This window comes from Macrotis lagotis, chromosome 2 (genome assembly GCF_037893015.1).
Source record: "Macrotis lagotis isolate mMagLag1 chromosome 2, bilby.v1.9.chrom.fasta, whole genome shotgun sequence".
NCBI lineage: Eukaryota > Metazoa > Chordata > Mammalia > Peramelemorphia > Peramelidae > Macrotis > Macrotis lagotis.
In genome coordinates, this window is record NC_133659.1 from 68,871,567 (window position 1) to 68,943,655 (window position 72,089).

The following is a 72,089-nucleotide window of genomic DNA, read 5'->3' on the forward strand; positions in this document are numbered from 1 at the left end:
TCCACAACTCCAGGAAAACTAGAGTCCAAGGCCCTGAGCTCTCAAGACCCATAACAACCATTAGGATCTTCCCACCTTCTCTCATTGGTGTAGCCATTAAAGACTTGGGATTCACTTTTTTTTGCTTCCAGGGTCCAATACATAACCTTCCATTTGTCTGCCTAGCTTACACGCACATCATCTAGAATGCTACTAAAACATTTTTACTATAGGTGTGAGTTAGAAGGGCACAAATTACATACAAGCTGGCAATTACAGCTTCATAAAGTAGTTAGAATCTGGTTCTATCCAGCTTAGGGGATGAATCTTATTTAGAAGGCCCTTGGTTCTAGATCTCTCTTTCCAGTGATTAAAGTCCAGTCTGTTGTTTGTAATTTCTTCAGACTCAATTCCATTGAATTTATCTCAAGAAGAAGCACTTATTAAGCATCCTCTGTGTACAGAATATTAGTGATAGGTACTAGTGGATACAGAAAAGTCAGAGAAGAAACATTTCGTGCTTTATCCTTAAAGGAGAATGAAAAAATCTATCACTACTATGTGGAATGATACTTGATAAGTGGGATACGTGGAAGACATGTAAACAAGCAAATCAATTTTACTATTATGTTTTTTATTCTACCCTTTTTCTCACTTTAGACTTTTCCTAATCCCTTTCTATACGAATGAGAAAACCTATCTTGAGCTTTCTTAGTCACAGTCCTCATGCTGAGAGGTAGCATATTGCATTGGATAGACAGCCAGTCACAGAATCAAGTAGATAGATGGGATTTGAGTTCCACATCCAACACATCCTGATTATGTGACCCTGGGTAAGTCCTTTAATTTCTAAGTTTCCTGGACACTATTTCTTTTTCGTAAATTGATATTTTATTTGTTTTCCAATTATATAGAATAGCAGTTTCTACCCATCATTTTCTGTAAGGTTTTGAATATTACAATCTTTCCTCCCCCCTCCCTTCCCTCCCCCATCCCCCCACAGAAGGTAATCTGGTAATCTTTACATTGTTTCCATGCTATCCATTGATCAAAATTCAATATGTTGGGAGAGAAATTATATCTTTGGGGAGAAAATAAAATATTAGAAATAGCAAAATTATGTAGTACATAAGACACTTTTATTTTAAAAAATTACTTTGGTCTTTGTTTAAATTCCACAGTTCTTTCTATGGGTACAGATGGTATTCTCCATTGCAGGTGCTCTAAAATTGGCCCTGATTATTGCATTGATGGAATGAGCAAGTCTAATAAGATTGATCATCACCCCCAAGTTGCTGTTAGAGTGTACAATATTCTTTTGGTTCTGATCATCTTGCTCATCATCAGTTTATGTAAGTCTTTCCAGGCTTCTCTGAATTCCCATCCTTCTTGGTTTCTAATAGAACAATAGTGATCAATAACACACATATACCACAATTTGTTCATCCATTCCTCAGTTGATGGACATTCCCTTGATTTCCAATTCTTTGCTACTACTAATGTATATGCTATGAATATTTTTGTACAAGTGATGTTTTTATCCTTTTGTATGATCTCTTCAGGGTATAGACCCAGTGGTAGTATTGATGGATCAAAGGATATGCACATTTTTATTGCCTTTTGGGGATAATTCCAGATTGCTCTCCAGAAAAGTTGGATGAGTTCACAGCTCCACCAACAATGTATTAGTGTCCCAGATTTCCCACATCCCTTCCAACATTACATTGTCCTTTCTGGTCATATTGGTCAATCTGATAAGTGTGAGATGGTACGTCAGAGCTGCTTTAATTTGCATTGCTCTAATCATTGATGATTTAGAGCAGTTTTTCATATGACTATATGGATAGTTTTGATTTCCTCATTTGTAAATTGCCTTTGTATCTCCTTTGACCATTTGTCAATTGGGAAATGGCTTTTTTAAAATAAATTCAACTCAGTTCTCTATAAATTTTAGAAATGAGTCCTTTATCAGAAATACTAGTCGAAAATAGTTTCCCAATTTATTACATTTCTTTTGACCTTGATTACAGTTGTTTTGTTTGTGCAAAAGCTGTTTAATTTAATGTAATCAAAGTTATAGAATTTGTTTTTAATGATGTTCTCCAACTCTTCCTTGGTCATAAATTGCTTCCCTTTCCATAGTTCTGACAGGGAAACTATTCCTTGATCTCCTAGTTTGTCTATAATATTGCTGGACAATATTTCTAAATAAATCATACAGCATGTGCTGTTGCTACTGCTATTATTTGCCCTTCATCCTGGAAGAGGACTGTGACATGAGGGAAGGAATGCTATGACATGCAAGTGAATTGGATTTAAGTGAGAGAGGGCTGTGCAAAGTCACCAGCCTCATTTTCTCCTCTAGAGAGAAAGACCAGGGTCCATGGTTAGATATGGATTAGGAAGGATTAAAATCACAGATTTTGGCCCTATGCATATTCCTAGTTCTTGTAAACTGGAAACCCAATAATTTCAACTTGACAAGTATTTATTGAACATTTGCTGCTTGGCAAGTCATTTGGCTCTCAGTGACATGGGAAACTAAGATTTTAAGTGAAAGATATTTTATTTATCCATCTGTGTTGGTGGAGGGACTTTCCACACAAGAAGTTTCCTCTGACAAAAATATTCTATCTCTCCTGGTACAAGTACCCATTGTGGTTGTTCTTTGTTCAATAATTTCAAACATATCTGACTCTTCATGACCCTATTTGAAATTTTCTTGGCAAAGATGCTATAAGTGGTTTGTCATTTCCTTTTCGGACTCATTTTACAACTATCCAGTCCATTTTTCCTCAGGGAAAATGAGGGAAACAAGCAAACTTGCTAGAGTCAGTCACACAGCTAGGAAATGTCTAAGATTAGATTTGAACTTAGGTTTCCAGGTTCAATGCTCTATCCATTGTCTCACCTAACTGCCCCAGCTAATACTCTTAGAAAACACTAATTCCTTTCTTTTTTCCTTTCCTCATTTTCATTCTCTTCCCTCCATGTCTGGGTTCTTCTCTTTCTTCAGGGGAATTAGCGAACATGAACCTGTACCCATTTTGAGTAAATTCTGTCTATTATCATACAACTAATAATTAGGCACTTGATACAGACTTTTATCATGGGTTGTAGTAATGATGATGGTTGTGATAAATTAATAATAATAATAATAATAATAATAATCACCTATTATCAATACACCACTTTAAGATTTACAAAGTACTTAACATATATTATCTCCTTTGATCCTCACAGCATAATGTGACACATTAAACAAACACATAATGTTTGTTTTTTGTCCTTCATTTTCAAAGAAGACTATGACATCAGGAAGGGGATGCCATGACAAACATGTGAATTCGATTTGAATGAGGAGGGATTGTATTAAGTCACCAATCTCACTTTCTCCTCTAGAGCCATCTGGGTCCAGTAACTAGATATGAATCAAAAATGATTGGTGATGGTCCTGGATGCAAAACAATCGGAATTAGGTGATTTCCCCAAGGTTGCACAGTAAGAGTCATGTGTCTGAGGCCGCATTTGAACTCCTGTCCTGAATCCAAAACCAGTGCTCTATCCACGGTGACACCTAGCTGCCCTAGTTTTACAACAACCTTTGCAAGCTCTATTGTTCTCCTCCTTTTTTGGAGAGTAAACTAAGGCACAGAGCAATGAAGTGAATTTCCTGGGGCTCCACAATTAGTGAGTGTTTATGGCAGCATTTGGACCCAGATAATTCTTACTCCAAACCTCAAATGCTACCCACTAAGCCACTTAGTTGCCTAGAATTAAAAATAGTTGAATTCTGAACTCAAATGCAGTTACAAGTATAAAATAAAAGAAATTTCTTTCATAACCTCTACCTCCATTTGTCCCAAAGTCTGAGGATGGTCTGTGGCTCTTGGGCATAAAGAGCAGTGTTAGGGCTATATCTGTGACATCCTGGCAAAATGGAAATTGTCTGGAACATGAGTCTAAAGATGGATTTGTTTCTTTTATTCTATCAATGGAGACTAGGGTATATGTGAGAATATGTAAAATTTAGACACAATAAATACAAATTATTTGGATTGGATAAATAAATTAGCTGCTGAAGGATCAAAAAATTCTTCATGTGGAGCAGGGTGGGGAAACTACAGCCTGAGGACCATATAAGACCCTCAAAATCATGTAGTCTGATACTGCCAAGGCAATCATAGGTAGAACTCAAAATTCAGTATATCTAAGAGGTTTTTAAGGGGTGAATTAATTATATGTTTTACCAAATATAGCAGGCTAATTTTTAAGTTTTGGTCCTTGGCAGTAAAAAGGTTCCCTATCCCTAATGTAGACTGGTAAATAAACTGAGTTTTGAAGTGAAAATAGTGATACAAGGGTAGCTAAGGTGATACAATAGCTAGAGTGCCAATCCTAGGATCAGAAAGCCCTGACACTAACTGTGTGACTCTGGGCAAGTCACTTAACTCTGTTTGTCTCAGTTTCCTCATCCGGAGAAGGAAATACCAAACCACTTCAGTATCTTTTCAAGAAAACCCCAAATGTGTGGGTGTTCACAAAGAATCAGACACAATTGAAACAACACAACAACAGCAACAAAGACAAGAGCAGCAACAATGAAACCAACACATGACTAGAATTTAAAAATTATCTTAAGGTCTGCAAAGTGATTTACAAAAATTCTAACATTAATATCAGCTAGTAAGTGCACCATCACCCTCCCAGTCTTGTGAGGCTTAAACTTAGGAGTGATCCTTGACTCCTTCATCTGTCTCATCTCTTATATCTAATATGTTGCCAAGTCCTGTCAGTCTCTCTTTACTAACATCTCTCAGATAAGCTTCCTTCTCTCCTCTGATACTAGAACCTCCCTGATCTGATATAGGCTTTCATCCAATGATGCCCAGATCATTATAGTAACTTTCTAGTTGATCTGCCTGCCTAGTCTCTCTGCCCCCCCCCCATCAATCCATCTTTCACTCTGCCATAAAAATGATCTTCCTATAGCCTAAGGTCAGATCATGTCACTCCTCCCAAACTCCAGTGATTGCTTTTTACCAAAGGATTTCATATTCAATCTTCTGGTTGGCATGCAAAGCCCTTCATAACCTGCCTCACCTCACCTTCCCCAATCCTCACTCTCCCCGTACACTGTAATTCAGTGGTACGAGCTTCTTTGCCCTTCCTTGAACAAGATGCTCCATCTTGTGATTCTAAACATTTTCACTGACTGTCCATGGAATCTTCTCCCTTATCAACTCCTTCATGGCTTCTTTCAAGATCTCTTAAATCTTTTCTACCAGAGGGAGCTTTTCCTAGGCTCCCATAATTCCAGTACTGTCCCTCTGTTGATTATCTCTATTTGTTCCCTTCTCTAACATGTTTGTACATAGTTATTTGTATCTTGTCTCCCACACTAGATTGTGAGATCCTAAAAAAGCAGGTACCATCTTTTGTCTTCCCTTTGTTCTTAGTACTTAATACAGTGTCTGGGAGAAGCAGTCCATTAATAAATGCTTCTTGATGGGCTCATTATACTTGGTACTTCAGGACACCCAGGTGGCAACAATTTGTGGACATAGCATTGGACCTGAAATTAAGAAGATCTGAATTCAAATCTGACCTTGCTACCTTTGTGATCCTGAGTAAATCATTTAACAATGTTTACCTCAGTTTCCTCATCTGTAAAATAAGCTGGAGAAGGAAATGGCAAACCATTCCAGTATCTTTGCTCAGAAAACTCTAAAATGGCATCACAAAGAATTGGACATGACCACAATGACTAAATAACATCAACAAATTATTTCTTAATTGTTTCTTGCATGTTAATCTAGACTTCATGTGCAATATGCTTCTTGAGAGCAAAGACCATTCTCAATGCCTCTCATGCATCTTTATTGTACCTAATGAATAGTGGGTGCATAGAAAGTAGCTAAGAAATACTTATTAATGTAAATTGAATTGAGTTTCTTACACATTGTCTTTTTGTGCCTGAAAGCACAAAACAAAAAAAAGAGGGAAGGAAAAAAGGCATTGAGGAAAAATATACTGTTTTGTAGCAATCCGGTCTGTACTAAAATTAAAACAGAAATGGCTTGCAAGATGGTATATGTAATTACAATTAATTAAATATTCTGTTATCCAAATTATTTAATTACCCAGGCTTCCCACAGTTGCTGAGTTGATTTAATCACAAACGCCATAAAAATTAGAAATCTGGAGGATGGCCTCTTAGCAACATTCCATATTGTAAATGAAAGCATTGGTATGGAAAGGGAGAGAGGAAAGGCAGAGAGAGCAGAACAGAAAGAGGGTGGGCCAGTGACTGTCTAGTCCTCCAGTTTCCTGGGCTATTTGCCTTAGCAAGGGTTTTGGGAGGAGATGAGAAGCTATTTATCTTATTTATCAACCCAGTCTACTCTTCTCTTGCCTGTGGATTCCTCTGACTTGCAAATTGAGTTGTGTCCTCTTCTGATAGGGTCCCATATCTTTTCCACTCTCTCTAGTCCACCTGTTCATCTCACTTTCCTAAATTATATCTGTTAATCTTTAATACATTGCTTATTTTACTCTCCTGATTTTATAAATAGAAAACTTTCTCTGAAGGAAGTGTTAGTGTCCATTGTGGACTGGGAAACTGTGACCATCAGGTAGAATTTTCTACATAGTTGGAAATAAATTCAATCCTGAAAGCATTTAGGCACAACTCTGAAATCCTCTTATGGTATTTGTTTTCACAAGGGTTTGGCTGATTATGCATGACTGACAAATCTGGAGAAAAAGTTGACATTAGGTTACAAAGTTGGCCACTTTTAAAAAATTAAATTGTATCTTTCAATTAAAACATTTATTAGATTTCAAATCAAAAGAGAAGAATTTAAATTTTGTCTCTGCCATTTGTTGGCTATGTGACCAAGGAAAAATCTCTTGATCTCACTGTTTTAGGTCCTTCACCAGCAAAGCATGCACCATTAATACCTACACTATTTGCTTCAGTATTATTATGAAAATTGAATAAGATTTCTCTAATTGTCAGTGAGAGAATTTTTTTCAGAAAACTATTGATAGCTTGGATATCATTCTTTGAAAACTGCCTGTTTATATCCTTTTATGATTGACAATTTTTAAAAAAAAATCTTTCAATTTTCCAACATTTTTCCATCCAATTTTCCTTTATCCCAGAAAGACAAACAGAAACAAAACCCTTATTACAAACATGCTTAGGCAAGCAATACAAATTTCCATATTGATCATGAACAAAATATACATATCATTCTACAAATTATACTATAAACTCTAAGTCTATAACATGTTTTATTATCTATCCCCCAGAACATTCATTAGTAATTGCAATACTCTAAGTTCTTAAGTCTTTAAAAGATGCTATATTTTTTATAATATTGTTATAGTATAAACTTTTGTGGTTCACTTCATTATTTATAAGATATTTATATTAGTCTTCAGGGTCTTCTTTCAACACATGTTTTTTACATTTCTTATAGCAAAATAGTTTTCCATTATATTTATGAATTATAATTTCCTTAGTCATTGTCTAATTTATGGCCACCCCCTTAGTTTCCAGGTCTTTGCAAATACCAAATGAAAAAAAGACTAGCTACAAATACAATTTGTTCATATAGGATATTGTCATCTTTCTTTGATGTTTTGGGGATAGAAGAATACTAATATTATTTCTGAGTCATGGTATATGTGCAATTTAGTTCTTTGGAGATGTATTATAAATTTCTTTCCAGAATGCCTGGAAAAATTCCCATCTCCATTTAGAGTGCTTGACTTAGCCTGTTTTACTGTGGCTCCACCAACAATTGTCATTTTTCTTTCTTTTTTACTTTCCAAATTTGTCAGTCTTATGGGCTTGATAGAATGAAATATCTGGGTTGCTTTAATTTGAATTTCTCTAATGATTAATGGTTTGAGGCACTTTTTCATATTCTTTATAGATATTTTAATTTTCTTTCCTTGAAAATTACCATACATATGATTTAACCTTTTGAACAATTTGGAAATGACTTTTTCTTTTGATCATTTATTGATTGAGAAATAATTCTCATTTTTATATATTTGAACTAATTATTTATATATATTATATAGATAGATAGATAGATGATAGATAAATATGCTTACAAATTAATCATTTTTGGTATAAGGAATTGGGATTAAGGGAAAGATATACATAAAAGATATTTTTTAAAAAGTGTTCATCAGATTCTGAAAGGTTGGGTTTTTGTTTTTGTTTTTCTTCCTCTGGATGGAGATAACAGTGTCCATAGTTGGTCTAATACGGTCGTCCTAGCTCTCTGAACTGCTGAGAGGAGCTGCTTCAAACAAGATGATCATATCACAATGTTGTTGTTAATGTGTACTTTGTTCTCTTGGTTCTGCACCCTTCACTCAACATCAGATCCTGTAACACATCCCATGCTTCTCTAGAGTCCAAGCATGTATGGTTTCTTATATAACAATAATATTCCAAAGTATTCATTATCATAACTTGCTTAGTCATTCCCCAATTTATGGGCATAGTTTTATTTTTTAACAAGTACTAAATTGTTTAGGTGGTTATTGCTTTGTATTAAAGTTAGTTATGTGGTATTGTCAGAGCATCTTCCTTCCTGGTGTTAAAAATTTTTCCCTTAAGATGCTTGTCATTTTACTCCTCCAGATGAGTTTTATTATTATTTTCAAACTCTATAAATTTATCCTATAAATCTATAGAGTAGCTTTATTGATATAGAATTGAACCAACAAATTAATATGAGAAATATTAGCATTTTGATTTTACTAGACAAGCTTATGCATGAGTAATAATTAAATAAATACAAAGTAAAGCAATTCTGAGAGTCTACCTCAAACCCATCAGATTGGAAAAATACACAAAAAATAAAATAATAAGTAATAATAGGTACATTGGTGCAATGTTGCTGGAGCTACGGATTGGTATACTTTTCCTGGAGAGCAATTTGAAACCATCCTTCAAAGTGACTAAATATACATAACTATTGTCCTAGTGGCATCTATATTATGTCTACTGAACCTGAAAAAGATTAAAGAAAGAGCAAAATATATAACATGTTCAAAAATAAATAGTAGGTCTTTTTTATAGTGGTAAAGAATGGAAACTAAGGGAGTATCCATCAGTCACAGAATGGTTGAACAAACTATCCTATATTAAAAGGCAAGTCAGCCTATCCAAAGCAACAAGGTCACCTGGGGAAAAAGTAATTCAGCAAATATCAGGAAAGGCAAACTATGATCACTATCCTGACCATCAGCTCCTCTCACATCCTGATGGAAACAGTTTTAGGACCCTGATCCCAAGAGTCTTGTAGTAGTACTGTCCATCAAACCACCAGATATAGTTCCAGTTTGGTCCCAACATCCATTATTGAGGGAAGTGATCATTATGCAATAGGGATCCACCTTTCTTATCATCATCAGCCATGAGTCAGTAACCAGTTCCCTCCCAAACTATGCCAATCCTGCTTTTCAGACCAGCCTTCAAACTCATCATCTTTGACATCACTTCTTATGGAGAGGGGGCCAATCATCCATACCAATACCCAGGCAATAAATAAGCTTCATTCATTATTAGAAAATTTTAGAATTGTAACAAATAACAAAAAGACTGAGTTCAGAAAAATCTGGAAAGACCTGTATGAACTGATGAAGAACAAACAACTTTGAAAGACAATGTTTCATCACTGCAGTGATCAGTCATAAATCTGGGCCACTGATGATGAATTGTGTTACTCACTTAGATAGACTAAAGATTCAGAATGAGATACTTTTTTGGGCAAGGATAATATAGAAACTTTTTTTCTTGATGTTTGCTTACTCACAAAAAGATGTTTTCCCTTTTCATTTTAAGTTGAGAGGGGGCAGGGAGGAGGATGAATAGGTTGGAGAGAAAACTAAATAGGTTTAGTCATAAAACTTGATTTTCCAAGTGAGTCTCAGTTTCTTCATTTGTAAAATGAGGGGGTTTAATGCAATGCTTTATGTAGTCTGTTGCAGGTTTTAGTCTATGGTCCTGGGACTGCTCAAAATTATTCTAAATGTCTTTGGTATCAAACCAAAAGTTGAAAAAGTTTTACTTTAAAATTTGCCCTAGTTTCAACTTTATGCCTATGACACTGGTATTGTAATTCCAATATCCAGCCAGAGTGAATTCTGTTATCATGTTCCTCTATCTACATTTGTAGAACACATTTTATCAAGTACTTGGCAGAAGATAAAGAGCAGCAGGGTGGTGATTCTCTTGCATTGGATAGATTTGAGAATTTTTAATAAAAAATAATCCCAGGAACCCAATTGCACTATTGCAAATGAATCATTTGTGGTGTGTGTGTGTGTGTGTGTGTGTGTGAGAGAGAGAGAGAGAGAGAGAGAGAGAGAGAGAGAGAGAGAGAGACAGACAGACAGACAGACAGACAGACAGACAGACACACGGAAACAGAGAGACAGAGAGACAGAGAGAGAGAGGCAGAGAGAGAGATAGAGACAGAAACAGAGAGAGAATAGGCAAACAGTAAGACAGACATACAGAGACAGTGAGACAGAAAAAGAAATTGGGGCTAGGGATGCGTGTGTATGTGTGTGTGAGTGTCTGAATATTTGTGCATGCAGGGTTATATGCCAAGGTTTCCATGGACTGAATTACTTTTAGGCACAATGTATAATCAGCTCACTATCTAGATTCAAGTACCACGCTTCCTAACTGAGGATTACATTCCACTCTTGCAAAGTAATAGCCCTAATCAACTAATAGGTCATATTCATCTTGAACTATTATAGTTCAGAGAGGCATATAGATTATGGAAAACAGTGTTAGTGTTACCCACATTTGGATTCCCAAGTGCTTATTTTAGAAATGCAAAAATCAATTCCAATCTAAGAGAATTTATGTTTCCACATAGGCACAAAAGAACATTTCATTTTCTATGAAGTTTATATATATATATATATGTGCATACATGTATATATACATATATGTTTGATATTCTGAAACTCCAGTGTAAGTGGTCTTTTTCCCCCTTTGGGGGGAGGGTTGTTTCATGCCTCAGTACTACCTATTTAAAGTTACCTTATAACAAAATTCTGTTTTACTAGAGTATTTAAACTTCCATGTTCTAAGATAAGACTCTGTCTTAAAACTTATTCCACATTAATAAAATGGAACCAATAATGTTAGGTTCAACTTGCAGATCACATGACCATCAAGATCCTGAAGTCATAGCAAAAAAGAAGAGGAAATCCTAATGGTAAATTCTAATGAATTAACACTAGAGAAGTGAATCTTTGAAGTGCACACTCAGGCCATATCCCCTTCCAACCCTTCACACTGTATGAGATACACGCTGAATTATAGACTTTAGCATTTGAGATAGTTAAACAGTACAATGTATGTTATGCTGGGCCTAGAAGCAAGAAGATGAGTTCAGATCCAACTTCAGATACTTAGTGACTATGAAACAATTCTTTCCATCAAGGGGTCACATACTGCTGCAGATATGCTGCTGACATCTCTATTACTCTTTGCCCCCCTACTTCTATTAGCAATGAACTATGGTAAAATTCTGACAACTGGGGCAGGAGGAAGAGGGAAGGGAAAAATGTGTTTTCTTCTAAACTGATCAGGGAATGCCAAGACTTCAAAGAATCTGCCCTCAAACACCCTTGCTATCTCCCATAACTGAAAATAAATGGTAGATGCTGATTCACCTTAATTATAAGAAGGAAAAGAAAGACAAGCAAGGAATCAGGACAGGAGTTCAGAGTGAATGACTGCCACACCTGATAGGAAGGGGAATGAAACCTTGCTGAAGTTGATCATATCCCTAGAGTTTAGGATCAGGGAACCTCCAGTTTGGGAGGGAGGTGGGCTGTATTGGTCTGTACTGCCAAGGCAATCACAGGCAAGACTCAAAATTTAATAAATCTAGGAACATTTTAGGGAAGAATTAATTAAACGTTTGACCAAATATAGCCCATAAATGATGTAATAAATATCCAAATGACTCTTGGAAGGAAAAAAGTTCCCCACTCCAGGTCTATAGCATACTCAGGGTTAGGGCCTATTCTAGGAAAAAAAAAGTATCTTCTCAAATACATGAAATTTAAGGCAATAATTTAATATAATCTCAAGGGAAAGGGGTACCATACACTTACAAAAAGTCATATAATGAATGACAGGGAAATTTTTTAAATATTAAAATGGGGGCGGCTAGGTAGTACAGTGGATAGAGCACTTGCCCTGGAGTCAGGAGTACCTGAATTCAAATCTGGCCTCAGACACTTAATAATTACCTAGATATGTGGCCTTGGGCAAGTCACTTAGCCCCATTGCCTTGCAAAAAATAAACCCTAAATAAATAAATAAACAAACAAACAAATAAATAAATATTAAAATGACCAAGATTTTAAAAGAAAAAAAGGTTCAATTAAAGCACACATCAAAAGCAGACAAAATCAACATTAATTATTTAAAAAAACCAAAAGATGAATGAGTAGCAAAACTCAGAGTTAATACAAAATTCTCTTAACAAATTTTTAAAGGGGTATCAATGCCTGACATGTTCTGTGAATTCCTGTTTGAGCCTGTAAAATCATAAAGAAAGGGTTGGCTAGGTGGCGTAGTGGATAAAGCACCAGCCCTGGAGCCAGGAATACCTGGGCTCAAGTCCGGTCTCAGACACTTAATAATTACCTAGCTGTGTGGCATTGGGCAAGCCACTTAACCCCGTTTGCCTTACAAAAAGAAAAATCATAAAGAAATACCACAATCATTCAAAAGAAAAATAACATCCAAAGTTGAAGAAATTAAAAAATATGGATTGGTACTTAAAGTGCTCAATGAGAATTTTAAAATTAAATGAAACTATTTTGAAAAATGATTCTAAAATGAAAGTTTTTCTAAAGAAGCATAACAGATGAATAGAGTTGGGTCACAAAAACACTGAGGAAGAAGAAAAGTTAAAGAAAAATCAAAAGACTTCATTAACTATATATACATATATATATATATATAGTTGAAAATGAAAGCAGAATATATAGATGAAATGTAAAGATTAGATGTCTCCTACAAGAATGTAACAATGCAAAACACATGAACACCATAATCTAGGAAACAATAAAAACAAAACTGAGCATAACTACCCTAGTATACAAGAAATAAAGCACCAAAAGAAAATCCACATCCAGATAAAATCCCTATATTTCAAACTCCAAAACAGAGAATGGATAAATATAACAATTTCAATGGCTATAAATCCTTTAATCATCTAGGAGAAAAAACTTGAAATATAAAAGATAGGCAATTAAAATAATTGAACCCATAATATTTTGAACCCACAAAACATCATGAGAAATGAGATGATGTATTCCAAAAAGCAAGGGTATTTAAACTCTAAATATTATATATGGCAAACCTTAACCTAATAATTAATGAAAAAAGTTAGAATGTCATCAAAAAGCATATGATACATCCTTAGGTAAAATAAAAAGCAACACATTATCAAAACATCAAATTGCAAACACTTCAAACTACAGAAATGCAAGAAAATAATATAAATATAATTACCAAGGACAGAATGAATAATAAAGTGACCTAATTCCATTTGTATGTCATTTGAAAAAAGAGTTTAACAGGGTTGGAGTAAGGAAAAGGGGAGGGGGAAAAGGGAGGGAACTTGGGAGAGAGAGACAGAGGAGGGGAAGATGAGAGGAAAGAAGAAGGGAAGGGAAAGGGAAAAGAGAGGGGGAAAGATGAAGAAACAAAGGAAATAGGGAGGAAAGGAGAGAGAGAGGAGAGGAAGAGAGAGAACTGTTACCTCTAAGAATGAGAAAGCAGGGGAAAAAAGATAATTCAAAAGATCTAGAAATCAATAATAGCTCAAATTTTGTCCTTCAGATAATTTAACCCCATGAAGAATCCAGAAATATTAAATAAAAAATAAGTAAAGGTGTAGCTCATAAATCAATGATTAACATTTTTGAATAGATTGGAATGGAATAAAATAAAGTAAGAGAACAAAGCAATGGAAAATGTTTTAGTCTAGCTGTAATAAAAAGGAAATTAATAAAAATAAGAAGTTCAAAAGAAAGAAAGGAGGGTAGAGTTTGAACTAATCATTTAATTGAAAGGAGAAAGAGAACAAGAAAGGGGAAGAAATAAATGAATAAACAAAAGGAATCAATAATTTAAATAACATCCCCAAACTAGAAATATGAATATTGTGTGGTTGGAATGGAGAGGAGAGAGCTTCTTAGACTATCAAAGCAGTTTAAAAAAGAAAGATAATATTGACTTAACAGGAGAAGGCTATTAAAAAATACTAAAGAAATAAAAAAAATGGGAAGTATACAAGCCAGAGTAGCATAGCTTTACATGTGAATGGACCAAACAATCAAATAAAATGAAAAAGAAGAGCAGAAAGGATAATAAAACAGAACCTATATAACTTCTTGTTCATAAGAAGCATCTAAAAAGAAAAGAGAAACAAAGAATGTAAATGAACTTGAACAAAATTCACTAAGTATCAGATGAATTAAAAAAAATTAGTAGTAACAAGTAACTATCAAACAAAACAAATATAAAAAATCTATAAAATCTTTAGCAATAATCAAGAAAATTGAATTGTGAAGAAATCAAAATTTGAAAACATTGATATTAAATATATACCTATATGCACATATAGATGCACTAAATGATATAAATTTATAAGTAAAAAATATTTTATTGCAAAAAGGTAAAGATAGTAGTCCAGGAATAGAAGGAAATGTTAAAAATTCCTCTCTTGAAGGCAATAAAAATATGACAGAAAAATTAGCAATGGAAGAAATATAGATCTAACCAAACTGTTTAGGCCCCTAGACTTATGGGATCTTCTGAATTAGATCATTAAAAATATTCATATTTGTCAGAGCCACATATAATTTGTTAAAAAAAAGTGAGGGGCATAAAGAAATTACAAATAAATGTTTTAAAAATAGCAATTCTAAGCATATCATTTTAGAACATAAGACAATAAATGTAGTAATCAATACAAGGAGTATAAACATATCTGAACAGAGACTGAATAACAAAATCTTGAACAATATGAACTTCAAAGAATGGAAATAGAAATAACTAATAACTTTGAAAGATAATGATACAGGGTAGCTAGGTGGTGTAGTGGATAGAGCACTGGCCCTGGAGTCAGGAGGACTTGAGCTCAAATGTGACCTCAGACATTTAATAATTACCTTACTGTGTGACCTTAGGCAAGTCACTTAACCCCACTGCCTTGTTAAAAAAGATAAAGAAAGATAATGATAACAATGAAATAACAAATCAAAATTTCTGAGATTTTTAGCAAAGGTAGTTAAACGGAAGAAAATTACAATTCTAAAAAGGTACATTGACAAAACTGAAAATGATAGGATTAATGAACTAAATATGAAACAACCACAAATAAATGCAAAAAAGAAAATCTAGACTATTCACAAAAACAACCCAGAAAATTTGGAAGCAACATTGACTGTAGAATTAATTTAAAAAATCAACTAAAATTTTTTTAAATCAACTAAAAGTTGGTTATTTAAAAGGACTAGCAAAACTGATTAAAATTTAGCAAAACATCATTAAAAAGAAATAAGAATAAATTCAAATTAATGGAATAAAAGTAATAGGATAAGATCATAACAGATACAGGTGAAATAAAAAAAAAGATCAGAATCTATAGGTATATACAAACCAAATAAAGAATTTTTAAAAATTGGAGAATTATCTAAAAGTTTTAAAAAGCCCTTCAAGTTAATAGAATACCAAATAGAGATCTTAAATAATTTCATCTCAGAAAAGGAAGCTGAACTAACAGTAAAGGAAGCATAAAAGAAAAAAAATCTGCTCTAGTGAAATTTTCAGGGAAATTTTATCCAATTTTTGAGGAACAATTAATACCCATACTATGTAAACAATTTTCAAAAATTGAAGAAGAAACTATTTCACCAACTTATTTCATCTGAAATATATAGCTTTAATAGCTAAACAGACAAAGGATGAAATGTACAAGGAATATGACAGGTCAACACCATTAATAAACTTCAATTTGAATTTTTCATATTAAAATTGGGTAAAAGGGGCATAGCTCCTTTTTAAAATAAATCTTTCATTAAACTTAAGTTGGATTTATGCCTATGATACAAGGACTATTCAATTTCAAGGAAACAAATAACGTATTTCAAATCCCAGACCACATAATTATATCAATAGTTTTGGGGAAAAGTCTTCAACAAAGTACAACAAAGTATATTTAAGATTAACAAAAAAGAGTGAAACCTAGGCATAGGTATAAAGTGATCTTTTAAAATATAACAAAAAGGATATAAACTCTAAATCTAGCATTATATGACACACTAGAAACTTTCCCAATTATTACAGGAGTAAAACAAATATTCCTTCTCTACCATTATTTGTCATGGTTCTGGAAATCCTTACAACAGCATCAAAAAAGAAAAATAAATTAAAGGCATAAATATCAGCAAAATGGATACTTGCATGCTGATGAAATGATGTTGACTTTAAAAACATTAGGGAATTGGAAAAGAAATGAACTTACATAGTATCTTCAGTAAAGTATCAAGTTATAAATCAAACCTCACAAAATTTAATAATATATTTATATCGCAGTAACAAAACCTAAGAAGGAATAGAGATATAAAAAAGGAAAACAATAAAAAAAAATAAATGCTATAAAGTTCTAGGGATCAATCCTTGTGTGCCAAAGAAGAAAATTAAGACAGCAAATGTCCCTCCTGAATTCTTTGTAGAGATAAGCATGGAACATTACAGGATCAGAAATTTTTGATATGTGGGTAATTTGACCCAAGTGTTTCCTCCTTCCTTTTTTATTATTTTTTTATGATTCTCTGTTAGAGAAGGAAGAGATACATTGGGAAATGCAGGTGATATAAGAACAAAAAAGATTAATAAAAATTATTTTTAAATTTATGAGGAATATTATGAGATCAAATAAAAATATTGATAACCACATATAACACTGCAACGATTCAAAGATCTCACATATTATCTCATTTGATTTTTACAGTAATCCTTCAAGGTTGATGCTATCCATTTAAAAGATGAGAAAACTGATTCAGACAAACTTTAAGTGAGTAGGAATGATTCACACAGTTGTTTGAGGTCAGATTTGAACTTCGATGTTCCTGCTATCAAATCCAGTGCTCTATTCACTGTATTATCCAACAAGGTTTTGGGAAATGCTTTAAGTGCAATATGAGAAGTTGAGAGATTCCAGTAAGAAAGCAAACATCAAATTTTGAAATATTTTATGTTTGCAGAATTATTTCATCTGAATTGAATATTTGAAAAAGGAAGTAATGATAATAGATGGTTGAAATGTATAGAATAAACCCATCATGACCTGTTTTACTCACAAGTATCTTGAGTTCCAATAGTCACTGAAGAATAACATCCTTTGATATTATTACAGAGAGGACCCTATCATTACATGGCGTGGCTGTCATCTGTGCTGCAGTTACTGCCAACTTTGGGCTGATGGATGGTAATGAAGGCTGTGAACACATGGATAATTGAAACCTAAAGAGAATCCAATATTATTATTTCAACCATTTAGTTTTTCCCTGTTCTCCAGTGTTTAAAGAGAAACTAGACAACTGATCTGTCTATATCAGCCCAGCCCAAGGGCAGGACTTGTGGCCTCAGGCAACTGGAAATTCTTCAGGGTTCTGGTTGAAGCATCTAAATGGCAGCAGCTTCTAGCCCAGAGTGAGGATCACAGCATGAAGAAGAATGGGAATTGTATATATCAAAAAGTTCTGCACTGAGTTGGACAAAGTAATCTAAAAGTGTTAGAGGTGAAAAAACTAGACAATGCAATAATCAAATTGATAAAAATTTATTAAATACCTTCTCTGTGTACCAGGCATTATGATGGACACTAAGGATAGAAAGACAAGTATTAAACTAAATCAACCCTCAAGGAACTTATTTTTCCCTAGCACTAAGATGTGTTCATATATGTAAAAATTAAACTAAATACAAGGTAATTGGGAGGAATGGGGTCGGCATTAGCAGTTGGTAAGATCAGGAATGGCTTCTAGAAGGTGGTACCTTAGTTGAACTTTGAATGAAATCAGGAATTCTAAGAGACAAGATAAAGAAAGTATATTTTAGGCAAAGACTATAAAGGAAGACATAGAGGAGATGAATTGAAATGAGTGAGAAACAGCAAGAATGTAAGTTTGGTTTTAGCAAAGAGTAAAGAATGGAGATGTAAAATAAGGCTAGAAAAGAAGGTCAGAACCAAGTTATAAAAGGCTCTAAAAACCAAACAGAACTGATGAACCCAAAGACTCCATCTTCTGGAGTCTGTATGTCTCTCTATGTCACTATGGAGTCTCTATGTCAATATTTGAGAAAAGTTGTTGGGAAAACTGGAAGATAGTGTGACAGAAATGCAGAAAAGACCTGCATCTCATACCTAATACCATGATAAGTGTGAAATAGACACAGGATTTAGACATATTTAGACATATAGGTGATACCATAAGATGTTAGGGGGACAAGGAATAGTTTATCTGTCTGATCTATGGAATGAGGAGAAGTTTATGAACAAAGAAGAGATAGAGAACATGATATATTGCAAAATGATTAATTTTAATGATATTAAATTGAAAAGATTTTATGCAAATAAAACCAATGCAAACAAGATTAGAAGGCATGCAGAAAGATGGGTAATAATTTGCACAGCTAGAGTTTTTGATAAAGGACTTATTTCTAAAATATATAGAGAACTGAGTCAAATTTATAAGAATATAAGCCATTCTTCAATTGATAAATAATCAAAAGAGTATGAACAGTAAGTTTTCAGTTGAAGAAATCAAAACAATCTACAGTCATGTGAAACAATGCTCCAAATCATTATTGATTAGAGAAATGCAAATTAAAACATCTCTGAGGTACCATCACACACCTATTAGACTGACTAAAATAACAAAAAAAGAAAAATGATTTTAATGTTGGAGAGGATGTGGAAAAACTGGGACACTAATGTACTGCTGATGGAGTTGTGAAAAGATCCAACCCTTCTGGAGAACAACTTGGAACTATTCCTGTTCATACCTTTTGATCAGGCAATACTACTACTAGTTTTATATCCCAAAGAGATCATATGACAGGGGGAGATCAACGTGTTTAAAAATATTTATAGCAGTTCTTTTTGTAGTGGGAAATAATTAGAAATTGAGAGGATTCCCATCAATTGGGGAATGACTGAACAAGCTATGGTATATGACTATTATGGGGTAATATTGTTCTGTATTAAATAATAAGCAGCCTGACTTCAGAAAAGCATGGAAAGACTTGCATGAACTGATACTGAGTGAAGTGAGCAGAACCAGGAGAACATTCAATATATTAACAGTAATATTGAGAGATGATCAACTATGAAACACACAACTCTCAGTTCAGTGGCCAAGGTCAATCCTGAGAGATTTGTTAAGAAAAATGCCTTCCACATTCAGAGGAAAAACTATGGATTCTGAATGCAGAGCAAATGTTCACTTTTTAAAACTTCTTTTCTGTTTTTTTTTCTTTATTGCTCTTATTTTTCCCTTAGTTCTAATTCTTCATTAGAAGAATTTCCTTAATATGGAAATATGTTAAACCTGGTTGTATACATACAACCTATATCAGTTTGTTTGCTGCCATGGAGAAAGGGGTTGGAAGGAAGGGTAGTAGAAAAATGTGAAACTCAAAAGCTAACAAAAGGATAAATGTAGACATCTATCATTGTAATTGGGAAAATTGTTTGGAATCATTTAAAAAAAACCAAAAAAGAAATAGGAATGTCTATTTTGTCCTAGTGGAATAGGGAATGACAGAAGTTTACTGAAGAGGAAGATGATTTGACCATACTTGTGCTTTAGAAAATTCAATTTACAACTCTGTGAAGAGGGATGAGATTTGAGGGTGTTGAAATAGCCCAGATGAGGAGTGTGAAGGATCTGAACTAATTAATGACAGTGAGAGTTGAGAGCGCTGTTCTAGACAGATCTGGCAATTGAATGGGTATGCAGGCTAAGGGAGAGTCATGGATAACGCTGAGGTTGGGAACTCAGGTAGCTGGAAGAATACCGACATTCCTTATAGATCAGGAAATAGAGATGTTAGCACATCACATAATTTATCTGTATCGGAGTTGGGACTTGAACCTGGATGTTCCAAACCCAAAGTCATTAAGTACTCTTTCCACTCTACCATGCTAAATACAATTAGTGGAACATGAAAATTAATATCCTCGGAAAAGATGTTTTCTATTCCATCCATTTCTTGCCCCCCACTCCCATGCACACACACTTGTATGTTGGATATATACAGTTTTCCCTCTATACTCCCTCTCAGTCAAAACCAGGGACAAGATGAGACAGCCATTTCTCCACCATACAGCAGGATATGACATCAGCCCGGAAACCTGTTCTGGGCAGCATTATCTATAGTCAGTAGAGTCATAGATCGCTAAAAAGCTGACTATTGTCAGGAACTAGGTAGGAAGCAAAGGCCTAAGGTGGATCCAAGGGGTAGAAATATTGGTTGACAATGTGGGAATACCAAGTTCCAATGACAAAACTAGGCAAGCATGATATAAGGATGGTCAAGGATACTAGAAGTTGATCACCTGAAAGAATTTGGCCACAGATCATGCATTTTCAAATTTGACCTTTTCATCATAGAAGCAAGACTCCCTCCTTGAACCCTAGGACTTGAGGTTCGCCCTACTCTCAGGATCTTTTATTGAAATTCAGCTCTGATCAGCTCCCTGCACATACTAAGTTTCCCACATTAGAGATGACTGAGTTCCCATAGCAGTGGACAGAAGGGAGTTGTGAGTTTCCAGGTTTGCTCTCTTACTTGCCAAGCCCTCCAGGAGCATCTATTTGCTGTTCCCCACAGAAGTATAACTCACACAGTTGTGCTTCTCTGAATCATGCAAGTGTGTCTCAGGGAGGGCAGCCCTCCAAATAGCAATGACATTAAAAGACTAAAGCTAAGCGCTTCCTGTCATCTGGTAGAGAACAGAAAATGAGCTTCCTTATACTCACAGTGGCCTGCTGGCAAAGATGCTTCATGGAGGGCTATGAATCTTTTATTGTCCTACTGATGGGAAAAATGAATTACGTAAGATATCACACTTCAACAATGGTCAGTTGTGACACCAGACAGGGTGAGGGCTACCATTACTCAACAACTTCAAGAGGACCAGCCCACCTCAGTGGGAGAAAGGAATGAAACAGGTGGACTGTTTCTTTCCAATGATTTCAGCTGATGTGACTGGGCTAAAGACTGTTGCAACCAGTTGTAATGATGGTTCTCAAGTCCAAAAGCACTTTTTCCACCAAATCAATCTCTAAATTAGGCAGATTCTGGTAAAAATAACCTTAGGCTAAAACTCAGCAGAAAATATCTGTCTACAGTAATCACCCTTAATAATTTGAAAGGGGAAAAGACTGAACTTAAGGTCCATTAGGCTACATTTTCCAACAGTTTACTACCCATATTTTAGGTTGGGAGTAGGGAGTGTGTGCATACAAAGAAAGGAAAAAGGAATAGAGTTAGATTTACAGAATAATAAGAGTAGAAACCTTGGAAGCTGATCTAATCTGTAACTCACATTTGGACTCAACTATCTCTGAGAAACAATAAGAATACAATGAAATCTCAGCATTCAAGTCAGTTTTCCAGGGAATTATTAATGCTAACATGTAAATTTGTGGCAGTTAGGGACAGAGGGAGGAAAAGCTTATTTGAAGAATTCTTCTGTGCTAGCTAGGTGAAGCTCTAAACTCACTTTTGCTAAAGAGCTAAAAGCATCTTGAGGCAACCTGGGGCAGTTTTTTTGGGGGGGGCAGTATTCCATTGAAGAAGCCCCTGTAGCTGAATATAGAGCTCCCAGAAGATGCTAACAATTTAAAGAAGAAAATGTCTAGCAGCAGGTGGTAGTAGTCCTTCTGCATAGAAACAGTGAGTGACAGCTTTGGAAGAAAAAAAAAGAATGGCAGCTGTGGAGGTGGAGTGGAGCAGCAATGCAGTATATCTTGGTTGATGAGAAATATCCAGAATTCAGGTCTATGATCATGCATTATTCAGAGAATGGTCCTATCACCAGTGGTATGGGATTCTAGAAGATGGCGTACCCCTTTGTGTATGGGGAGGTAGAGGGAGATTCTTCATTGTACTTTTAAAAATTTGATCCTGATTAAAGTCTTTGCTATTTGATTGATGGATACTGGTCTGATGGTAGGAGAAGAAATCATTTGAGCTACATTGATATAGCTGTGAATACTCCAAATACTCTGAAATAGACTTAAGGCTGATTTAAGAAGTTCCATAATTAACTTAGCCCTATAGAGATCTGACTAGGTATTAGATCCAGAATAATTTCTCTCAAACAAACACATAATTTTCCCTTTAATATTATTTCTCTTTACTGCTCTTTTTCATAGGAATAGAAATATTTGTTTAATAAATGGATAAAACTTCTGTACAAATCACTTTACCTTTCAGTCTCAGTTTCCTTATTTGCAAATGAGGAACTACTTGAATTGCCTTCTTCACAGGATAATTTTGAGGAAGCCACTTAGTAGACCAAGAAATTATGTAAATGTGATTTATTATTTCTATATATTAGTAAAAATGATATCTTATAGTACTTCGTTTACAAGGCATTTTAGATAGTCTTTCACTTAATCTTGCCAATAGATTTGTGATGTTCATAGTAGGAATTAATACATTTTATAGATGAGGGAAAAAAGAATCAAAGAGATTAAGTGACCTTTCCAAAATTTCTTAGCTAGCAAGTGGTAGAATTAAAATTCAAACCCAGGGCATATTACTCCAAAGAAAATATTTTCATCACCATGAGAAATTCCCTTATTGTAGAAGTTAATATCTCCAATTGACCTCTGCCAAGGAAAACCATTTCCTGTCAGGGATAATTTGAGGTCTTAGTCTTCTATCTTTCTTCTTTGACTTTGGCATAACATAGATTCAATTATAGAAACTAGTAGCTATAGGAAGCAAGTTCCAATGGTCAAGAATAATAGCATATAGAGAAAAGGACAATTGATTTGGAAACAGATGACATGTTTGAATCACTGCTTTGTTGCTTACCATGGATTGGATTTTGGACAAGTCAAATGACTTTCCAAGAGCATAGAACCAAAAATCTATAGATGGAAGGGTCCTTGGAGATCCTTGAAAATAGAGATGTCAAACTTGAATAGAAAGTGGGATCACTAAACAATTCAAAAAGATCCTTGTGGAGCACATACTGACTGAGAAAACCACATATTAACAGTAACTATGTATTTGTGTTTGTTTTGTCAAATATATTCCAATTACTTTTTATCTGGTTAGAACAGACTCAATTGTTGCCAGCAGCAATTTACATAGTTTTCACTTCTGAATTTGTCTTTAAATTATTTATTTTTTAACATTTTGAGTTCCAAATTCTCTCCCTACCTCCTGTACCCATTGAGAAGACAAGTGATATGATATCAATTATACATGCTTCATCTCTAATCAAAAACAATTACCTAAGTTTCAGATAAAGCTGAGACCCAGACAGGCTAATGATATATAGACAGTAAATAAGCATCAGGGCCTCCAAATGAAAACTTTATCTATAAAATGAAAAAGAGAGAGAGAGAGAGAGAGAGAGAGAGAGAGTTGGACTAGAAGAACCCTAAAGTTCCTTCCAGGAAGAAATACTAAGATTATCAACATTCTCTTTTCCATTCCTAAATCTTTGGCCTGGGAGCATATATATTAGCAGTAACTCCCAGTCAAATTCTGTTTGGGAGGATCAAAGTCATAGTGCATAGGTACTGCTCTGGATAGCCAGAATATAGTGGAGAAGCTCATCACTCTTAACTCTCCAAGGGAATCATTTTACAATGACTGGACCTAGGCTTGGTATGGAATCCAGATGAGGTTAGAATCTTAGTACATGAGCTTCTTGAGGACTGACTAATCATTACAATGATAAAGGGTCTGGACTAGCCGATAATGTTCTCATGAAAATATTTTTCCTCCATTGAGATTTTACAAGAGGAATGGACTTAAAAGGGAAGTGGATCAACTCAACATTGGAACAGTGTTCTATTTTCCATACACGTTTGTTATCTGAGAGGCCCACAAGACAGCTCAAACCAGTCCTCAAGAACAGATTGCTCAATTTTCAATGGGAGCATTTATCCTCAGAAATCAGCAAATGCTAAAAGCAGGGCTTGATTTATTGTTTTGTTGATTATCTAGCTTGAAGAAAGTCTTGGAGGAAATGTTCATAATAATTACAAGTATGCCACATGTACATTTTTCTCCAGAGAGCCAGTTGTTAAGTATTTACCAACACCTCCCTGCCATAGCATAATGAGAGTGCCAGAAATGAAGCCTCCTATCATCTATTCTGAATGGGGCTGCCTTGCTACCTCAGTCAATCAATACATATTTACTGAATGCCCACTATGTTCCAGACCTTGTGCTAAGTGCTGTGGATACAGAGAAAGCCAAAAACAGTTTCTGCTCTCAAGAAGTTAACAGTCAAATGGAAAAGACAATATGCAAACAGCTATTTTAAAATAGGACACATACAGGATAAATTGGAGATAATCAACAAAGGGAAGGCACTAGTATTAAGAGGAAATCTGAAAAAGCTTCTTATATATGGTCAAATTTTTTTAGTTGAGACTTAAAGGAAGCCAAAGAGGCTAGAGGTAGAGATGTAAAGGGAGGATATTCTAGGAAGGGGTACTAATTCTAGTTACCACTAGATTTCTGGTTCCTCCTTGAACATGGGCAATATTCCATAAACATCTCTAGACTTGCCAGTCTCCATTATATAATTATGTATTTTTGTACCCTGTCTTTTTTTATGAGTCAACATTTAAATTTTTCATTTTATTTTTCAATCGATACTTTGTTTTAGTTTTCCAATTATGTTATGAAAGTCTTTCTACATTCAGCCACATGCATATGCATATTTTAATTTACATAATTTCCTTCCACTCTCCCTTCTCACCCTCTCCCCTCAGTGGCAAAAAACACTGGTGAATATTGTTCATACAAATTTGTGTTTAACATGTTTACAGATTAGTCATTTTGGTATGAAGAATCAGGATTATGGGAAAAGAAAGAAAACCATGAGATAGGAAAGAAAAAGATAAGAGAAACGTTTAAAAAAGTGAATGTAGTGTTCATTCAGCTTTTATATCTATTTTGTTCCATTTTGTTTTGTTTTTCTTCTTCTGTATGTGGAAAGCATTGTTCATAGTAAGTCTCCTAGGATTGTCCTAACTCTCTGAACTGCTGAGAGGAGCTGTATTCATTAATGTTGATCAACTCATAATGTTGTTAATGTGGTACCCTGTCATTTAAACCCAAGACTTAATCAGCTGGACCTTCAAGTTATAGTTCTGTCACACCTTCTCTGCATGATTCCATTGGAACTGATGACTCATTGCACAATACTATGTAAACATGGACCAAGGAGGAGGGCTGAACACTTGAACAAGAACAGTGATCATTTACCTGGAGGAAAAGGTGCTAAAGATGCCATGGAAGTAGAACTTGAACTTAACAACTAATTAGAACAGGGAGATAATGAAGAGTAAGAGTAAAGATTACCTCCCAGGTAGCAGACCAAGGTGATAGTGGTGCCCTCAACAGAAATGGGAAAGTTGGAAAGAAGAGTAAGATTAGGGAGAAAAATAAGTTCTGTTTTAGACATTGTGGCTTTAAAATGCTTATTGGACATTCAGGAGGAGACCTGTAATAGACAGTTGGACATAGGGGACCTAATGGTCAAGAGAAAGAGAGTTGAAGGTTGGATGTGCTGATTTGGGAGTCATGTGCATATGATTAAGTGGAGGCAATGAAATGAGAGAAAGGGTAAAGAGAGGCAGAGAGAGACAGAGAGAGACAGATAGAGAGAGGGAGAGAGAGAGGACTAAAACAGAGTTCATACTTTAATGGAAAGGGCAAAGATGATTTTGCAAAGAAGATAAAGAAGTAACCATAAAACATACAGAGGAAGACCTTGGAAAGAATAATGTCACAAAAACTATAGGAAAGAAGAGAGTATATGAGTGAGATTACGAGTGAGATAGGCAGATAGGCAGGAGGTCAATGGGTCAAAGGTTGCAGATAAGAAATCAAAGATATGTAAAGTTAGAAGGGCCATTGAATTCAGCAATTAAGGGATAATTGAAGATTAAATTGATTTTGCATCATTTTAATCGATCCTATTTAGTTCATTGATTTTTTCTGTAACTGCTTAAATCATCATTCTTTGCCTCTGAGATCAGTGCAGAGACTCAACTGGCTTGTAATAAGTTCATTTTAGAAATCTATCTCTTTTAATAATCACTATTCTATTCTTGACTCAGAGAAAACTATTGTCCTTAGGAAATATAAGTGGACACCAAGGATTCTGGTCTTGTATCTTTATACCATCCTTACACCATGTCTTGCTATACAAATAAACCTGTCCCAATATTTTTTGCCCTTGAACATAGACTCAAACAATGAACACTTCTTAGTGATAGAAAGGAAGGAAGGGGTTGTGAATGGCCCTCATTACCAATTTACAACTGATCAGCTATGTAACCATTCATGTTATCCTCAACCCCTGTTCTCTTCTTTATTTTAGCCTATTAAAAATAAGTCTTCATTTTTGGGGTTATGCATAAGGCAGACAAAGACTCATTCTTTTGGTAGGCTTACATCCTACTAATAAAATACAATATTGCTCAGATAACTTGCCACAATCTACCTTTGGTGAATTTTCATTTAGGACAGTTATTATGAAAAACAGTTTTAGCTGAGTAAATCCATAATGTGAAAGATTAAAAAACAGTCCAATCTTATGAAAAATGCAAATAAGTCAAAATATCTGAAATAAAACACATTTAATGTGCCCCAAAGTATTATCATGAAAATACTGAATGAAACTATAGAAAGTCATGAAACCAAGCTAAAAAATTGTATGAAATTTTCTCAATTAGGTTCTCACTTCAACAAGGTAATATATTTTTGTACTTTATTAATTAATTCACTATTATGACTTTCCCACACCTTTCCAGGCCTCCTCAGATCTCCCATAGTACTTTTCTCTCCATCTACTCAGCTCACTGATAACTTAGTTGAAAAGAATTAGGCTAATCCCTCTCTTCATTTCACATCATTCAGATGCCAAAGGCAAATCCTTTTACAAGAATGTGATGTCATTCTGTTCCATCTTCTCCCACAAATTTCCCCTTCTATCATTTCTACTCTCTCACTAATATTCAGCCACACTATCTGCTGAATACTTCCCTATTGCCTACAAAGAACTCCATGTCTATCCACACTCAAAGAATTCTCACTAAGTCTATCCATCCTGGCTAACTACCACTTTATATATATTGGCGCCTTTTTGTGGCTAAAATCATTGAAAAGACTAAGTACAATTGCTGATGTCCTTTCCTCTCACTCTCTTTTTAACTCTTTAAAATCTGGCTTCTGACACCATCATTTAACTGAAATCTCATTTTCCAAAGTTACTTATGCCAAATCTACTGGCCTTTTCTCAATTCTCAACCTTCATGACCTTTCTGAAATCACTGACACTATCAATCACACTCTATTCCTTGATACTCTCTTTTCTTTATGTTTTTAGGATACTATTCTCACTTGGCTCTCCTTCTTCCTATTTGCTCTTTCTCTGGTTCCCATGCTGGATCTTTACCTAGAGCATACCTCCTACCAGTTGGATTTCCCCTAGGCTTTATTTGTAGACCTCTTCACCTCTCCCTCTAGAATAAGGGCTTGCTCCTTTTTCAAAGCTGCTACTCATCCACCTTTAGTGTCTGTCTATCCTCAATTTCTCACTTGTGCCTTCAAAATTTTGTAGTATAGACCAATTTCCCTAATGAATATGGATGCAAAAATCTTAAATAAAATCTTAGCAAAGCAATTACAGCAAGTTATCACTAGGATAATATATCATGACCAAGCAGAATTTATCCCAGGAATGCACAGTTGGTTCAATATTAGGAAAGCTGTTAGTATAATTGACTATATCAACAACAAACCTAATAGAAATCATATGATTACCTCATGATGCAGAAAACTCCTTTGACAAAATACAGCACCCATTCCTACTAAAAACACTAGAGAGCATAGGAATAAATGAATTGTTCTGTAGAATGATAAGCAGTATCTATCTGAAACCATCAAGAAGCATAATATGCAATGTGAGGATAAGCTAGAGTCATTCCCAATAAGATCAGGGGTGAAACATGGATACCTATTATCATCACTACTATTCAGTATTTATTAGAAATGTTGGCTTCAGCAATAAGAGAAGAAAAAGAAATGGAAGGAATTGGAATTGGGAAGGAAGAAACAATATTCTCTTTGCAAATAACATGATGATATACCTAGAGAATCCCCCCAAATCATCTAAACACTACTAGAAACAATGAACAAAGTTGCAGGAATAAAATAAACCCACACAAATCCTCAGCATTTCTATATAGTACTAGCAAGATACAGCAGCAAGACCTAGAAAGAGAAATTCGATTTAAAGTAACTTCAGACAATAAAAAATACTTGAGAGTCTACCTGCCAAGGCATATTCAGAAACTCTATGAAAACAATAAAACATTTTTCACATTAAAAAGTCATATTTTAAAAACTGGGCAAATATCAACTGCTCATGGATAGGCTGAGCTAATACAATGAAAATGACAATTCTACCAAAAGTAAACTACTTATTTAGTACCTTACCAATCAAACTCCTAAAAATTATTTAATGAGCTAGAAAAAATTGTAACTAAATTCATATGGAGAAAGAAAAAGTCAAGAATATCCAGAGATTTAATGAAAAAAGTGCAAAACAAGGTGGCTTAGTCTACTAGATCTAAAATTATATGATAAAGCATCAGTCAGCAGAACTATCTGGTATGGTCTAAGAAATGGAATCTATGCAGTGGAACAGACTAGGTACAGAAGAGACAGCAGGAACCAGTTACAGTAATCTGCTGTTTGATAAACCCAGAGTCCAATTTCTGGGATAAGAATGCTTTCTTCGATAAAAACTGTTGGGAAAATTGAAAATTAGTATGACAGAAACTTGGATTAGACCAACATCTCACACAACAAAGATAGGATCAAAATGGGTATATGATTTAGACATAAAAGACAATATTATAAGCAAACTAGGAGATCAAGGAATAGTATACCTATCAATTCTATGGAAAGAGAAGTAGTTTATAACCAAGGAAGAACTGGAGAACACCATTAAAAACAAATTAGATAATTTTGATTACATCAAATTAAAAAGATTTTGCATAAACAAAACCACTGTAACCAAAATCAAAAGAAATGTAGGAAATTGGGAAACAATTTTTACAACTAGTATTTCTGACAAAGGACTCATTTCTTTTTTTTTTTTTTGCAAGGCAAATGGTGTTAAGTGGCTTGCCCAAGGCCACACACATCTAGGTAATTAAGTGTCTGTAGCCCTATTTGAACTCAGGTACTTCTGACTCCAAGGCTTGTGCTTTATCTACTGCACCACCTAGCTGCCCCTCATTTCTAAAATATAGAGAGAAGTGAGTCAAATTTAGAAAAAAAAACAAGAAGTCATTTCCCCAATTGACAAATGGTCAAAGGATATGCAAAGGTCATTTACAGATGAGAAAATCAAAGTTATCCACAGTCATATGAAAAATTGCTCTAAATCATTACTCATTAGAGAAATTCAAATGAAAGTAGCTCTGAGGTACCATCTCACACCTATCAGACTGGCCAATATGAGACCAGAAAGGACAATGTTCAATGTTGGAAGTGATGTGAAAAATCTGGGACACTAATACATTGTTGGTGGAGCTATGAACTCATCCAAACTTTCTGGAGAGCAATCTGGAATTATGCTCAAAGGGCATTGAAAATGTGCATCCCATTTGTTCCAGCAATACCACTACTGGGTCTGTACCCTGAAGAGATCATGCAAAACAGTAAAAACATCACCTGTACAAAAATATTCATAGCATCCCTGTTTGTGGCAGCAAAGAATTGGAAATCAAGTGAATGTCCATCAATTGGGGAATTGTGGTATATGTATGTTATGGAACACTATTGTTCTATTAGAAACCAGGAGGGATGGGATTTCAGAGAAGCCTGGAAGGATTTGCATGAACTGATGCTGAGCAAGATAAGCAGAACCAGAAGAACATTGTACATCCTAAAAGCAGCATGGGGATGATGATCAACCTTAATGGACTTGATCATTCCCTCAATACAATCATCAGGGACAATTTTTGAGTATTGGTGACAATTGTAGAGTTTAAACAAAGACCAAAGTCTAATACCTTCAATTTTTTTTAAAGTGTCTTATATACTACATAATTTTCCTGTCTCTAATATTTTTTTTCTCCTTAAGGATATGATCTCTCTCCCAACACATGTAATTTTGATTAATTTATAGAATGGAAACAATGTAAAGATTATCAGACTACCTTCTGTGGGGGATGGATGGAGGGAAGGGAGGGTGGGGGGAATATTGTAAGATTCAAAATCTTACAAAAACACTTTACAAAACTACTCTTGTATAGACTTGAAAAACAAATAAAATATTAATTAAAAATAACCATCTAGTTCAATGACAGCATTTTACAGATGAGAAACCTGAGACCAGAAAGGTTAAGAAACCATATCAATGTCACACTGATGCTAAGAATTGAAGGCAAGAATTGAATCCAGGTCAAATTCAGGATTTCTTTGTCTGCTACTCAAGCCCTCAGAACGTCTGTAGGGAGAATAATGGTTGATAAACCTGAGAGTTTGGAGAACTGTCAGCTTTTACTCTTATTAGGGCTCTATATGAGCAAGATCATTCTTAGGAATTGTTCACTGAAGGATCTCCAGTCTCAAAAACACAGTATTTTAATTACATTTTTTCATTTCAACTAATAAAGATCTGCTTTCTATGAAAAAAAGTTTGTAGCATATACAGTGGACTCTCTCCAGTAAACCATCTGAGCAGATGGGTCAGAGCAATTTGAGGGTAACCAATGGGCCTCAAACACATTGGTGAGTTAGAATGGGTGGATGGGAACAATTTGTTCTAACAGTCATAAAGGCAGCTGAAGTAGTTATTGCAGAGCATTTAAGGTTTGGTCAGATATTAAAATACCAAGCTCATCCACTGCATCCTGGGAATTTTTGTATTGCCACTACTCTTCATGATTGTAGAAGACAGAATGAAGCTGATGATTTTTTCTACCTGTTTTGCTTAAATCCAATTCATCCATGAGTCAATACATCACCCATTTTATCATTGGTCCTTATCAAACACAAAAACAAACAATAAAAAATTTTACTTGGTGATTTCAGCCACTTCCATGGTTTCAATTATCATCGCTATGCAGATGTCTTTCTGTCTCCTTGTCTAGCCTGAATTTGTCTCCTAAATTTCATTATCAATGGCCTTTCAAAGACATCTCAAGCTGGATGTCCTGTACAAGTCTTAAACTTCAACTCAAAAGTGAAATCATTATCTTTCTTTCAAAACTTTCCACTCTTTCAGACTGCCCTGTTTATTACCTAGATTACTACTACCCTCTTAGTTCCCCAGGCTCAATCTTAACTCCTTACTCTCTCTCACTCCCCATAGCCAATCAGTGCTCATTTTTACCTTCATCATATCTCCAGTATTCAACTCTTTATCTACTCTGACACTGCCACCAGGCCTGCATTACTTCATACTTATGCAACAGTCTGCTGGCCGGTCTCTCCATGAGTTTCTTCCTCAGTCCAATCCATCCTTTATCCAACTGTCAAATTAATCTTTCTAAAATTTAGTTCTAACTGTATTGCCAGTGGCAAGTCAATAAATTCCATTGACTCCCCATTACCTCCAAAACCAAACATAAAATACTTTATTTTTCTTTCATAACTAGCCCTTCTTTCCAAACTTCTACTTGTTTTAAATTTTTTTGGACAGGTCAGTGGGATTAAGTGATTTACCCAAGATTACATAGCTATTACATATGAAGAGACTTGAGGTCAGATTTTTAACTCAAGTCCTCCTGATGTCAGGACCAGTGTTCTATCCACTGTGACATCAAGCTACCCCTCTTTCCAGTCTTCTTATATTTTACTCCCCTTCACATATTTTGTGATCCAGTGACTCTAGCCTGTTCCTCCACAGGACTTTCTGTCTTTCCAATTCCAAGCAGTTGCACCCTTTGCCTATAACACTCTCTCTTCTAATCTTTTCTACTTTCCAGCTTCCCTGGTTCCCTTCAGGACTCCTTCCTTCAAGCCAGACAAAGTCTCAACTTCTGTGAGAAGCCTTTCCTAGCCCTCCTTAATCTTAGTTCCTTTTTTTTTCTGAGATTACCCCAATTTATCCCATAAATTTCTTGTTTGTTTTTAATTATTTCCTTGTTGTCTCCCCCATTGAGAGAATGGACTAATTTAAAAAGCTTTCTTTAGATATCCAGTGCTTTACATAGTGCCTGTCACAAAACAGGCACTTAATAAATACAGGTTCATTGAATGACTAACTTCTCCTCAAATTCACTTTCAAACTGATTTTCCTGAAGCAGTTCTATGGCTCAATGACTTAGAGTGCTGGGGAATCAGGAAATCGGGAAGACCTAAATTCAAATACATATTTGGATTCATTCTCATTTTGACTTTGGGCAAGTCACTTAACCTCTTTGTGTCTCAGTTTTCTCATCTATAAAATAGAAATAATAGCAACTACCTTTAAGAATTGTGAGGATAAAATTAGATAATATTTGTTTAAGTACTTTGTAAACCCTAAAGTGCTATGTCAAAGTTAACCAATATTACTGCTAACATCTTAGAGAAATAATCTACTTTACTTCTAGCATGCCATAAAAAGTTGTGTTCTACTACCCAAGGATGAAATTAGAAGGCAATGGAGTAGATTAGAAAGTTCCTAGGGTTGGAATTCAGGAACCCTAAGCTCCACACATGGTTTTGTCCCAATGAAGTTCACAATTATAAGCAAATCATTTAAATATTTTGGACTCCAGTTTTCTAGTGTAAAAATAGAGATGATCATACATTCTCTAACTCCTATACCTCACAGTTATAAAAATCAAAGAAGCTAATAGATACTAAAATGCCTTGAAATTTATTTTTAATGTATTGACAAAATAAGACAATTTGTTTGTAACTCTTTTTTTGAGGAATGCAGGAAATCTAGACATGGGATTTCATCAGTGTAGAAAATTTCCAGCATGGAAACTCCCTTCACCAGGGCATACTTACACCTATTTTGCAACTTGCAGTCTTAGAGGGTTGCATGAGAAAGTGAACTGACTTCCCCAGGAATTCACAGCTAGGATGGATCAGAAGCAAACTTTGATCCTGGAGCAATCTATTCCCTACATTGCCTTTCTAAAATATTGTCACCATTATGACTGTTAATGTAGCCAAGACATTAGAGTTTGGTCAAGATAAGGCATGAAAATATAACTTCCTAAGTTATTCACTCTCCTTTTTTTCATTCTTTTCATTTTCTTGCCAGCAGGCAATGAAAACTGCAGAGAAATATGGCATGAGAAGAGCTGCCAAATTCAATACTCATAATATGTATTCAATATTCAGCAATGGGCATGCAATATTGCAGATGGTTGTTGGGACATGATTTTCTCTTTCCAATAGTTCTAAGGGGGAGGGGAGGAACAAAGTCGCATAAGACAGCAGACAGTCTCTCAAATCATCCTGATTGTTGAAGTTATGGGAAAGAGTCAGTAATCATGGAGAGATTAAAAAATAATGATGTGCAAAGCCTAACTAATACTTTGCAGATGTGTGTTAAATTACCACCCAAGATTTATAAGTTTGACAGAGATCTGTTATTTTCCCAAGAATTATGAAGATTAAAAAATAAAAGCATGTGTTTTTATACATATATACATAATATATACATATATATATGTATTATACAAACATATATATATATATATATATATATATATATATATATATACACACACAGGCACATCCAAGTCAACATTTTTGTTTTTGTTTTTTTTTTTAGGTTTTTGCAAGGCAAATGGGGTTAAGTAGCTTGCCCAAGGCCATACAGCTAGGTAATTATTAAGTGTATGAGACTACATTTGAACCCAGGTACTCCTGACTCCAGGGCTGGTGCTTTATCCACTGCCCACATAGCTGCCCCTCAAATCAACATTTCTTAAATCACTTACCAACTGCAGGAGCTGTCCTAGGTTCTGAGGGAACAAAGACCAGTTCCTGCCTAAAAAATGTTTATACTCTAATGAAGGGATTTGACATATAAATAAATAAGTATACATAAGATCATTTATGGAGGAGTACATTAGGAAAGGCTTCTTGTAGGAGGTGGAATACTGAATTTCACTTTAATAGTATAGGATACATTCATCCAAATTGAATGAATCCCTTTCCAACTGATTTTCACTGACTTTTTTTCTTGTATTCATACATATACTCATAAGCATGAATTAAGTGCCTACTATGTTTCAGACTAGGCACTGGGATTACAAAGGCAAAAAAATGAAATAGGTCTTACTCTCAGGGAGTTCATATTCTATTGAGAAAAAAAAACAACACGTATGTACATAAGCAAATTTATAATATATGCAAAGTAAATGCAAAATAATTTCCTGAAGGAAGGAGGGCACTTAAAACTCATGGGAATCAGATTGAGCTTCAAGTTGGGGGCAGCATTTGAGATGAGCCTTAAAGAAATCTGGAATTTCTAAGAGTTGACAGGGGGCAATCTGTGCAAAAGCACAAAGGCAAGAGATGAATTTGTCAATAATACTAATGGTAATAACATAAATTTTGGAAGGAAAGTAATTCCCGATCAAACCTTATTCTCAAATATGGGAGGAAATTTCACACACATCCATAAAATAATATGTAGTTTTGTGTGACCAAATAGCAATAACTTTTTAATGTATGTGTTAATTGATTCCTATCATTTTGACAGGAGAACTTAGACTTGTGGAACATGATCAAAAAAGTTCTTAGCTCATTTGCTAAAAAAAAGAACCCTACAAACTAGAATAGTTATTTGTCCAAGAGTTGTGTAGACCAAAATCCAAAGCATATACATATAAATCAGTTCAATCCAACCCCACCAGCCCTTATTAAGTGCCTACTATTTCCAAGGTATCAGTACGAGATAAAGAATATAGAGACATTTATAGACCCTGTCATGAGACAAGTACCATTTGAACAATTTACAAATATCATCTCATTTGTGCTTTACAACAGCCTTTCAAATTAGGTGCTATTACCTCTGCTTAAAATTGATGGGACTGTAGAAGGCAGAGATGAAATGACTTGTACAGAATCACACAACTAATAAATATCTAAGGTCATTTTTAAATCTGTGTCTTCCTACCTCTAGGCCCAGTGTTCTATGCACTATGGAATTACCAAAATGTTTCTGAATGAGACATTGACTATTAACATGGTATAAAACTGGTATTGGCTGAGGCCTCTCTTTTTTCTGTACACCATCCAAAGTATTAATAATTAGTTTATCTTCCCAGGTAGATAAACTTTTAAAATGGGAAGCAACTTGAAAAGCATTTCACATGCAAAATTTCTTAGTACCAACTAATTAGATAAGGATTGGGGATGGGGGGTGGCATGAAGAAGAAGATGGAGAGTGAAATAGTGGTTGGGGTTTTTCAGTGGCTGGAAAATAGCTTTTGAACTAAAGTTTAAAGGATCCCATACACATGTTTTAGTGGAGTTTGGGTTAGGAGTGAAGAAAGTAGTCTGACCTGAAAAGAGGCTCTTTTATCACTGTGAATGTTATATCCCCCCCACCCCTCTATCCCTCATCCATCCCTGCTTCCACAGTTTTCTAATCTACAGATAAAGTTGTCTAGCTCAGCCAAAGAGATGAGAAAACCTCAGGTCCCAGGGCAGTGATTCATGGCAAATTTCTACTCGCACAAAAGTTAACCCCAGACCCTAAATAATATGAGTAGATGTATCATCTACCCCTCAATATTTTACCACAGAACCTGAAATCTTACCACTGAATTCTCTTTCATCTGAATCTTTTTGGTCTTCTGGTCAAAATTTTCCTATTTAAATTCCCTCCATACCATGGTGAGGAAATCCTTGTGACTGGGTTCTCCAAAACCATAGCAGGGAAATATGAGCTCTGGTAGGTCTTATTAAGATGGAAAAGATTCGATTCAAGGTCTAGTGATCAACTGGAATCCTGTCATGTGAGGACCAATGTAGGTAAGTTCAGAATGGCTCATCATCAGGTTGGCCGCAGGGTTATGCATTTTTTTTAGGTTTTTGCAAGGCAAATGGGGTTAAGTGGCTTGCCCAAGGCCACACAGCTAGGTCATTATTAAGTGTCTGAGAAAGGATTTGAACCCAGGTACTCCTCCTGACTCCAGGGCCGGTGCTTTATCCACTGCACCACCTAGCCACCCAGGTTATGCATTTTTTAACCATAGTTGTTCTTGAAAACCTGCAAGGAGTGACCACTAAGATAGAGAATATCTTACACTTTGGGGCAGATGTGGGGTATGGGGTAGTAAAAGAAAAGGGAATTGGGATGAAAAAAGGGAGGGGAAAGAAATAGAGGGAGAGTAGAAGGAGAAAGAGGGAAAGGGGGGGAGGGAGAGAGTAAGAGACAGACAGACAGAGAGAATACACGAGTTGGAATCAGAAAAGCAAAAGAGCTGGGTTCCTCTGCCATTAACATCTATGTAACCTTGGCCATGGCTCTTAACCTTCTTTGACCTCAGCTTGCACTTCTATAAGATGAGGGAACTGGACTAGTTGCAATCTAAGGTCCTTTCTTGCTCTATATTTAGGAACCTATGATCCATTATCAGCTAACAACTTAGCAGAGATTGGTTTGAAAGTGAGGCCCCATAGGAATGGAACAAAGAAGTGCTCCCTGAGGGAAGTGGAGGCAGCAGAAGTGGGGAGAGAGGTCTTGACGGGGCACCAAGTACATTTGAGAGTACTTCATAGTTTGCTCTGGGGTGGCTCTGCCTTCAATATTATTTTACCGAATCCTATGGAAAAAATCAATTTCTTTGAAACTTAGCAACCGATTTGGCCCTAGGTGAAAGCGTATGGCATATGCAAAAAGAGCAAGCTGCTATATGCTTTAAAAACAGCCTAGGCCTTTGAGTGATATCCTGCAGTGGAGTTGTTCACCACAGAAAATCGCTTAAAACGAATTTTCTTGTCAGAGGGTTATATTTAAAGTTTAGTGAAGCATATTCTGAATCTAATTCCTTAGAAATAGAGCTGTTATTTAAGCCACATCATGCCTTTTTTATAATATTCAAAAATAGTTTCAATACTGTTTTGTGCTTAGGGGGTAAAAAACAAACAACAAACAAATCTTAGCCCCATACACATCATTTTAGGGAGAACAAAAGAAAAGGGGGAGGAGGGGATACCCAGAATAAAAGGTCCTATCTGCATAGAAAAATCACAGGGAGAATTTTTTTTCCCAGTCGCTAAACACCAGAAGGAGATAACAGTCAGTGTGTGAAATGCCAGTGATGATAGTAACAATAATGAAAATAGTCATCCCAACAATGCCCACTGTTCTTTGAAAAGCTTGAAGTTCTTTGCAGAAACAAGCTCTTTCAATGGTCATAGCATCACTGGCATCAGGGCTGGCTTCATATGTGAGCAGAGTGGGCGGCTGACTGCCTAGGAGGGAAGCTAAGCAATATTTTGGCTTCTAAATGGATGCTATATCCTAGAGACAAAGAAAAGAATAGTTTACATGACTTCTGTAGAGAAGATGGGCCCTCTCTAGTCTAGTCAACTATTAGCTTTCTATGTAAGCTTTAGCAAATTGCTTTGACCTTCTGGGCTCAGTATCTTCCTCTGAAAAATTAGGTCTCTTCCATCTCTATGGACTCTAGGGTTAAAGAGCATGCATTAAAATCCTTTTTCTGACAAATATTAAACAGATGTGATCTTGGACAAGTCCTTTGATTTCTTTGGGTCTCCATTTCCTCATGTATAAACCAAAAGGCTTGAACTAGATGACTTCTGAGGTTTCTTCCAGATTGTGATCTATGAACCAATGAGCTATGGTTCTCTGAATAAGTGAGATTTGAAGAGAGGCATGTGAATAAATACTATATCCAAGCAAAAGATTCTCTGCCTCTCCATGGAGGGGTTTGGCTGAAGGGCTATCTTCTCTGGAAGATTATTCCGATGCCATCCACTGGTTTTCTCCTTTCATTCATTCTGCCACTCTTTCCCCTATCCCCTATAACACCTGGAGTGGTTCAACACATGCAAATCAGCTAATTAACTTGTCAATGGTCTGATTGCTTCTTTGGGATCTTCTTTATTTCACTGTTCTATTCCACCCTACAACCAAGTTAATTGCACTGTCCCTCAACCCCCAATTCTCATATTCATTCTAGCCTGGGTACTTATTTCCACTTCTACTGTAAGGTTTGGCTATTTCTCTTTATCTTTTTGGTCACTGGAAAAGTAGGGTTTTTTTCCTCTCTGAACCCAAGGGTCTATCCCTTAGCTTTTATTCAAAACTTCTCTCCTCACAGAGTCCTGAGCCCCATTCAGCAGTGACTCCTACTTCTCATCTACAGAAGTCATGTAAACTATTCTCTTCTTTGTCTCTAGGACATAACTCCTGTTTCCTATATCAGGATGCTATTTATTCTTTTAATTTCTTCAGTCTTCTAGCCTCTTACTGTCTATGTAGTTCTGCCGTCTGCATTAATTTTCCTTTTATAGTTCCAAGATCTGTCTGTCCCTGCTAGGTCACCATCTGGACTCCCAAACTTCCATTCCAGATCACCAGTTTCTGCCCTTAGGGAGCCACATGTCTGGATTTTGTCCCTGGTCACTGACTCTCCCATAAAACATTAGTATAGAGCAAAGATATGACTGTAACTCAATCTATAATAGCAATTCTGGTTGCAGTCAGATGTTGACTTCTCTGGCTACAAATATGTCTTGTAGAAGAGCTGAAAGACCCCTCCCTCCCCTCAAATATCTTCATGTCTCACAAAAATTCCCTCAGTAAAATCCATTTGGATTAAGACTTTGTGTTGCCAAGAGGAGCAAGGTAAAATAAAAACAGGCCTGGAAAAGGTTGTAATATTAAGTCATTGTTTAGCCCAAATAGAGAAGATCCACCAACATTAACTCTATCACTAACTCTGGCCTTGTAGCCAAAACTCTAAATATGAAGAGATATGGTTGTTCAAATTTCAAATTGGGAACAGACCACAAGATATATAAGTTTTGTTGGAAGGGAGGAAAGAAAAGATCTTGGGTTTTCAGGTGCTGCATTGTTTTTTGTATTAGTATTTGTTTTTTGTGTCATGGACCCCTTGGGTTTCAAGATGTATAAAATGAAATACATTGTATTGCAAACAGTTAAAAAATTTTTTTTAAATGATGGACTCCCTCATCCATTTACTCCTGGATAGGGAGGTCCACAGATCCCAGGTGAAGAAGCTTGCTGTAGAATAAAGATGTCCATATCCAGACCACTGATTGTTTCAGGAAGATACCTAAGGAATGTTCATTAATAGCTCAGGCTTCCTGGAGAAGACATTCCTAGTTAGAGGAAATGGTATAAAGAAGTGAGAAGAGGAAGCAAACAAAGATAGTCTTTGCTAAAGTCTCAATTTAGCCCAATCTACAAGTATGATCAGAGGCCATTTTGTAACTTTCTAATGTAAAAGTAGTCAAAATTTCTAAGCTTTCAGGTACAAAGATGTAGACATACAGAATGGAAGAGATAGAAAGGAAATAACTAATTATTTGGAGAAAAGAATATGTGAGTTGGAATTATCATTGCTTTCCATATTGGAGGAAGGTACCAGGGGTGTTCATTCTATATTGTGCTTACTTATATTGTCATATAAGTGATTTCCTTATAAGAAAACACATAATGCTCAGCTTTTTCTCCCTTCTCAACTTGCAATTAGTTGTCTCTTAGTCACCAACAACAAATACAAAAAAATTGCACTCCTGTGCATGGATCCCTTATGTGAACACTTTCTGTTGGGAAATGAGCCAATGTGACTGAAAATTTGAAATATATTCTTCTTTTTCTCCTCCTTTTTGTTATTATTATGATTTCAATTTAAACTATAATTTTATCAATATAGGGAATTCAAGCATAGAAGCATCCTCACTCATTGCAGAGAGCAATGTATCTGGAACTTATGATGGTAAAGTATGATAGAATTAGATATTTAAGAGAATTTGGAAGTCATTAAATCTATTTTTTTTTCATTTTATAGATAAGAAAACTGAGGTTAAATGTGACTTAGTGACTTCCCTAAGACCATGAAGGCATTAAGTGGCACAGCTGGAACTTGACCAGAGGACCTCTGATTCCAAATTCATTTTTATCTCTCTATAAAAAGTTTAAATGATTTCCCCAGGACAATACATGCTAATAATAATACTTAAAATGTATTTAGCACTACATGTTAAGCACTGAGCTAAGTGCTTTATAATCATCATCTCATTGATCCTTCCAACAACTCTAGGAGTTAGGTACTATTCTCATCTGAGAACATTTTTACTGATGGAGAAACTAAGGCAAGCAAGCTAAGTGATATGCTCAGGGTAATGCAGTTAGGAAATGTCTTGATTCCAGGCCCAGTATTCTAACAACTGTGCCACATAGATGTCTCTTTTGATGCTGTTGCTGTTTCATCATTACCATCATTTTTTGTTGTTACTGGTTAGAACCCATTTTCTTAGCCTTTCACAACAAATTGGAAATTATAGTCAGGGTCTTTCTCATTCCCTAGGCTGGCATAACTGATCAATGCCAACTTTATGCATGCCAGTGCCCTTGCCTGTGGGCAGACAGAGTTGCTTAAGAGAATGAGTAGGCTGCCTGGGGTCTCTGTCCTATACAGCCATAGTGTCATAATTAAAAGTGCTGGCAAAGGGACCAATTAGTGCCTCTGGTGAGGGTGGTGTCAGAGACACTTGACTGTTAGGGACAGCCTTGAGTCCATCAGCACATCTTAGTCAGATTGGCTTGAAGCTGTCAGACAGTGATATTTCTCAGTCCCTGCTGACAGGTGTTAGATCTGAACTGATGACCTTGCAAAGCAAAGCTCCCAGTCCCATTAACTCAGCCACCCGAGGACATTGCTCTGAGACAGACTAACTCCCTCCTCTAACCAGACTGATTGGGGGAAAGGGGAGATAGTGATTTCTGGGGATGCATTTTGGAGCTTCTGAAATCAGCCTGGACAGAGCTCTGGATATCTGCCCATCATGGGGTTTCTTCTCCATTCCCTCTGGAATAGCTTGGTCTCCCTCGCTTTCTCCTATGTCAATCAACCTAGGCTATGTATATGTGTGCCTGTGCCTGTGTATCTGTATCTGTGTGTGTATGTGTGTCTGTGTCTGTGTATGTATCTGTGTCTGTATGTGTGTGCATTGGTGTGTGTGTGTGTGTGTGTGTGTGTGTGTGTGTGTGTGTGTGTACAATAATGCAAGGGTTGGAGGAGGATGTCAATGGTCCTTGGAGTCTGACAGAGTGAAACTGTCATACACATAAACCTGACATTCAGGGACTAGTAACAGGGAAGAGGGAGAAGGGGTGGAGAGGAGAGAGAGAACAAGGGAGAGAAAAGGAGACACAGAGACAGAGAGAGAGGGAGGAAGAAGGAGTAGGGGGGAAGAAGGTAAAGAGAAAAGAAGGAGGAAAAGAGGGGGAGGAAGGGAAGGAGGAGGAGGGAAGGAGAGGGAGGGAAGGAAAAAAGAAACAGGGAGGGAGAGGGAGAAAAAGGGAGGGAGGAGGAAAGGAAGGGGAGGGAGGGAGAGGGGAGGAAAAGGGAGGGAGAGAAAGGAAAAAGAGGGAAGGAAAAAGAGAGAGAGGAAGAGAGGGGGAAGGAGGGAGGAAAAGAAAGAAAGAGGGAGGGAGGGAAGGAGAGGGAGAAGAGAGGGAAGGAGGAAGGGAGGGAGAGGGAGAAAGAGAGAGAGGAGGAAAAGGGAGGGGAGAAGGGGAAGGAAGGAAGGAAAAAGAGAGAGGGAGAGGAGGAGGGATGTAGGGAGAGAAAGAGAGGGAGGGAAAGAGGGAAGGAAGGAGAGAGGAAGAAAGGGAAGGTGGAGAAGGAAGGGAGAAATAGACAAATAGACAGAGAAATAGAAGGATGAAAAGTGAAGAGAGAGATGGGGGACACTGGAGTCAAGGAAGGAAGGAAGAAGCAGTTGGAAGAGATGGAGCAGTTAAAAAGGAATAGAAATGGTCTGCTCATCAGGCTTGGATGAGACTGAGAAGGCTTAAAAATTGTTCATCAGATGGATAGTCTGTAGTACTGGGACGTCAGGCTGATGGAAAGAAAGGAAACTGAAGAGGAATGAAGTAAAAAAAGGATAGTAGAGAGGACACCACCCAATACACACTGAATTTCTCCTTGGCACAGACTATAAGGAAAGAAATTTCCTCAACTATCACATCCTCTTATCTCTACTATCTCAGACTCACTGGAGCTCTTAGCATCCTGAAGCTACCTTGCTCAAGTAGTTTGAAATAAAAAATATGGTTTTCTTATCTCCCAATAGGTCAAAAAATAAACAATGTATTTATGGTGCAATGGTGATGGGGGGGGGGTGATTAAACCAATCAATCATTCTGACTTGCTTAGCCCAGAAACTTTTCTAAGATGAGAACAGACTCCATTGAATCATTAATCAGAGGTATGAACTAGATATGTACAAGGACTGGATAGCTATAGTCAATCAATCAATCAAGTTATTCAACTAGGTACAACAGGAAGTCTCTTTGAATTGGTTGAGGGACTTAGTCTCTCCCCTGGGGCTTCTATACAATAGCAAGCGAGTTAAGAATTATACCTTCATGGATATGGCAGCTTAGTGGTAGAAGACTTCCAAACAAGCATCTAAGAATGAATTCATCGAGGAGAGGAGACTAGATAAGTGAATCTTGGGTTCTCTTTCCTCTACTCCATCTTTGTATGGAGGAAGACTTTGTAACTTTGCAAAGAAGGAGGATTTTGGATTCCTCACTGATTTCTTAGGAGTGTTTCCACAACCGTTGACTCATCATTCTCAGAAGTCAAAGACAAAGTAGACTCATTGAGAAAAAAAAAGCACACATAATACTCTTCAAGAAGCCAGTTAAAAAAGGCAAAAAAAGAGAAAGCTACACCATTCCTAAGGGTATATGTCCCTATAACAAGGAGAAAAGAATTTCCAACAACCACAAGCTTATAAATTACCCTTTTACATATGAATTGTAAACTATAATCTATTGCTCTTGGACTCCGTATATTGGAAGAGAGTTTGTCACAAGCATTTGCCAATAATATCTTGCATCTACTTTACCACCTTAGTATATATTCCTTTCTAAAAGCTAATTGGTTCACTAAATGATATCAAGTAATAATTATGAGGGAAGTGGGGTGCGGAATGATCACTTTAATGAAGATACATGAAATACAACATTAGGAATATACTCCCATCAATCTCTCAGGGTGCCCTAAATCCCTAAGTGGAGAAGAAGAAGAAGACATCCTCTGGTGACTTAGTCTTCCAGTTCAAGTTGGACTTAAGAAGGTAGCTTAAGGATATGTGCTAAATTGAGTCAAACTAAAGTCAGGATACTTACTCTACCTTATTTCTTTCAGATTACATGATCATACGATCCTAAGCCTAGAGGTAGCAGTGACCTCAGAAGTTGCCTAGTCCAGCCCCATCATTTTAGTATGTATAACACTGAGACAGAAAAAAAATGTTCTCAGTTTGTTTCCTCTTCCCTAAAGAAGCACCCAACTCATTGCAAGAAGGGGAAACTAAAAGGTAAAAAAAAGTCAAATAATTTGCCCAAGTTCACAAAGACAATGATGATATAAAAGCAGAATTCAAGATTTCAAATAAGGTCATTTCAGCATGTTCCAAGTATCCTGTTTGACTAGCATCCTACCAGGATCTTTCTGGAGCTTTCCAAACAATCCATGAGCAAATTCAGCATTGGTGATAAAGCAGAACAGTTAGGGAAGTATTCTATCCTTTAAAAACAACCCTAAAATATAAAGAGAGATGTTGAGCTTCTATTATGTATTGGATAACCCTTTCCCCTTTTCCTCCCTCTCGAGTTTACCTTCCTATAATACTCAGCTAGGTCAAACATGCTTTTTCTGATAAATACATTTTCAGTGATTGCTTAAAAGCAGATACTCAGAAAGAGTAAATTTTCCCCTCTTTTTCACGATCAATGAAAGAATTCAGAATTTTTCCTCTTATTTTTCTTTGTCCTTTCTTGAAGGAGATAAAGCCAGAATTTTGCCAACTGTGTTAGCTAAGGTTGAGCTAATCCAAAATGAAATGGAAAAGAAATTCAGTCCATGGAGGACAGCTTAGCAAACCCTTGGAAGAGGGAAAGAGCAGGGATAACAGGGTAACTTTGGCATTTCTGCCCTCTACTTCTACAGATACATATAAGATATCACTGATAACCCTGAAGCCCCGTTCAGTGCTCTCTCTATCGTCCAGAAGCTCTGCCAAATGACCTGGAATCATGAACATCAGAAGTTTCAAGGGCAGCTTGTTTGATTCCAAGCTTAATTCCCTCAATCCTTTCTGGTATGGTAGTATGTTACATAATGCCAAGAAAAATTCATCTCTTATCCCTAAATGATCTGGTTGGCTTTAAATTGTACCTTTCAAATACAAATATCTTTTCCTTCTCCCAATATGCAGTATAGATCAAAATGGTCTCAAGGAATGCTTTCACCTGAACAAAAAATAGCTGGGGGCAGAGGAATTATAGATAGCAGCACAGGGCAGTTCAGTGAATAGAGATGTCTAACCATTACTCACTGAGGGATTAGGAGAAGAAGTAGATCACTATGGAGAGCATTCCACCAGTAAAATTTATCTGAGTGCCCTGGGAAATAGAAGCTGTACTATACAGTCCATGTCTTTCAGAGGCTATTTACTTCCATATGTTGACCCATTAGGGCAAAACCCTATCACTTCTGTGCTTCTCTATACACAGCTTTGGCTGCCTGTCAAGAACCCTGGGTTCTAGTTTCAGTATTGTATTATGTGATCTTATGCAACACATAAGATATGGACATAGGATTCCTCATTCAAAAGAAACTAGTGAATTTTAAGATCTCTTTAAATTTTTAAATTTAGCAACTCAAAGGCAGTTTTCATTATTACCTATAAAAATCAGTGCATTTTGCATTATGTTTCTGATCATTCAGAAGGACTTTCATTGAACCAGTCATTTTCCTTTACCAGGTTCCCATCATAATCAAATATAGAACACAATTTCAAGAAAATTGTCTGAGGTTAGATTTAAGATTTGACTTTAGAACTCAGAAGAAAAGGTTTTGAACCAGTGTCTTCGGCTTTCCTTATGAAAAAGTTGGATGGATCTTAACTGTAAAAAGATATCAAGCCAGTTGGCCTCACGGGGTTGCTTACGGAACTCTCAAGCATAACACAGAGCCTGGTGTCCCTTTGTCCCAATCAATTTGTAATAGGATTAGCCAGTCTTTGTAAAGGAAAACAGTTTAGAAAGACTTATATCCTAGTGATACAAATGGATGAGAAGCATAACCTTAAAAAAAAACATGCATTTTTAATTGGACACAACTGATCTAATCCAATCCCTTCCTGGCTATCTCCAGAAAGTAGTCAATGAACCCCTGCAGAAACAAGTCCAACAACTAGCAACTCTGAATTCCAAGGCTTCCTCTTCTATATTTTGACATGCAAAATTGAAATAAAGTTCATTCTTATATTAAATGAAATGCACTTTCATGTATCTTACATCCATGAATCTTGGGTTTGTCCTCTGGAGGTTTAAATAATAAACTTAATCATTCTTCCATATGATGGCCCTTCAAATATTAAGAGAGTGATTAAGCCCTAGCTCCCCACCCCCTTCTATTTTATTCTCTGCTTCTCTATGGAAATAGTAACAATGACTGGCATATATTAAGTCCTTCACGGTTTATAACGTGCTTTGTATGCATTATCTCATTTGATCCTCACAATGGTTTGATGAATATTTGGAAAATTGTTATTAGCCTCGTTTTACAAGGAAAAAATATGGATTCAGAGAGTTAAGCTGATTGTTACAATTTAGGAGTTGAGTGGCCATCCAGATAGATATAGATTTTTTTTTTGACTCCAGCTGAACCATTTTTCCTTCTGTACCATAGGACCTTCTCCTCTGTTCCTACCTTTCATTTGCCATGTCTATATCTTGTAATTATAGTTATTTAAATCTCCCCTTCTCAACTTCCTGAGCTTATGAGCTCTTGGAGAGCACGGCTTGTTTATTGGATTTGGTTTTTTACCTTTCTTTGTACTCCCTGCATTTCATATACTTCTTGCCATATACTTTTTTTTAGGGTTTTTTTTTGCAAGGCAAATAGGGTTTAAGTGGCTTGCCCAGGGCCACACAGCTAGGTAATTATTAAGTGTCTGAGGCTGGATTTGAACTCAGGTACTCCTGACTCCAGGGCCAGTGCTCTATACACTGTACTACCTAGCTGCCCCCATATACTTCTTAAATAAGCCTTTAAATAAATGCTTCCTGACTGACTAACTTTCAAAACATTAGAAGTTCTTTTGACTGATTTTCAACGGATGCAATTTTAAGAGCAACCACCCTGGTTGCCCTTCGAGAATGCACTCTAGTTTATCCATACCCTTCCTAAAATTCAGGAACCATGCTTGAACTCAACATTTCAGGTTTGCTTTAACCAGAAGACAATCATCTGCATTCTAAACAGTGTAGAACTAAATCATATTGCACCATTTAATATTTGGTGGAGAGACAGAGACCCTGAGACATTGCAAAAGTGCTGTTGGTGAAGTAAAGTAAAGTAAAGTAAAGTAAAGTAAAGTAAAGTAAAGTAAAGTAAAGTAAAGTAAAGTAAAGTAACGATGGAGAGAACAGTGTAGATCCAGTTTAGGGAGAAACTCACCTAAGTTGTACCTTGTGGTGGAGGAGGAAGTTGTGACATGATAGCTTCTAATTTAGCTTAACATTTCTTACTAACTCAACTCTTAACTCAAGTTGTACAGTGGCCCAAATGTTTAAAGCCCTCTAAACTTTGGTGCCCTAGGACCAAGATTCATTGACTTAGTTATGACTTGGGGATCCTGGACTTCTTTAGGAACTAGGTGGTATTTGAGCATAGTCTGGAAAGATGGGTCAGAGTTCAATAATGTTGCTAATCTTGTCTCAAGACCTATAACCAGTTTCAATTAGAGAGAAGTCTCCCTTTGTGTAATAGGACAGTGGAAGGGAAACAAATGCCTTCTCATTGCAAGTGATTTAGCTACAAATCCACAATCAATAAAGATAAATTTAAAGAGATCAAGATAGTTGCCACAATGCAAACAAGATCCTCTCCTCTCTAAGACTCTTCCCATCTCTCTCTCTCCCCAATATATCTATCTCTTTAGCTCTGCTTCCTTCCTTCCTTCCTTCCTTTCTTTTCTCTATGTGTCTCCTCCTACTACTGGGTGAATACTTTTTTGTTTGTTACTGAACCTGTGATTTCATAAATATGGAAAGATTTTAATGAAGAATTTTCTCTATCTCCATGCTCTTCAATTTGTTGTTGTTGTATGTCCTTCCTTCTCCAAGAAGACCATGACATCAGGGAGGTATTATCATTACAAACACATGAATTGGACTTGAGTAAAGGGGGGAACTGTGCCTCACTTTTTCCTCCAGAGGCATCTGGGACCAGTAATCAGGTTATGGATCAGGATGACTAGAGATGGCCCAAGATGTGAGCCAATTAGTAATAACCGAATTTCCCATGGTCAAATAGTGTCAAATGTCTGAGGCTGCTACTCTATCCACTGCACCCCTAAAAAGTTGCCTTGGGGTACTGAGAGATTAGACTCAGGATCAACTGATCAGTATGTGACAAAGGCAGGAATAGAACCCAGATCCACCTGACTTCAAGGGTAAGTCTGTGTCCATCATCCACATCATGGCACCCACCAATCCATGCTTTCATTTCTCCTGCTGATACTAACCTTACCGTAGATGCTTCTCATTTAGAGAGAACCCCCAGGAAACATCTTACAGGCTCTTACACCTCCTCCCATCCTGACTATTATGTAGGGATATGATCAACTTTTGCATAATAATAATGATGATAAAACTAACACATATTATATTTACTATGTAGCAGGCACCATGCTAGGAGCTTTATAAATATCTCATTTGATCCTCACATTAGTTTTGGGAGCTAAGTATCTCCATTTTGTAGTTGAGGAAGAAGAGAGGTTAAATGACTTTTTTTCAGGGTCATGCAGCTATTGTGTCCATGTATGGATTTGAAGTTTTCCTACCTGGTCTTGTACCCTATCCTCTGTGCCTCTAGCTGCCTCCTTTATACGGATGCATGGAGCACACTTAGATTCCATGCTGCCCAGATATCATTATCAGGGCACTAAAACAGAAGTCCCAAGCAGCAGTGAGGTCAGTAACTGGAACCAAATGGGTGCAGCCAAGGCTTAGCAATGACTTCTGTTGGAAAATCAATGTGCTAGTAATGGAATCCTAGAGAATGAATTCAGAGATCAGGGTTCTGTTCATATCACCTCTCAAATTGTTGAGATTGCCAAATTCCCTATTTCTCTATCCCCCTGTGATTAAAGGGATAGCAAGGGCCTGAATAATGAATCAGCTAACAATCTGCTTAAACTCTGATTAGTCCTGAAATCCTCACTCAGAAATAGCCCGCTCACCCATTCTCTTCTCCCATGGGCAAAAAAGGGAGAAATATCAGCTTTTGAGATGTCTAGCACCAATTAGACAAAGTCATAGCCAAGAGTCCTTTCTAAATGGGAGCATGAAGAGGAGGAAGATCCACTTCAGGAAGGGCAAAAAAGAAATCCCCCCAATCTATTAATGAAGTTTCTTTCTACTGTGTAGGCAGGCAAAAGGCTGCCCTTGCCTTTTAATTTACTGGCAATAGGAAGAGTAACAGAATGAACTATTTTTCTTATCATCCAACAACAGCCAAGGGGCCCCTGGGCAAAAATCTGTGAGCAGATTCTGATGCCCATGTGGAATGGTGTGGCCTGGCCATGTGGGCCCTGGGAGAAGAACTTGACCTGGTTAGCTATCTCCTACTAGAAGTAATTCTAATCTTGGTGGGTGGCAGCTGGAGGAAGGAAGTTAGGGAAGAGATACACAGTTCCTTAGAGTTGATAAACTGCCTCTTGGCCTTTTGCGCCTTCGGAGCTATCCTCTGCACAGAACCTGAGAAATTCATCCGTGATGACAATGACTTGCTTTCAGGAAAGTAAACACAAGATGTAAATTTTAGGTGGTGGGCTATTTGGAAAGTTTCCCAGATTGAGCTAGTCTGGAAGGAAGAGGGAAAAATTTGGGACAATCACCAGAAAATTCTTGTAGATTTCTAGAACTAGTGGAGTTTATTCTCAATTTTTTTTTAATTTTAAGTGGTCCTAATCGATGTGGGATTAATAAGGATTCTGAAATGTTTCCTTGACCACCTGCTAAAGATTATAGCTATGTTGTAGGAATAGAGCCCTGGAGTTCAGGAACACCCATCCACATGTGAGGAAGACTAGCCCTACCATCTGGAAGTAGCTATAAAATTCAGCAGGGAAAGCTTCCTTGTGCTGCTCCTCTGATCTAACAGTTATTAGAAAGTTCTCACCCAGTGGAGTCTCAGAACTAGGTAGCCCTGAAGACCATGATAAGAAGCTCATATTGAAAACACTCTCCCGAAGAAATCCACTCCTCCAGTAGTTTGATATTTGGAATGTGCTTCCTTTTCCCCAGCACCTGGTTCAGGTTAGATTTGTTGTTACTGAGTGGTTTTTCAGTCAGATCCAACTCTTCACGACCCTATTTGAGGTTTTCTTAGCAAAGAAACTGCTATTTCCTTCCCCAGCTCATTTTATATATGAAGAAACTGAGCAAACACAGTTAAGTGACTTACCCAGGGTCATACTGCTAGTAAAGTGTCTGAGGATAAATTTGAACTTGCTGAATCCAGGCCAGGCACTCTATTCACTTTGCTGCTTAGCTGCCCCAGGTCAGATGGGTTTTATTATTTATGAGCCAGGTTCCCCTATCCATTAGAGTAATTGAGTGAGTGAGTGAGTGAGTGTGCATGTGTGTCTGTGCTGATTTTGAAAGCCTCATTGTCAAATTATGGGCTATGAATGAGAACCAATGAGAATTATTCTCCAGCTAGCCTGTATCAACTCAAGCTAGGGAGTGTTTCTGAGTCCCTACCTGTAGTCCGTTACTCAGTAAACATTTATTTAATATATATCATGTACCAGCAATGTATTTAGTGCTATAAAGAAAGATAAAAGACAGTCCCTGCTCCCAAGAAGATCACAACCTAATGTGGGAGACAATAAGCAAACAAGGATGCACAAGCAAATTATATACAAGACCTATGGGAAATAATCAACAGATTGTTCCTCTGGGACCCTCATAGGGACATGCAAATAGGTTAAGCTCTACAAAGACACAGTCAATGATTATCAAGGTTAGACTAAGGCTGAATAACTTCCTTTCAAATGAGTCAGGAAAATAAGTCTAAAGTCTTAAATGGAAAAGACCAACAAATGTATCAGAGGAAAAAAAAAACTTGAGTTTGGAGAGATTGAAAGGCTCCTCTAAAAGGAACAAAAGAACGTCAGGACTAGTGGGATGAGTAAAACTTTCAAGCAGAGGCCAAAAGATTGTATAATTGAGTGAATTTGGTTAGTAAAAGACGATAAAACATTTGTTCAGGAATGTAATTTTGACATGACTCAATAGAATGATTTGGCTGGCAGGAATCGTAAGGTGATCTTAGGTTGCATTAATGGAATTATAATGACCAGAGAGAAGGAAGTAATAGTCCCACTGTACTTGGCCCTAAACAGATCACATCTGGACCTCTGTGTTGGATCTCTGTGCTACATTTCAAGAGGGTCATTGAGAAGCCGGAACACATCCTGAGGAGGATGGTGACGGGACCCAAAATGATGTCATGTGAAGAATACTTGAAGAGACAAAAGCTATTAAGATGGTGTGAGAGTATGGATGTGTATATGTGTGTGGGTGTGTGCGTGTCCGTGTGTCCATGTTAGGGAGGCAGTAAGAATAAGAGAAGATGTGATAGCTATTTTCAAACATCTAAAGCTCTGTTATGTGGGAGAATAATTAAACATTTTCTGTTTGGAAAGAACTAAGAGCAAAGGGTGAAAGCTACTGAGAAACATATTTTGGCTAACAATAAAGAACTTTCCTGAAAAATAGCAAAGATGGAAAGCATTCAAACAGATTGGATGGGGACACAGCAAGAATACTGTAGAGACAGTTTCAAATTTTGTGCTAGGATTGGATTAGATGACCCCTGATATCTCTTCCCACTTTATAATTTTATGTCTGTCAAAAGAATTGCAAGGAACAAGATGATTGAGGAGTGGATAAATAATGCCTAATTACCCCAAAAGATAAAATGCTAAAGCTGACATTCAAACTCTGACTAAAAAACAACAGTAGCTAGCTAATTTTAACTTTAACCAGGTATGGCTTAATACCGACATAAGGGGAGAAAAAACAGGATATGTACATTGCTATATGGAATCTTGTACTGTAAAAGATAAATGATTATTAGCACTTCTACTTGCGTTGTTAGCCCAACAAATGAGTGCTTTTTTTTCAAAACCTCCCTCATTAGTATTGAAATTAGTTAACTATTTTTAACTCTCATATATACTTAAGAAACTGTTCTTACATGTTATGCATGCCCCTATATAATTTTATACTCCTAGAAACAAATTAGAAAAGATATTTTGAAAAAAAAGTGTCTCTTGCATTACTAGGAATAAATGTGTAAAAATTATCTCTAATGATAACATGGTGACTTCTTGTGGAAAATACTCAATTGTGAAAAATCCTAAGAAACAGAAAGGCAGCATGTCATAGTAGATATGGCATAGACTAAGAATGAAGAGAAGTTTCTAGCCTCAGTAGGTCAGTTAATTAGCTTTAACTAGTTGCCCTTAGAAAAGTCTCTTTATACAAGCAGCCAGAAGGACACAATTCAAATATCATGGAGCTGCAGTCAGGATCACACAGGACTTAGCAGCACCTACTTTAAAAGCTCGTAGGGCTTGGAATAGAATATACCAGAAGGCAAAAGAGCTTGGAATGCAACTGAGAATCAACTACCCAGCAAAAATGAATGTCCTCTTCCAGGGAAAAAGATGGATTTTCAATGAACCAGGGGAATTTCAAATGTTCCTGTTGGAATGGCCAGAGCTGAACAGAAGGTTTGATCTTCAGATACAGGACTCAGGTGAAGCATGGAGATTGGAGGAGAGGGGGGAAATATGAGGGACTTAATGAGGATGAACTGCATGTATTCCTGCATAGAAAAATGACACTGATAATACTCCTATGAACCTTCTCAGTTAATAGAGCAGGTAGAGGGAGCTTTTATAGTTGAAGCACAGGAGAAAGCTGAATTTGAAGATAAAATATGGTGTAAAAATGGAGTCAATAGAAAAAAAGGGAAATGTAATGGGAGAAAGAAAAAAAGGAGAGGGGGAATAGGCCAAGATATTTCATATAATAAGATTTTTCTTTATCACAATGAACTATTGCAATGTTATGGAAGGGGGGAAGGCAAGGGGGAATGAGGGAATCTTCGCTCTCATTAGAGGTGGTTAGGAGAGGAAACAGTATATATACTCAATGGGGTATAGGCATCTGGAGTAAGAAGAAGGGGGAGACAGGAGGAATGGGGGTGATGTGAGTGATGGAGGAGAGGATGGACCACAGGGGAGAGTGGTCAGATATAACAGTTTCTCTTTTACTTCTTGCAAGGGGCTGGGATTGTATGGCCTGTCCGGGACCATAGGGCCAGGTGGATGCTGGGCCTAAGGGGTGGTATGGGGGCTCAGGGCCTCTTGGTCCCAGGACCAGGGATCTGTCTGCTGCGCCACTCAACTACCCTACCACAGAGTCAGAGTGAAAGGAGAGAGAAAATATAGTACATGATAGTGGAGAAATAAGAAAGGAGGGAGTTGCAATCAGCAATGGCAAGGGTGGAAAAATATGGAAGTAACTTTTGCAGTGGACTTATCATAAAGAATATGATCCACCCGTGACAGAGTTGTTGGCGTTGGAACAAAAACTGAAGCACATTTTTATTATTATTATTTTGGGAGTTGCAAGGCAAATAGGGCTGGGTGGCATGCCTGGGGCTGCATAGCAGGGTGATCATTGGGTGTCTGAGGCCAGACTGGGACCTGGGTGCTCCTGGCTCAAGGGCCAATGCTCTGTCTGCCACCCAGCCACCTCTACTATTATTACTATTTCATTTTATTTTGTTTTTTTTTCTTTTTGTGGTTTTTTGCAGGGCAGTGGGGTTGGGGTGCCTTGCATGTCACACAACTGAGTGATTATTGGGTGTATGGGGCTGGATATGGGCTCGGGTGCTCCTGGCTCCAGGGCTGGTGCTCTGTCCATTGCGCCACCTGGCCATACCTACAATTATGACTATTTTTTAATTTTAATTTTTTTCTTCTCCCCTTTGCTTTATTGCTTAAGCGAGTCTATATTTTTTTGGGAGAGGGGGTATTTTGTTTACTCTTAAACAAGAATATTTTATTAATGTATAAAAACATTATTTGTACAAAATGAGAATAAATAAACATTAAATAAAAAAAGTCTCTTTATCTCTCTGAACCCCAGTCTCCTCATTTGATAGATTAGATAACAATATTTTTAGGAATTTAAGTCGCAGGACTTTCATACCTGGAAGACAATATTTAGAGTCCACAGAAGTAATGGGAGAGAACCTGAGATTAGGAGAAAAGCTGGGTCTCCTTCCTCACTCAGCTAATGGTGCCTTGGGGACCCTTCAAAGGATCCACTTACCTTCTATTTCTTTTGATTCCTTCCTTTCCACAGCAGGAAAAATGGGAGACCCAAACTGGGACAATGATTGCCATTGGGCTTCTGGCTGATTAATAAGTGAATATCTACAAAGAGCTTTGGGGCACCTCGGAACAAAGTATGGCTCATAAAAAATACTATGACTCATCCCTTTGGTGAAAATGTTAATGGGTCTCCTTCCAGAGGCAAGGAGACTTTCAGATAATTCTTTTAGTCTCTCTTTTAGTGAAGTAGGACAACTATTTTTTTCCAAGGTTGTCTATAAGGGGTCATGCCCTTTGACAAGGCAAACTATTTACCAGCTCTATCTTTGAAGCCTAACAGCTTGAGGATGTCTCTGTTTTTGCTTACTTGCTTTGTTCTTACTTGGAGAGGTCCCAGAGGCCACCAGGTCTTGTTGTCAGGTACTAATCATTTCTCACAGATGTTGAGAGCAGCCTTCCATATGCATTATTTTAGAGGCACGGTTCTCTGAATAATCTTCCAGGGACCCCATCATGGAATCCCAGCTCTTTAAGCTGCAGCCTATATTGCCATCCTCATAGACCATCCCCCCCACCCCATCCCTCCTCTCTGCCAGCAAAGTTTCCCTATTAAGCTCAGTGAGGCTGATTTCACCACCTCCCTCTGATTCTTTCCCTCCAATGGTGGTTAGCTCCAGATCCTGATAGCTCCAAAGAGTGCACTTTGGCTCTGTGTCTATGCCTGCCTAGTCATGCCTAATCTAGGGCTGTCAGGAAATCGAGGTGCATGTTGTCAATTATGCCATTAGTGAGGCCTGCTTGCTGTTAGTCTAAAGAGAAACCTCATCCCTCAGGATGAATGACTATGGCTGGGGTAGCCAGGCATCTTCTATTTAGAGGACTGTCCTATATTCGAATTTTGTTTCCATGGCTCCCAGAATTTTCCCTTGTGATGCCCCAGGGTTCTGTTTTTAATTTTAAAAATATAACAAGCTAAACTCAGGGTAGAGAGGGCACTAATTTAGGATTTGGACAAACCAGGTTCTGGTTGCTAATTTCCTGCCTATATGTAAGACTGTAAGATCTTGGGCCAGTCACTTCTTGGAAGTTTAATTTTTTTGCCTGTTCTTTTCTGCATCTTAAAAATGTGTAGGTGTGTGTATGTGGGGTGGGGAATAATAATAATATCTCTTTTACAGATTGATTTTCAGGAACAAATGGCATAATGGATGTGAAAATCACTCGAAAAAGTAAACTGTCGTAAATAAAAAAGTAAACTGTCATAAATTTAAGCTATTATAGGTATTACTAAACCTAAGAGTATATGAAAAAGGACATTGGTTTTAGCATCAGAGGAGCTCTGTCTCAAATGCTTATTCTGTTGTTTCCTATCTGTGTCTTCCCCTATCTTGTCCTCAGTTTCCTCCTCTGTAAAATGAGGAAATTGGAGTGCATGGTCTCTAAAGTCCCTTCTAACTCTGAATCCTATGAGTCTTTAAGTAAAGTCCTCATTCAAATAGGAAATTTTTATTAAGCACCTATTTATGATGTGCAAGCAACCATGCTAAGTTCTGGGGATACAACTGAAAATAAATAGCAAGGACAGCTTGGTGGCACAGTGGATAGAGCACAGGCCTGGAGTGAGGAGGACCTGAGTTCAAATTACCTAGCTATGTGGCCTTGGGTAAGTCACTGAACCCCATTGCCTTGCTAAAAGAAAGAAAGAATGAAAGAAAGAAAGAAAGAAAGAAAGAAAGAAAGAAAGAAAGAAAGAAAGAAAGAAAGAAAATTGTAAGATAGTCCCTTACCTCAAGAAGTTTATAATTTCCTGGGAGAAGACAATATACAAAAAAAGCAAAGGAAAATGGATGAAGAGGGGAGAAGGTACCTGGAGTGCAGATGTGACAGAAGGCAAAAAGTTGTGTAAATGGTAGAAAATAAAGAAAGAAACTCTCAGAGTTTCTATTCCTTCTTAGGGAAGTCAGTAATATTGTGTAATTTAAGTCTCAACATCTTTTTCCCCATGAGATCTAAGCTAGCTATGTCTTGATCCTACGTCCTACAAAGTTGGAATTTTGATTCTTTATTTTGTCTTTTTGCAGAAAGAATCTTACATTCCTATATCCAGGGGATACTACCAGAAATGGTAAACTCAGTTAATAGAAGAATGCCAAGCCAAGACAAACTATACCCTATTAGAAAGGCACACTCCTTAATTCAGAAGCTCTGCTCCTTGATGGGTGTCAGACCCATGGCCATTTTTAATTTTTGTTAAACCCAGGATAAATCACACTGAGTCTCCTTCCTAACTCCATCCATTAGGGTTCTAGCTGATGCCTCATTATTACTCAGAAATGCTTCTGTGTTCTCTAAGGCTATGGATGGAAAATGCAAGATCCGGTGGGTTTCATCAATTTGGTGAGTCTTTAAAGGATAGACCCCAAAATGGACTTGTATCTCTAATCTGAGAATCAGTTGAGTCAAATTCAGAGGGGCTTATCACCACAAAGTTGGCCCCAGAATTGTAAGTTTGTGAGTCAGAGCAACTCAGTAAGACTACTGACTAAAGTCTACAAGTCTATGATCTGGTTTGTTGAAAGAAGAATTGAGAAAGAAAATCACAGATCCTTAGTGTCCAAAGGTCAGTCCATTATGAATATCAAGGGCACCCTTGAAAATAAAAAGAAATACCCAACAAACAGACAAAAATGAATAATGGGAATTGTCAATCTTAGGGCAAAAGAAAGATAGGCACACTGCACTCAAAAGTAGAACAACCATTCTGGAAACATTTTGAAATTATATTAAGAAAGTGATGAAAAGGCCCATGCCCTTGACTCAGAGATTTCACTACTATGCATATATTATTCCTTACAAAGCAGAGTTTTAAATACGGTCTTAATTTGTTATACCTAGGAATCGTTTCCTTCCATCTCTTAATGCCTGAAAAGCCACTGATTGGTTAAAAGGAGGATGCTAATTCTGGCATAAAGCAAGGTAAACTAGACATGTCCTGGGAATAGAATAGGAGAGAGAAGGAAATGCTCATAAATTCTAGTTAAACAATTATATCATTGCCCACCCACTCAAAAGGAGGGTAACGATTGTGTCTGCTTATACCTGAAAGAAGGTAGGGGTAACTTCTATATTAATAGGTTAGCATAGTGTCCTATAGTTTGGAGCAACTATGTTTTGCATCATATCTTCACCATTTCCTATTGTGTGATCTTCGGGTAAATCAGTTTTTCCTTCTGTTCTCATTTTTCTTATTTTAAAAGAAAGGGTGTCCTTTTAACTCTTAAAACTATGATCCCAAACAAATTCTTCTGCACTGATCAAATCTGAGGGAATGGTGTTTCTAACCTCAGGAAGTCTGGTAGTCTGACAATAAGGGGATTAGAAACATTGGGTTCAAGAACTCAACTAACTTGCTATCCCAGCCAGTAAACAACTTCTTAAGCTTTTTATCTGAGTTTCTTTCTCATTCCTCAGTGATAGCAGAGAGTACTATTTAATTTCCTCATAAGGGGGTTATGAAAGCTAATGAGATAATGTTGGAAAAGCACTTTGAAGATGAAAAGTCTAAGTAGTCCCGATACTAGTGCCTCAGCTAGGACTTTTCTCTCTCCTATAGCCCAAAGATGAAGCCTTCCTTGAGAAAATTCCAAAACACTTTCAGCAATCAACCCCACTGAAAAACACATCATGAAAATGAAACTGTTCACAGGGTTGGCTTCTGAGTGACTTACTCCTTGCACCAGATCAATAATACCATACCACAATTCAAGGAAGGATGTAGCAAAGCCTCTCATTTTGGAAGGAAATGTTGAGTCTAAATCCTATGAAAATGAAATGATTCAAGTGGAATTTAGGCAAAAGACCCCTGAGTTAAGTATTTGAAAAAGAAGAGAGAGAGAGAGAGAGAGAGAGAGAGAGAGAGAGAGAGAGAGAGAGAGAGAGAGAATGGAAGGAAGGAAGGAAGGAAGGAAGGAAGGAAGGAAGGAAGGAAGGAAGGAAGGAAGGAAGGAAGGAAGGAAGGAAGGAAGGAAAGAAGGGTGGGCAAAGAAAGAATACTGGCAAATTTCAGGCTTAGACTGGTGAGTGAGGAAGAAAACTCTCAGGATCATAGATGTGGCACCATTTTATTGGGGTTAAAGGAAATGGAGTTTAGAAGGAGAAGCTCTCTTCTCTATGATATGGAAGATGACTTTATCCTTCTTGGAGTTAGCACCAGAACCAGAGTAGCACAGTGAAAAAATCCCTGACTTTGAAGTCAAGAACCTGAATTCAAATTCCTCCTCAGACACTAACCACCTATGTGACCTCAGACAAGTCACTTAAACTCTCTTGGGTCTCAAGTTCCTTATGTGTGAAGTAAGATGACTGTATTAGGTCATCTTTGAGATCACTTTCAGTTCTTTATCAATAGACCATCAAATCTCAGTTTCCCCATTTCCTTTCAAAACCTACATCTGTGGAAAATACACTCTTTCCCTATAAACTTAACCCTTCACAGTAAGGCTAACTCTGAGGGATTTCACACTACAATCTTCCTGGCAAGTGGTTATTGAGTTTCTACTTGAATTCTTCCAAAGAACAGGAATCCATTACATGTACTAATAGCTTTAATTATTAGGAAGTTTATTCTGACTTCAAGACTGAACTTATGAATGAATCAGGGGAAAAGTGGAAAACAAACCAGAATTTGAGGCCAAACACCTGGATTTTAGTCCAGTCTCCTCCAATTAAGGACAATATGACCTTTGATAAGATATATATATATATATATATATATATATATATATAGATATAGATATATATATATGAACCTCAGTTTCCTCATCTGTAAAGTAGGGACTATAGTTGTGGTATCACAGGTTGTTGGAAAAGACTTTGTAAAACAGCTCCCCAGAACTATAAGTTATTGTTATAAGATGAGGTACATGGGGTGTTCATGGGACACCTCTGGTGCTTCCGAGTCCTTTTCAAGTGTGCTCATCTACTTTTATTTTTAATTTTTATTTAAGGCAATGGGGTTAAGTGACTTGCCCAAGATAACAAAGCTAGGCAATTATTAAGTGTCTGAGGCTGGATTTGAACTCAGGTACTCCTGACTCCAGGGTCAGTGCCACCTACCTGCCCCATGCTCACCTACTTTTAATGTCTGTTTGGCACTCAACTCTCATCTGCATCTCCAAAACACCATAATCTCTACAGCAGACATACCCTCAAAAATGTGTCTTGGCAGATAGACTAAACCAACGTGAAGATAAGCAATAAGCTTCAAACTTGTTGGTGAATGGGGGTGGGCAGGGAGGATGTCTATTCCAGACATACAAAAACTTCTCCCATGAATGAGAACAACCGGTTCCAATTACCATGAAGGCATCTAAAGCAGGTGCTGTGGGTCTCTTAGAGCTTCATCAGGCATCAAAGACATGAAGGTCATCCACTGCATCCTGGGTCAAAAACAGTTGTGTTGATTTTTGTCTTTCTACTAGACCTCAATGACTCCAGGAGAGTAGGACTGATGGCTTTGTGCAAGGGTTTCGCTTAAATCTAACTCACAAGTCAAGACATCATCCATGATGTCACTTGTCCTCTTTGAAATCAAAGAAGAAACAAAATGTTATAAGATGTCATCAGTCTTGGAAGACCCAAAAAAGTCTCAAACAGTAAATTGAGGCAAGTTTCAATACTCAGAGTACAGGTTCTGGCAGATGAGGAAACTGTTCCCTAGAATTCAGTTCTTCATACTCATTTATTTTCCTGTTCTTGAATGACTATTCCTTTAATCTACCTGGATTCCTAGTCACCTTATCCAGGATCTTCCACGAGTTAATATTGTTACTTAAGACTCTGTATCTGTTTCACAGGGAACCATATAATTTCCTGGTGGGATCTGAACCTCTGTGTCCTGCCCTCCTTAAGCTACCAATACAGCTCAGCATGATCACAAAAAATAGCATATTATTCCAAACCCGGGCCTCATCCTCATACACAAATTTCTTGTCCCTCTTTTTAATCCTCTTGTTTCCCCTGGGTTTATAGTCAACAATATCAGCCCACATAGATTTTTCCAAGTGTGAAAAAATGTCTACACAGGGACTAGACTGAGGTCACAAAAGCCATTTCACTTACACAGTGACCTGTAAGGCAGCTGTGCTTCCTATCTCTAGAAGCCCAGGGCTACTCAATTGCATTAACCCCTGAGAGATATCAAAACCCATCTGCATTTCAGCATCATGGAGGCCTAATTATTCAGGAACTGCCTGAAATAACCTCAAACCCTCAGCATAGCCTTCTACAGTGGGCAGCCCAATGAGACAAAAACTGCTGCAGCAGAAGGGGTAAATACTGAAGGAGGCTGCCAGTAGCTGAGAGGGCAGAGGAAGGAAGAAGGAATTTGTTTTTCAAGGGTGTTAACCAGGGCTTGTAGAAGGTTGGTCAGTTAGTAAATTCATATTTTCTTAAGTACCTACTATGTGTCCATCACAGTTATAAATACTGGGGAGATGCAAGAAATGACAAAGACCAAGTAAAGTTTCTGCCCTGAAGAAGTTTACAAGTTAATTGAAGAGATTTCATAAATGTCATAGAATTTAGCATTCTGAGGAGCACAGATATCAGGAAGGTGACAAAGAACAAAGAGCACTGATTTTTGGAGCCAAAAGAGCTGAGTTTGAATGCCTGATCCAGCTCTGTGTTTTGAAGCTAGCTGCATCTTGTCCTAGCTGTACAACCTCAGGCAAATCACTTACCATATTTGAGCTTCCCTCAGTTTTCTGTAAAATGGCAAGCTATGGGGAGCAGAGTTAGATTACAAGCTCTCCAAAATCTTTTACATCTAATTCTAGGATTCTCGTTCAATCTCCTCATTTTAGAGATGAAGAAACTGAGGCTCAGAGGAGAAGTGATTTGTCCATGAACATACAGTTGGCAAGTGGCAGGACCAGGATTTAAATCCAGGAGATTCTGTAAAGTGTCTGTGTGTGTATGTGTGTGTGCACGTGCGCATGTGCGTATGTTGACTGATGGCACCTTATAGTAAGAGTTCACATTTTCATAGAATTATATCTTTGTAAAAATTCTTTCTTGTCAACAATCTTGAGAAAGGATTACCATAATCCCCATTGTGCAAATGAGGAGACTGAGGCTCAGAAGTGCTGAAGGACTTATCAAAGACTCTAAAGACAGTAAATATACATATGTGTATACATATATACACATATGTATTTAAGTCTACATATATGTTTATGTTAAATGCTGATCTTGTTACCCTTAGGGGTACAGATTTAAATCACAGGACAGTACTATAGGCTTCATGTTTAAAAATGCTCCAAGTTTAGATGTAATAGGACTTTTAAGTCTCCATTTTTGTATTGCAGCTAAAGTTTCTATGATAGTAACCTAAAATGACCAGGAAGCTCTAGCTGATGCTTTCCAGAGTCTGGGTTGGAGGCGGTGAAAGGTAAGGTTCTGCTAGGCTTTTGTCTGTGCCATCCCTAGGAGCAGTCAGCCTGGATAACACTGCCATGAGCAAGACTAGTAGCCCTGACTCAGATTATGATTACTAATCTCAAGGCAGCTAGGTAGTTCAATAGATAGTGTCAGACATATAGACAAGGGACCTAAGTTCAAATATGGACTCAAATTGTGTGAGCCTGGGAAATTATTTAACCCTCTTTGCCTCAATTGTCCCATCCATAAAATGAGCTGGAAAAGGAACAAGCCAACTATTACATCATGACCCCAAAAGTGGTCATGAAGAGAGAGCCAGAAATGACTCTAAACAACTAAACAGCAACAATAACTTCCAAGTATTCCCACAAACAAGTCTTTCCTTGACCCATAAAGCCTTATGGGTCACCCCCATATGGGCCTTGACTTTCTCTGCTGTGGTAAAAGAAAATATTGACTCTCATCTCATAAGGAAGAAATAAATTAATCTCCCTGTCTTGTCCCTTCCCTCCGTAATGAATTTTGGCTTCAGTTGTTAAAGTTTTCTAAAGTATAGTTCTGACCTTGTTATTTTCCCTGTTCAAAGAAAAAAAAACAAAGCTTCAATGGATTCCTATTACCTCTAGGGTCAAATATTAGAACCTCTGATATTCAAAGTTCTTCACAGTTTGCTCCCTTCCTACCTTCCCTGTCTTCTTACACCCCTTTACATATTCTCTGTGCTTTTATCCTGACTACTCATACCTGAAACGCTCTCTGCTCACCCTCACCTCTTAAAAGACCAAGGTTCCTTTAAGATACAGTTGAAATATGACCTGCTGCAGGAGATCTGTCCAAGTCTACCCAGATACTACTTCCTTCCATCCTAAAGTTACCTTCCATCTACTTAGTAGGTATCTAATTATATATGTAGTGCCTTATTGTGAAGAAGGTTGTAGCATTGTAGCTTTTACCAGTTGGAAGAAAAATCTAAAAGTTTTAGGCACTAAGACCATGATCCAAGTTAAGCCCTGGAACTTTGTGTCTTTCTCTTGAAATCAACTGGTCACTGCTCTGGAAGTCTATCTTCATCCCTAGACTCCAAAGTTTCTAGACTTCCCCTGGCCCACATATCTTCCATCTCCTTTGATCTTTTAGTTCCTCCTTCCTACTGTGAAAAAAAATGGTACTTCTCATCTCCTCTTACCCCTTGCAGATGAAAGGCTATATTTCACATACGATCTCCAACATTAGACTATAAGCGTAAAAGTGGGTTACACCCACCTTTCCCACTTTATCCTTGATTCCATAATTAGCTGAGATCACAGACTTTGGGCTAAGTTTGAAAAGTCTTTCAAATTATTTTGATATTGAACGCTGAAGAGTTGAAAGTTTTCCACTACATCCTGGACCATCCTCAATAATCTTGCCTTTTCTCCTGCAACTGGACTTCCATGATTCTGCAAAGGAGAATCTCAAGCAACTCTAATTCATGGACACATCAAGACATCATCTCATGATGATGACTCATGATGTCATGGGTCCTCTTCAAAAGTAAAAGATAAAATGAACAACAATAATGTATACATAGGTCAAGGAAATGTGGCCATGCCTCAGAAGTTTTCAATAAATTATCAACTTAGCAAGAATGAGATTCATTTGGAACAATTGGAAGGTATTCAGCCAAATCCCCTTAAGAAAACCTTACACCTTTTTAAGGTGGAAGGAGAGGCCTTAGCCCTAGCTTAAGCCTAAATCTTCTCCTCCCTCCCATTTTTTTTTTGCCAGAGAAAACTGTGGAGCTTAAGAGTTTGATGGATTTGGGGCTATCAAGTTATCTCCCCAGATTAGCTGACAGTAATGTCTGAAGCAAAAGACAAAGATAGATGAATACCAATTCACCATGTTTAAGTGAAACTTCTTAAGAACTCCATGGTGTGGGGAGGGGAGAATTTCTGGCAGCCAAGACCTAGGTGTTAACTTGTTGACACTATGCTTTCTAAACTTGAGACTTTCCATGGACTACACACACACACACACACACACACACACACACACACACACAGACACACACACACACACACACACACACACACATATATATATATATATATATATATATATATATATGTATGTATGCTGATCGATTTTTAGCAACTGAAGCTACATAAATCTAGCTGATTACTGATTGAGGGGAAGCACAGTGGGGGCTTGAGCCATGTCAATAGAGAATCATGCTTGACTCTTTACTGTGGCTACTCCTATTACCTTAAGTTTGGCAGAGCTTCCATGGCCTATATAATACAATTGACAGGAACTGTTTTGGTTGTTTTCTATATATCCTTAGCATGTAGCATAATCACTACCTGACAAACAGCAAGTACTAAATAAATGGTTTTTTAACTTGTTGGTAGCCATAAGCAGGATTATGAAGGGCATTGCCAGATCTTTTGGCAATATCCTATATTGCTGAAATTTCAACAGGCTCCCAGGTTGAAGAGGAAGATTATGTAATCCATGTGAAGAGCAAAGAATAGTCACCATTCAATAACTTTCCATTAATCAAGAAGCCTTCCTGAAGGAGAAAAGGTTAAGGAACTATTGAACTAATGGAAAGGACTAACCTTAGAGGAGTGAAGCATTTGGGACATTAGCATCATGACCCATGCTAAGTATATAGTTATGGCATAGTTATGTCACCCTAGACAGAGAAACAAGGAAAGTCCTCCAGAAAAAGTATTCAAAGGGGAAAGGAAATACAAGAAACATGGCCAGCAGGCATAAAGAGTGGGATACCTCACCCTGTACAGGTAAGTTCTCTGGGCCATCCAAAACTATCACTGTGGTCACATGTAGCAAGTTGAGAAGACAACATAGCTGGACATTATTGTTCATGTGTCCTTGCAGATCAGCAATTTCCTGGAATATTCTTAAAGCATTTCCCTCTGGAGCCTGGCATTGTGGTATGATTATAGATGGATAATTTCTGCCTTTTTTACCTCCTGTCTCCAAGAAGAAGAATGGGAAGGATGGAGAGGAAAAAGAGGGGTTCAAAAGAGGATGTTATTAAACTTGCATGATGTGAAGGGGCATGTAGCAACTATCAAGATTGATTGGAGAAGAGATACAGCACAAAAAGAAAAAATATATATATATATACATATATAGTATTATGATTATAATATTGCTTAAAGTAATAAACAATAATGAATAACATTCCCATAGCTATAGCACCTTAAAGTTTGCAAAGTACTTTGCATCTATTATCTCAATTGATTTGAAATCTCAATTGATTCAGTAATCAATTTTTATATTATGTATATTCAATATTATAAGTTAAGGAAAATGGGGTGAGGAAAGTCATAGGAGTGGAATGGCCTTATCTATAGGATTATAAAATTAGAGGTGGAAGGGCCTCTAAAAGTCTTTAGTTCATTTATTGTCATCAGTTTGTTGTCAGAAACTCACATACTGGTGCTTTTGTCTGGCATTGCTGGAGGGCCATGTTGCCTCGCTGATACAGGAAGGAGACATATCTATAAGGCCAAGGACTTCCACAGCATCCAGACCTTCCTATCAAATGAGATAATAGGATGAAATAGCTCTGGAAAAGGCAATGAGAATGCCACCTTTGCACAACATTCTCCTCACTAACAAAAAAACATAATATGCAAATCATCTCATCATTTATTTGATGTCATGATCATCGATGATGAAGGACAACATTCAGTCTCTAATCTAATACCTTTTGTTGAATAATGAGCTGAGAGATTAAAGGCCTTGCCCAGGGTAACAGCTGATAAATGCCTGGACCCAAATCTGTGTCCACTGACAAATGTGATGTTTTTATGGCTGCTTAATACTGTATCTATTTTTCTTTTTTTCCCAGTTACCATGATGATGATGATGATGATCCTCCTGAGTAAGTCTCTTTATAGTAAAATGCTGAATGAATGTTCTGAATGTCAGTTCTGACCTGGGAACAACAGAAATCTGACAGTCACCAGTCAATAGGGGTCAAGTCTCTAAGCCTTCACATTTCAGACTTTATCCTTGATCTAAAAAGTCTCCCTGTCAAGTTCAAGCTGGTACCCAGAGAGATGCTGTGGTATCACCATCTCTGCATGCTCATCTTCCCACATCATTCTTAGTAAGGTTTGTGAAAAGGAATTATGTATGTCCATTATGTCCTTAGCATACTTTATTGTATGTTTATAATATCAGTTGAGGTAATATATAAGTTTTAAGGTACTATAAAAACATTCTTGATGTTCTTGTTATTATCAGCATTAAGACCCGAACACGTCCCAAAGGTTGGTGTGGAAATTAAATTGAGAATCAAGACATCTAGACCTATTTTCTGGTCCCCCACTATGTGGCATTTTGCAAATCATATCATTGCTCTGGGTCTTCATGTTTTCATCAATTTTTTTAGAGATTAAAGATTAGCAGGGTGAAAGTGGGTAGGTGGGGAATGGAATCAGCAGGGTGGAGGTTATGCTTCAGAAGCTTCAAGTTCCCTCTCAGCTCTAACATCTGTTACTTATCTACATCTTTCTAGAAGAAAAATCTCATCACTTTGCACATAGCTATTCTTCCATATGTGTATTTTCCATCCATCATTCTGTCCCCTCTCTGGCTTTTAGGGTCCTTCATAACTCATGTGGTGAAGTTTCTTCCAGTTTCACCCAATTCCAACCTTCAATGGGCATCAAGGGGCAGACTAAGTTAGCAGATAGCAAATAGAGCAATTCCCTTCCTAAGTGAACTACTCTTGGATGAGCCTCTTCCTCCTGGCCTCTCCCAGTTCATCCTGGTTCCTCCCTCATCTCAGATCCTTTGGGCTTCCTATTCCCATTCCTCAGCAGAAAGAGCTGTAAATGCATTGCATCAATCTGCAAAGACTCGGCAAACCTGTCCTGCTGTGATGGATTTTTTAATTGGATTGTGACAAACATTTAATACCTAATAGAGCTCTTACCAGCACAGTTAATTAAGAATGTGACTAATCTAATTCACTGGTGGGAGCTTAGGAAGAAAGAAGAGAAAGTGAGAGAGGAAAGGAGGCAGATTTGTGGAGGGTTAGGGGAGGTTAGAGAATTACTATTGTGTTTTATTTGGGGTTTCTCCCCTACGTTTTACCCTTTGAATTGAAAGGGGTGAACGGTATGGAAAGACTGGATTTAGTTAGGGACACCTAAAATACACAGAGGACACTTTCAAAGCATCCCTCTCTTTCTCTCTCAGCAAAAATATCCTGTCCCTTTGTATTCAATTTGTCATTCCTAGCTTGTTAGCAGTGCTTGAATAGGGCCACATGGCTTTTCCAAAGCAGACCAAGTAACTTCTCAATCTTCCAATCATAGTTGGTTACTATCCCTGCCTTATGGAAGAGAACGGCACAACAGGGCTCTGGCTCCCCAGAGAAGGGCTAGGCACTTACTTTTGGTAGACAAGTGATATGATTGGATAACACTGAGACCTGCACACATCAGTCCCAATCACATCGAAACATTCTCACATATATGTACACATGCATATATGACTCTAAAACACGTGTGCAGAATGACAACTTATGTGCCTTTGCACATAAATGCATCAATGTACTAGGGATGCATAAGTAGTCAAGAGGGATTCTAATAGTCCAGAAATATGGGATGGTACAGTAGAAAGAGTACTTTGAAGTAAGAGAACTTGGGTTCCAATTCATTCTTTGACACAGTGATAGAGCACCACTCTGGAGTCAGAAATACTCATCTTCTAAGTTCAAATCCAGCCTCAGGCATTGGTTTTGTGACCCTGGGAAAGCCACTTAATCCTGTTTGTGTGTTTCCTCATTTATAAAATAAGCCAGAGAAAGAAATGGCAAACATTCTAGTGTCTTGCCAAGAAGACCCCACATGGGATCACACAAAAGTCAGGTCCGACTAGTCAAACAATAGATTTCTCCTCATCTTTTAGTGGATGCTGGACTTTCTCAGCAATAGTTCTCTGATGATTAGACAAGTAGTCAGATTCCATTTTCTAGAACTGTGTTCACTCATCTAAGATGACTGTCATAAAGCAATGGGAGGAGATTGGGGATATCTGCTTAGATATGAGATCTCCTCTATTAGATTGTGAGATCCTTGAGAACAAGGACTATCTTTAAGCTTTCTTTGTATCTTTAATACTTACCACAGTGTCTCATATACACTAGGTGTTTAATAAATGGTGATTGACTAATAAAGGACTAAACTTTAAGTATGAAGTCATACTTGCAGTTGTAAATTACCTTAGTATTTAGGGACCTCTACAATAACCCCTAAATTTAAAAAATTAGGAATTCAAGACCTTGAAAGTAACTTACCCAAGTCACTTTGTTATATATAAATATGTCCATAAATACATTAATATACTACATATATATATATATATATATAAACAAATACAGCATAAGGGTAAAGAAATCAATAAAAATATATACAAAACAGATAAATACAATATAATTTGGGAGACTAACCACTGGGAGATCAAGAAAGGCTTCCTGTAGAAGATGGTACTTAAGATACATCTCAAAAGAAACGACGCTGCTATTAGGTAAAAGTAAGAAAGAAATCACCACAGACCTAGGACCTGAACCCAGATCCTCTCTAAATTCTTTGGAAAGGTCTCTGGGGATCTGAGATGAAGTGTGCTATGGAAAGGTCACATGATACCACCATCCCTTGGAATTCCTGTGTTTGTCTGGGGGTGGAAAGCACTAGATAGCAGGTTGAATTTTGTAAAAGAGAGTGTGGGGGGTGGAGAATATTAATCTTCCTGATGCACGGTGCCATAGTAACTGCTTATAAAAGAAAACTCTTCTGAATTTTCCTTTGTTCCAGCATAGAGGTATTGCCCTGAAATTCATAAATGCTATGCTTTTATAATGTGATTTTAAAACTGAATAATAATGTAGCAAAGGCTGTAGTTACAAAATATTCCATGTCTCACAAAGCCACATGTCTATCATTAATGCTTGTTCATCATTAATAGCAAACCTGAGATATGGGCATGCTATGAGGACTTATTTTGCTCAAGGTCTGAGAGTCAAACTTTGAGAACCTGCAGGGCAGTAGTCTTATCTCTTCTGCCTTTCTTATGGGTAATTTCTAGTTCTTGAGAGGTAGTTAGGGATCTGTGCCAAACTCCCTATTGGTTGCTGGAGGTACAATGAAAAAATCCCTTTGCCAAGAGAAGTTACAGGATACAATCTAATGGGGTCAGGCAGGGAGACAAGCATATTACAGCTTAAATACGGTGAACAAATACAATTGACTAAAAGGAAGTTTGGGATGTTAGGATGGGAGGCAGGCTCAGGATGGGCTTTAGTTTAGTAGATGGAGTTTGGATGTTGTCTTTGGTACTGAAGAGGACAAAATGACATCACTATGTCAGCATCAAGGCACAGTGTGTCCAACTGTGGCTGATCAGACCAATACAAGCTTGGAAATCTCTAACACAGTTCAGGCACAAATAGTCCATATGAACAGTTGCAGTGGAGATGTTTCTAAATTTGTGTATCTTACAATTTTGCATTTCATTTGAGCTACTGCAATTCTCTTTGCTCACAAAACACAGCACTTTTGATGGAGGCACACCTTGCTGGGTGATCTTTTGCCACTGGACTTTGAGCTGCATCTTAAAGGAAGAAATAGGTTCTATGAGATGGAGGAGACAGAATGTAGTCAAAGAATGTGGCAGAGGAGCAGCTAGTGCAGTGGATACAGCACCAGCCCTGGAGTCAGGAGGATCCAAGTTCAAATGTGACCTCAGACACTTAATAATTACCTAGCTGTATGGTCCTGGGCAAATCACTTAACCCCAATGCCTTGAAAAAAAAAGAATGTGGCAGAATCAATGCCAAAACACAGAGATGGGAAAATGAACCAGAGAGAGACCAACTTGACTGGATTGCTAGAGGGAAAGTAATATGTAATGAGAGAAAGACTGGATTGTGTGAAGTTTTATGGATTTATCTCTGGCAGCTGAACTAGACTGACTCTCTCACCAAGGACAGGAATAATAATAAATAATAATAATAATAGATAATAATAGCAAAAATAACATTTACATAGTGCTTTAAGGTTTACAAAGCACATTCTAATATCTCATTTAATCTTCACAATACTCTGGTAGGTGCTACTATTAACCTCATTTTATAGATGAGGAAATTGAGGTAGACAAGTTAAATAATGACTTACCCAGGTCACATAGTACATGTCTATGCCAGATATAAGTTCACGAATGAAGCCAAAGCCCCTCATTGGGACACAAAAATTGAATACCATCAAAAGAAATCATAACATTTTTGCATCTCTATTTCTCTTTCAACATTTTCCCTTCCCTCTCCCTCTCCCTCCCTCTCTCCCTCCCCCACCATGTGTCTCTAATTTACTTCATATTACTTTGAACTTATTTATTTCTGTATAGAGTATACTGTCTACCCTAAAGAATGTAGGTTCTTTGAGAGCACAAGTGGTTTCATTTTTGCCTTTGTATTCCTAGCACCTAGGAGCTTGCTGATGTTTGGTAATGGCTAGAATACTCCTGGACTTGGATTAAGGAAAATCTGGGGTCAAATACTGTCTCCAACACTTATTAGCTGTATGATCTTGACAAAGTCACTTAATCCTTTTTTCCTCAGTTTCTTCATCTATAAAATGAGTTGAAGAAGAAAATAACAAACCACTTTAGTATGTTTGCCAAGAAAACCCCAAATGGGGTCATGAATAGTCAAACACAATTGAACACAAACACACACACACACACACACACACACACACACACACACAAGTTCACAAGTTTTTAAATTTCTCTCTAAGCCTCAGTTTGCTATGTGGTACAATGGATAGAGTTCCCATCCTGCAATCAGGAGGATATGGGTTCAAATCTGACCTTAAGACACTTGATACCTACTAGTTGTATGACCTTGAGCAAGTCATTTAATCCTGAGTGCCCCAAGTTTTGGGCCAATCAGTTACCCTGATCCATATCTGGCCTCTGGACCCAAATGACTCTGGAGGAGAAAGTGAGATTGGGGACTTAGCACTACAGGCCCTCACTCAGATCCAATTTGTGGCATCACCATCCCTGATGTCATGGTCTTCTTTGAGGAGGACAAATGTCAAAACATCAGTTTGCTCATCTATAAAATGAGGGGGTAGATTAGAAAGATCTCTTTCAGCTCTATATCTATAGTCCTGTGGCAAAGAAAACCAAATAGAAGAGGAATTTATTACAGTATATTTCCAAAATTTCACAAAAAATTGGGAGGGGAAGAAAAAAGTATTTATTAGCAACTACTATTTGCCAAGCATTGCATAGTTTACAAATAGCTCATCTTATTCTCACAATAACTCTACAAAGTAGATGCTATTATTATCCCCAAGGAAACTGTGGCAAACAGAGGTTAAGTGACTTATCCCAGGTTATCACTTTTAACATCTGAGACTGGATTCGTACTCAGGTTATCCTGGCCCATTGCCCACTAGTGTCCTCTCTGACCAGGAGAGCAACAAATTCTCACACACCCTCTATCTACACCTTGGCAGTTTTGTATCACTGAGGCAGTGTCATTGACTTCAGAATACAAAGACATAAGTTGTGAGAGTGCCTATGGTCCTGTCTCCAAAGCACTTGTCATCCCAGAATGATCATGAATCCTCTATAATTATTTCTAGAATGCATAATTGTTAGTAAAGGCACATTTTCTTATCACCAACCTGGGTGCTGAGTTCCTTCTCTGATGTTGTCTTGGTTATGTGTGATCACAGGGGAGGTCATTAATTCTTTCGAGGAAGAAAGAGAAGGCAAGAAACAGTAAGAAGTCTCTCATTAAACCTCTGCCCAAGTTTTTAAAAAAAGAGCAATGCTCCAAGAATTTTAGGTTAAAATCACAGAACTTTAGAGCCAGAAAGATCATTTTGGTATAAGGGTTCCCTATTTTTTTTTTGGTGTGAGGAGAAACTATATTCACATAAAATCTTTTGGCAAGGAGTTGGTAAAAGGGTGCTTTCACTATAATGGCTAGCACAATTTTTTTAAAAATTTATTTATCACTAGCACAGATTCCAAACTATCTGGGCTTTCCCATACTGTGTGACTTTCATCCAAGAACCCTTTTTAGGCTAACACAATGAATCTGCCCAAAGGGCAGAACCTTTTTCTTGTTTAATTTTAGGTGGATATCAAAGGGGTACATAGACTATCTGTAGATTAGCCCTCATTTTTATTATCTTACCATTCTATCTTTTTGTTTTCTATTATGTATTTTTCTTATGACTTCTTTCACCTATTTCACAGGTGCAACTCTTTCTTCCTCAAAAGAATTAATGACAACCTTGTGATGATGCCTACCATGCACCACTCTGTTGGCCTTTAGGTGATCTTAAATTTCAGTTTTTTGGAGACAGTGCTATTCTATGACTTATAGCAGTATAGCAACCCTAGATTCCAGCATCACTGGAAGAATATTGATACTAAAAAGATGGTTCTCTGATTTAAAGAGAATCTTGGGACTCATCCAAAGAAATAAGAAGATTCCTTAAGGCAACAGAGTATATTCACATACATTTCAGAGAAATACTAGTAGTAGAAGGTCACTGGTAGC